The sequence below is a fragment of the Panthera uncia genome (genome assembly GCF_023721935.1).
Source record: "Panthera uncia isolate 11264 chromosome A3 unlocalized genomic scaffold, Puncia_PCG_1.0 HiC_scaffold_11, whole genome shotgun sequence".
Classification (NCBI taxonomy): Eukaryota; Metazoa; Chordata; class Mammalia; order Carnivora; family Felidae; genus Panthera; species Panthera uncia.
In genome coordinates, this window is record NW_026057578.1 from 18,016,745 (window position 1) to 18,088,833 (window position 72,089).

Below are 72,089 nucleotides of genomic sequence, written 5' to 3' on the forward strand. Positions count from 1 at the left end.
TAAGGAGGCACAGACGCTTCCGCTCCAGGATGGGGGAGGCAGTATGAACAAGCACACAATCCAAAGGTAGAGTGCAGTGGGTGGTGTAGACAGAGCCATGTCATAACGGATAGACAGTTTTGAGAGTGGCAGAGTGGGGCTACTACTTTGGGTTTGGGGGGTCAGAGAGGACCTCTCTGAGAACACGACATTGGAGTAACACGTGAACAAGGAGAAGGTGCCAGGCTCGCCGAGATCTAGTTCACTGGAAGAACAACGTCAGGACCCCGTGTCAAAAGTGACCATGCCGGCCACACTACCATGGTGGTGGAGTAGCAGTGGTTGCCAGTGCTGTTGTGACACTTGTGTGATGGGCACCGCTCCAGGTAGTCTGAACACTCACCACAATCTCGTGAGGCACGCATCGCCACCCTCCACGCTGAACAGCGGAGGAACACGAGGCACCCAGAGGTTGAGTGGTTTCTCCAAGAGCAAATAAGAACCAGAAGTAAAGAAAGTTGCTGGGTGGCCAGTGGGCCTGTGCCCAGGGTGCCAGCACTGAGTCCCAAGAGGCAAGATGATCAAAGAGCCCAGGGCTGAAATCAGGCAGCATTTTGCAGACTACGTGAAGGCCCCCCGTTTCCATCACCAAGCTCGATGCCAAAAGTCCACCTGAGCCGCAGCACCAGGGTGATCACGTGAGCAGATGCATGGGTTTGGCAACAACCTCCCCATAGATTCCTCCACTCAGAGAACGTTTGCAGCACAGGACTGAGTGTGGGATGGGAGGGGGGGCGGTCAGCTACATACCTTCCGCTGCCGATCTCATTTTTGCTACAGATAACATAGTTTAGAACAAGAAACCCACAGGGAGGGGTGCTTTTATTCTTAAACCCACTTTCCCGTCCGCTTGCACCACCAGAGTGATGGGTGACCTGAATCCAGCCTCAGACAGGGCAAACTTCAGTGTGTCAGGAAATCAAATGGTTTATATCAAAAGATCCAGGCAGAAGCCCTCGTCTCACCACAAGCAGGAAGGGGTGTTTGCTCTCTTGTGGACTCCACACTCCTCTTCCTGCAGGCCCTGACCTCAGCTAAAATTGCCATCATCCACCTGCCCCATTCCCCTGTCCCTGTCTCTCATTGTTGTGGGTCTGGTCATTAATAGAGCACGTGTCACACTGTAGCATTACAGGACTTGCATAGATCTGTAGGAGGAAAGGAAAGTGAGAGGGAGGGAAGGTCCAGGCTGAAGGGTAAGGAGAAGGACATTGCAAAGCCTGCTCCTAAAGCGCTCCTAGCTAATGGGACATACGGGCACATAAATATGTGAGGACAACCCAGTATGGCACGTGGTTTAGGAAAGATCTGACCAAAATGTGGCAGCAGAGCCAGCAACAACTTCTGCTACGGACGGCAGGAAAGTCCTTTGAGCTGAGCCTTGAAAGGTAAGTAGAGGTCTTCCAAGTGGAGAAGGGAAGGAGAGGGCAGCCCAGGCAGAAGAAAGAGCATATGTGAAAACAAGACACATAAAGGAGCCCACTGTGTGTCGGGAGACAACACTGGGGTATCCATCAAGGCTGTCGATGTCACCAAGCTTGATTCCTCCTCCAGAGTTGAAATCTGAGAGCACCCGATGACTCCTCACGGCCATCTGCTCCCCATATCCAGACACCAGGCCCAGCCATTTCTGCCTTATAACACTTCTTAGCTTTGCCCTTGACTCTGGTCCCCACTGCCACCACTGTTGTTGAGGGTCATTTATCCATGGCCTCTTTGCCAAGCCTTTCTTTCTACAAAGGCCTGCCTCCTGGTTCTCCTCACCCCAAACTGTCCACTCTCAATGACCTGTTTCTGAGCCAGTTTTGGAGAGCCTCCCTGGCTAACGGTGACCCAAGGAGGATGACCCTTGCTTCTGCTAGAACCCAGAGAGCCCACCAGAAGGCGAATTAGGAAAGAAAGAAACCTGCAAAAATCAGAGAACCAAGCAGCAGGACCGTAGCTGGGCTGAGGATACAGGCAGCATTGATTAATTAATTAATTCCACAATACTGCAGACTACTTACTCTGAGCCAGTCTCCACTCTAGGCACAAGGTACGAGATGGCACACAAAAGAAACCCAGTCCCTAATGTCCCTGCCCTCATGGAAACTGGAAGAGACAGCTATTAATCAAACAATTACACAAGTAAATGTAAAATTACAAATCGTGATAAGCACTAGAAAGAAAGCTTCAAGGGGGCTCTGTGTGCTGACAGTGGTGATGGAGGCAGTCAAGGAAGACTTCCAAGGATGGGATATTTGAGCTGAGATCTGAAAGGTGGATTATGAGGTGAATGGTGAGGAACAGCTTCGTGTATTAGTTAAAAGAGTCAGCCTAGGGGCGATCTCCTCTGGATTTGAATCCCGTCCTCACCAGCAGTTCATTTGGGCACATTATTTCACCCTTGCATGTCTTGGTTGCTTCGTATGGAAAATGGGGATAGTAATTGTATTTACCTTAGAGATTTGTTACAAAGAGTTAATAAGACTGTAGCGAGTACAGTACAGAGCAAGGGCTCCATAAATGGTGGGAGTACCAGTAACAGTTGCCTTAGCCGTGTGATGCTGATTGGAGTGATGCTGCTGGGGATGATGATGATGAAGGGGGTGGTGGTGGTGATTATGGGGGTGATCTTGATGATCACGATATTGATGGTGGTCATTATGAGAATGATGGTGGTAGTAATGACACTGATGAGGAGGAGGAAGAGGACAATGGTGACAATGAGGATGACTTTTGTGCCCACAGCAATAGGAACACCATATGCAAATGCCCTCAGATTGCAAGTATGGCCAGCATGCAGGATAGGAAGCACTAAGGGGAGTTGCTAATCATGTCTCTTAAAGCAGACAGAGCCAGGCTCTGCAAATGCCAATTTATAGACTCTGGATCCTAAGCTTCTTCAAAATGTAATCAAAGAGCTCCAAAACAGATCCAAGAGTGTGCTGTTATAGTTGATCCTTAAACAAGGTAGGGGTTATGGGCACTGATTCCCCATGCAGTCAAATATTTGCATACAACTTCTGACTCTCCCAAAACTTAACTACAAATAGTCACTGTTGACCAGAACATAACATACCGATAACATAAACATGTGGTCAATTAACACATATTTTGTATGTTGTATTACTTACTACATTCTCACAACAAAGGAGCTAGAGAAAAGAAAATGTTAAGAAAAACCTTACGGAAGAGAAAATACATTTAATATTGGATTTATTGAAAAAAAATCCACACATAAGTAGATCTTCTCAGTTCAAGCCTGTGTTGTTCAAGGGTCAACCATACAGTGATGACTCAGATTCAGTTAAAATTTATTGATTTCCCGGCCTTAAAAAGTCCTGCCCTTATACCAACAGTAGTACCAGGGGAGCCAGTGTTAACTGAGCACCTACTATGTCAGGGACAAGTATTGATGTGTTGCTCCATTCTATCCTCATGACACTTACCAGTTGGCGGACACCATACTGAGTCCTGCTAATATGTTTGTAAACAGGATACAGATATTATGCCCATTTCACAGAAAGGAAAATAAACAAGGCATAGAGTCTTTAAGTAATTACCCAAGTCACCTGGCTGATAAATAATAAAGACAAGGTTTCAACTCAGGCCCAAGTATCTCCTAGTTTAAGCCCCTTTTGCAATGTACCATAATGCCTTTTGGTGCTTAGGCAGAGGACTTCAGACTTACGGATGCAGGGCTATAGGACCCAGGGCCCAGTTGACAAAGGAGCTCTCTCTCTCCTGCTCTATCCCTAGAGTGGGGACAGCTCCCCAGATGCTAGCAGAGCTCACAGAAAGTCCTCAAGTTGGGCCATCTATAATTTGCAGTAACTGTTTATAAGAGATGACCAGAGGGGAAAAGGATATAAATGTTCACCGAGCCCCTCCAAGAAGGTAGGTGTTTTATATACATTACTTCATGGAGACCAATCCCATTCCTTACTCTTACTGTCCCCCATTTATACAAAGAAGACTCACAAGGGTTGCAAAACTCATCCAAGGTCACACAACGGGAGCATCATGTTTAATCCTGGACTGTCTGACTCCAAAGCCCAGCCTCATTAGCCCAACTATGTTCTTTCGTGGTGGAACACACACAAGCATGCATACACACACATACATACACACAGGCATACAGCCAAACACAGTGATGGACAATTAAACGGATTTCACTCCAACTCTGAATGCATATAAATTCATAATGCTTTGAAAGATGCCCCACCTTGGAGACCCAAGCAGGAAGAATGAAGTAGAGAGAGCTGCCTGCTTTCCTTATGTGTTCAGGCTGCAGCATGGCTTTTATAGATTTCCAAGCACCTGGCTGCTTGTTCCGTGCTCTGTGAAGGATAACAGATGATAACAGCAGAGGTTTCAAGGTTGAGGCTTTAGATACTGGAAAACAGGCTTTTGTTGGCTATTTATTTCATAGTGTCCTCAGCTCCTCCAGGAACTGAAGTTACTGCATATCTCCAAGCCAAGGGCTGAGCGGGGACCCTGGAAACACACGTGGGCCCATGAATAATGACTAGTGACTGTGCCTTTCTGGAGACAATGGTTAAAAGTGAGTTTCTAGGCAGACTCTGTCCCTTTCTAGCTATGATCTGAGCAATTCATTTAACTTCTCTATGCTTCAGTTTCACCATCTGGGAAATGGGAATAGCAGTGTTGCCCACCTGTCTTGTCTTAGCTGCCGCTGAGATAAATATGGAGTAAGGAGCATCTCAGAGGTTTGCCACAACGAGCATTTCATTCTCACTCACAGGCCTGTAGGCCAGCAGGGCAGCTCTGCTTCAGGCTTTAGGGTAAGTTTGGGTCTCTTTCATGTTAGGATAAAGGGAAGCAGGTATCTGGAACATGATCGCCCCATGGCCAGGCACAGGAGTGCAAGAGGGCTGGACAAATTACCTGAGCATGTTTAAGGCTTTTGGTCAAATGTGGAGTGCATTGCATCCACTCATTTCCCAATAGCTAAGATTAATCGTGTGACCAGGTCTAAAGTCAGTGAGGTGGGGAAGAATATTCCCCCCACAGGGAGGCATCAGAGTGGCATTCCAGTTGCTGTTGGTGTATAAAACGTACTCCAAAGCTTAGTACCCCAAACCAGCCACTTTATTTCACTCGTGACTATACTGGGCAGGATTTGGGAGAGGGCTCAGCTGGGCTCTCTGCTGTGGCTGCAGACAGGTGGCAGCAGGACCTGCCGTCATCTGAAAGCTCAACTGGGCTGGGCATGCAGGATGGCTCCCTCACGTGGCTGGCCCTTACCGCTGGCAGTCAGCTGGGCTGTGGACCAAAGTGCCCAGATGTGGCTTCCCCAGCACAGCCTTCTCGGGGGAACTGAACTTCTTCCCTGGTGCCTGGCTTTCAGGGAACACGTCCCAGACTAGCCTCCGAAGGAGCATCAATTCTATGGCATTCTACAGGTTACAAGTAAGTCACTAAGAACAGCTCAAATTCAAGGGCAGAGGACATAGAGAACCCCCCTCCTCAATAGGAGGAATATCAAAGAATGTGCAGGCATGGTTTCAAAGCATCATGGGAAGCACAAGAGGAAGGGGAAATGAATAAATATTGTCTGCCTACTCCCTCCCCATGGAGATGGTAGAGAGAACGTGTGTATGATGAGGAGCAAGCACTTCACTAACGGTAACCACGCGAATCACAGCTGGGCAGAGATGCCAGCTGACTCACCTGTCTTGCTTGGTAACTGGGTAGACTAACTGGACTACCTCACTAAGACCAGAGAACAACGGGACTACTGTTCGCAGCTCACTAGCAAGGTGCTAAGTGTGTGCTAGGAAGTTTCCAACCAGAGTCTCAGCTAACCTCAACACGCCTGTGAGGCAGCATGGTTACCGTTATCTGTATTATCTGCAAACTCTCACATCTACATCACCTCTACAAGCTCTGTGAACACACTCCCGTCAGTGAACTGGAGAGAGCAGCCAAGCATCCCCTCCCCACCCCCACCCCTCCTCCTGGTTTAATGATCCCAACAACTAAAAGTCCATGCAATCTGCTTATCCCCTGTCACGGCACCAATCCCACTGTGTGTCTCTCCTGTCCCACTGCCATGTCCCGGAGAGCTCCTTGGAAACGGGGACCATGGCTGATCTAGCACCGGACCCTGGGTCCAGGGCAGGACCTAGCCCAGAGGAACATGGACATCTTCCATTTGTTCTTCCAGGTCCACTTACTACACTTCTCTACCTGTATGGACTAGATCGACAGGTTCCCTTGACCTTTGTTTCTGGAGTCCCAGTTTTAGTATACGTGCTGAAGCAAGAACTCCATTGAGGAGTCTTAGTAGGGGTCAGAGGAAAGGAGGAGAGTATAGCCAGGGCATTTATGCCTCCAGGGCATTTATGCCTCCAGGCCTCTGCGAGGTTTCCTGGATCTGGCTGGCTCTCACTGAGGGGTGCACCTCTACCCCCCAGCTTTCTCTCATGCCTCCCTCCACCCAGGCTCCGATGCTTAGTGCTTCCTCCTGCCCCCTCCCTTTGGCTCTAAGGAGGGGACTAGTCCCAGAATGGCACTACCTGATCTGATTTCCCTACACCGTGCCCACTTCTTAATAAATAGCCCTTTTATTAACTCCTCCTTGAATTAACCGAATTGGACCATGCCATCTGCTTCCCACTGACCCTCACTGATATGGACACGTTTGGGGGACAGTTACCAGACATGTGTGTCCCCAGCTTTAAGGCCTAGGACCACAGACTCTCCTGGATGCACTGGCCCAGCCAGAAGACCCAGGATGCCATGGAGGTCACGACCAGTTCCGTCTGCAGTGAGTGTTTAAACTGCCAGAGCACCTCCTACCTGGGCCATCAGGCTTCCATCCAGGACTTCATGTAGGGACAGAGCCAGCTCTCCCCTGACATATCAGTGACAGAGAGGATTTCAATTAGAGCCATGGGAGGCCTCGGATACCTGACATATCTCACAAGTGACGGTGAAGCGAGCAGGTCCTGCCGTGCCCTGAGGCTTGCCAGCCTGCCTTCCGCCCTCTCCTCCCACGAGGCCAGACAAGCACGGTGAGCCTGCTCCAGGCCCACGGCCAGCCGAATGCTTCAGGCTCCCACCTGAGAAAATCTCCCAAAGCATCCCCCAGCAGGGAGTGTCACCACCATTTTATCTACTTACAGTCATGGCCAAAATCCCCACCCCTTGTTCGATCCCCCCAGTGCCCTCCATTTACCCTAAGGCCCAAATGCTACCGGAGCCCTAAATGAGGCCTCCTGTCCCCCCAGACCAAGTCAGGGTCTCCTGTCTTACACTCTCTAAACACCCTGGACTCTCATCATACTTGTGACTCATCAGTCATTTACATAGTCATCTACATTCTATTCTCCATCACTGCACACCTGTTAAAACCTAAGTAAGATCATAAGATCAGGTCACGTCATTCTTCAGCTCAAACTCTTGGCTGGCTTTCCTTTTCACTAAGTAAATGCCAGTCTTCACAGTGGCCATGAGGTTCTACCCAGTCAGGGCACTGTGACCTTCTGCCTCTCCTTCTCCTGAGCTCTGCCCCAGCCAGCCTAGCCTCCCTTCACTGCCCCCAAACAGGTCAAACATGCTCCTGCCTCAGGGCCTTTGCACATGCTCCTTTGCCTAGAATATCCCTGCTCACATAGCCCCAGGATTCCCACTTCCTACCTCCTTTTCATCTCTTTTGAAAGATTCACCATGTCCAGGGCATAGGCAAAGACACAGGATACATGAACATCCTCTTTTTCCCCAAAAGCAAATGTATATAGTCCCTTTATTGGCAGAAAATAGCAGGCTCAAGTCACTGCCATTGTGGGACCTGGTTTTCCAATGCCAGGTAACCCCTGGTGTGCTGCTCTTTTCCTGGTTCTTTCTTGGGTCACTTGACCACCATTCTGGAAGCAAGGAGGTCACAGTGAACGCCAGCTCCAGTCTATGAGGTTCCCTTTTATGCCTGATCACAAGTTACATGTTGCATTATCTGTTTCATTGTTTTTAAAAAAATAATTGAGGTAAAATTAATATAACATAAAATTAATCTTTTTAATTTTTTAAAGTTTATTTTGAGAGAGATGGAGACAGCAGGAATGAGGGAGGGGGAGAGAGAGAGAGAGAGAGAGAGAGAGAGAGAGAGAATGAATATCCCAAGCAGGCTCCACACTGTCAGCGCAGAGCCTGACGTGAGGTTCAAACCCACAAACCGTGAGATCCAGACCTGAGCCAAAATCAAGAGCTGGACACTTAACCCACTGAGCCACCCAGGTGCCCCCACTTTCTTTATAACGTCCTTTGATGCAAAAGTTTTTCATTCTGACAGAGTCCAGTTTATCTATTGTTTTTCTTTAGTTACTTGTGTTTTTGGTATCGTATCAAAAAGTCCATCGCTAAACCCAAGATCACAAAGATTTATCCCTATGTTTTCTTCTAAGAGTTTTACAGGTTTAATTTTTACATTTAGGTTGTTGACTCATTTTAAATTATTTTTTTTTCTCTGATATGAGTTTGTGACCCAACCTCATTCTTCTGTGTGTGGTTATCAGTTGTCCCAGAATCATTTGTTAAAGATGAAGATTTCCTTCCCATTGAATGGACTTGGCAACCTTGCCAGAAATCAACCGGCTCTAGATATATGGGTTTATTTCTAAACTCTCCATTCTATTCCAATGGTCTATATGTCTATCTTTATGCCAGTGCCACACTGTTTTGATTTATCTTTATGGATAAGAAGTGTGAATCCTCCAACTTTGTTCTTTTCAAGATTGTTTTGGTTTTTGGGGGGGGTCTTGAAATTCTCTATGAGAATGAGGATTGGCTTTTCCATTCCTGAAAAAATTCCTTTGGAATTCTGATAGGGTTTGCACTGAATCTGATAATGTTTAGGTAATATTACATCGGCCAATTCATGAACACAGAATGTCTGTTGATTTATTTAGGTAGGCTTTTAGTTCTTTCAACAATATTTTGTATTTTTCAGTGTACAAATATTTCACCTCCTTGGTAAAATTTATTGCTAAGTATTTTATTCTTTTGGATGCAATTGCAAATGGAATTATTTTCCTAGTTTCCGTTTGGATTTACATAACCATTCTTGTATGCTGCAGCCAGAAGACAATCTGATACAAACTTTCTGAAGTTCAGCTTGGTTATTTATCTAAAAATACATGTACCTTAACGGGGGGGGGGGGGGGGGGGCCTGGGCGACTCAGTCCATTAAGCATCCAATTCTTGATTTCGGCTTCGGTCCTAATCTCATGGTTCATGGGTTTGAGCCCCAGGTTGGGCTCTGCACTGGCAGTTCAGAGCTTGCTTGGGATTCTCTCTTTCCCTCTCTCTCTGCTCCTCCTCTGCTCTTATGCATACTCTCTCAAAATAAATAAATAAAACTTAAAAATAAAAGTAAACAAAAATAAAAATACATGCACCTTATGACCCAAACTTTCCAAATACAGGAATTTACTCTAAAAAGATAACAAGATATGAAGATATTTGTGCAAAAGTGTTCATTCTTGATTGTTTTATTAAAATTTTGAAACAAACTAAATGTCAACAAGGAACTCGTTAAATGATACATCCATACAAAGGAATACTACCACAGCCGTTTATAAAATGATGATGTAGAATTGTTTTACGAAAATGGAAAGATGCTCACAATATGTTATTGAGTTATTTTAGTTTATAAAACAGTGTGTGCACCTCATAAATATATATTTATGTCAATGTGTATGCTTTCAAAAATCTGATAAAGTACTGGGACAGATGTCAATAGTGTACGTCTTTGGATGGTCATATTTGAGGGGTTTTTTAAGAGACATTTTTTAAAACTTGCAAGGAAACCCATGTCATGCTTTGGAGTGAGAAAACCCAATATAATAAAGATTTATTCCTTTCTAAATCTGTAAATTTCAGGCACTCCAAATAACAAAATAAGACTTTTAAAGGTATTTGACAAAATAACTCTAATATTTATCTAGCACAAAAAATGCATACAGATATTTTAAATGCATAGAAGATATTTTAAAGAATAAGTGAGAAGAGATTTGTCCTACCACATTTTAAGTGTATCACCAAGGTACAATGTGGTGCTAATGCTGGAGTATGTTCATTTTGCAAATAACATGGAGATGGCCCTCAATAACTCTCTGTACAATGAAAAAATAAATGAAAAATAAATATCCCTGGTTATCAGAGAAATGCAGCTTTAAACCATGGCTACAAGTGGCAAAACACACGTAATAACAATACTTAGTGTTGAGGAGGGTGTGCGAAAGGCACTAAGCATTGCTATTGAACATTTAAATTGGTATAACCTTTGTAATCGAGCAAATTAGTTACATGTTCGCACGTAAATGCCAACTACAACACTGTTTACAATACACTGGAAAGCAACGTTTTGTCCAGCTATAGATCAGTTCAATTATGGTACCTCCTTACAATGGAATACCACGATCCCATTAAAAATGACAATGTAAATATACATTTCTTCACAAGGAAAGATGCTCACAACATACTGTTAAGTGAATTTTTTTTAAAAACAGAATTTTAATCTTCTACTTCACAAATACTTATAACGAGCCCTCTGCTGGCCTGACACAGAGGGGAGTGGAAGACCCAAGCTCGTCAGGATCTATTCTCGTAAGTCTTACCACCTAGCAGCAGCACAAGACACTAAAAACAGCCTGAGTGTTCTGGCAGAAAAGTGCAGGCTACTGAGGGGTGTCTAACAGGCGACATAATTTTACATGAAGGCCCCCGAGTAAGGATGAGGGAGAGATGTCCAGGCACAGTGGGAGTGGGGCGCAGGGGGAGGATTAAGAGTGAGTGAAGTCCCACATTGGGCTCTGCACTGGGCATAGAGCCTGCTTAAGATTCTCTTTCTCCTGGGGGACCTGGGTGGCTAGGTTGGTTCAGCATCCAACTTCGGCTCAGGTCATGATCTCATGGTTTATGAGTTTGAGCCCTGTCGGGCTCTGTGCTGACAGGTTGGAGCCTGGAGCCTCTTTTGGATTCTGTGTCCCCCTCTCTCTGGTCCTCCCCTACTCGCGATCTGCCTCTGTCTCTCAGAAATAAATAAAAAACATTAAAAAAAATTTTTTTAAAGATTCTCTCTCCCTCTCTCTCTGCCCCTTCCCCATTGCACACACGCATGCACTTGCTCTCTCACTCTCAAAAAAAAAAATTTTTAAATTAAAAAAAGGAGAAACTTAAAGACTGCTGGAGGTTGGAGTTCAAGCATCCCTTGGCTTGCCCAGGACACAGGCTCAGCCCTGCAACAGGACCCATCTCCTAGAGAGATCCCTGGGCTGCCTTGTGCCTCCAGACCCCTCCCCTGCAGGACTGTGTGGAGGGACCCCTGTGTTCTTAGAGGGAAGGTATTGTACTTGCAGCCTGGGTCCCCAGGAGACAGCACAACGCACAGAGTCTCTGGAGTTAATTAAGGCACTGCAGGATCCCCAGCCTGCAGGGACAGCTGTGAGCCGTGGACACTAAGGTTCAAGTCACGAAATGCAAACCAGGAGCTCATGAGCCTCAAGTCTAGAAAACAGAACAGGACCCCCCATCCCTGTGCTCTCTGGAGGGCTGAGTTCTGGCTCTTGGGCTTACAAATGGAGCCAAGAGGGTCCCTGACAAGTCCAGAGTGAGAATGTAGCCCAGTGACAGCCCCAGTGTCTGTGGGTGCCTGGCAACCAGAAGCCCCAGGAAACAAAGGGATTCTGTCCAGGTCTAAGAAAAGCAGAATTTTATGTGCATATTTATTGCCCTCCTGGCAATTTCCAAATGCACTGTCAGTAGGAAACTGTTTCCCGGACACTAAGACTAATCAAAAGCCTGTTCAAAAACGCATTATGCAGGTACCTAACATAACCACATACATTAGTTTCTTATGGTTTTATATTCAATTCAACAAAAATTTATTGAGCACAAGCTCCATATGAGACATCATGCCAGGTGCTGTGAGAGCCCATGGCAGATAATACACAATCCCTGCTTGCCCCCAGTCCTCAGCTGCTCACGTTCTGGGTGGGGGTAGGGAGCCACTAACACTGCAGGCCTCTAAGAGGAGGATTGCTGCCCTAACTGCTGTAACACAAGTCCAGACAGCCAGATGGGAAAACTGAGGAAGTGATTGCCTCTGGCTGGGAATTGGGGATGGTTTAATGCAGATACTAATTTTTCCTGAGCACCACCTCTATTATCTTATTTCCTCCATATAGCAACCATATGGAATAAGTATTATTTTTACCCCCATTTTACAGATGAGAAAATTGAGGCTCAGAGAAGTTAAGTAGGTTTCCCAACGGCACACAGGTAGTCAAGTCTGTTTGAGTCCATCACTTGGACTCTACGGATGATATCAGTGGTACTTTCCTAGAGGTATATAGATCATCCTAAGTAAGGAAGTTCTTCAGGATACACATGCCCACACCTCACAGCAGATACTCTTAATCAGTCTCTGGGGCAAGTCCCAAATATGCAGGTTTGGAAAAAACTCTGGTATGTATCTTGAGTTATGCCCTATTATAAGAGCTTGAATGGGACTTCAACAGGTGGGTTGGGGGAAATAAAGCAAACCAGGTGGATGGAACTGGATAAGCAAAAGTGCAGAGCTAGGAAAACGTAGGGCCTTTTTAGGAACCAATGAGTTGGCCCGAGTAGAGGATCAAAGGAAGACAGAGGCAGTGTCTGCCAATGCGCTTGGGGGCCTATCATTTCACTAGTGCCCCTCCTGAATGCTCAGACCCACCCCCACCCCGCTCAGGGCTCAGCCGCACCCCCACATCTGTCCACACAGGCCAAACCCGCCTATCAGCTGTCAATGAGTGAGATCTGCTTGCACCTTAACTGAAAGAAACCAGCCTCTGTTCACAGTAAAGATGAAAGCCTGTCTGACATTATTGAGCACCTACTAATTGCCAAGCACTGCATTAAGCCCTTTGCATACATTATCTCATTGATTCTTTCTGACAACTCTGAAAGTTGTATATCATTATCTACATTGTTTTAAAGATTAATGAGGTTCAGAGAGTAATTTGCCCAAGGTCATATAGTCAATAAGTGACCTAGCCAGGATTCGACCTCACATTTGTCTGACTTCAATGGTGTGCTCTTAGCTCTGGGATTAAGTGCTCCCGGAAGGTTGTCCAAAGGGGCTCGCAAAAGAGGAAGAGAAGGCTGGGTCATGTGAGGAAAAGGGAATCAATGGAAACTGTTCCTGAGTAAACGGAATATAGCTCTTTAGCCTGGGTTCCCATAAAAAGAAGAGCCTGAGACAAGGATTTGGATGCAAGCAGTTTATTTGGGAGGTGACCTCAGGAAGCACCAGGAAAGTGAGACAGGGAAGCGAAGGAAGCCAATAAAAGGTACAGGCTACCACTGTGGGCAACTGGGGCTCAGTACCACTGGGGACCCTCTGGCGGATTGTGTGGACCATACATCAAAGCTGCACCACTGAAGAACAAGGAAGCTGCTGTCTTTGTGATTTCACTGTCAAGGGCTATTCCCAGAGCACTAACTCTCCAGCATTGCCAGCCTGCCCTATTTGAGGGCTGAACATAATACCCTGGCCAGAAGAACACCTTCAGGCAAAGAAGTTACTGGAAGCCTTTGGTGTATAGGGGAACTGTCCACAGGTTACCTCCAGGGCTGGCTGATGGGATATCTGTGGGACATCACTGGCATCTCCTGCAATGACTGTGTTCAATACTTCGGGACTAGAACAAACCATCCCTCAAGCAGGCCTCCTTATGTGAATCCAATCTAGCAAACTGGTAGGAACCAGATCAAAGAACTGAGCAGAATCACGTGAGACAAACAAGAAGGCCCCCAGGCCTGAGGGTCAGGGCTATAATCTGATCAGATTTATCAAGGTCTCTCAAGAAGCAGATGTGGCATTGGAAGGGGACTGGTCAAACACAGAAGGACAGATCAAGCTGTCCCAGCAGCAGGGGTGATGGGGTCTGTCCCAGCCCTGTCCAAGGAAAGAGGCTCATGGTCAGTGGATTACAAGGACTTCTGGTCCCACTGGCCAGACAAGCCCTATTATAAGATGGACATATCTCAGCCTGGTACCCTTAAAAATCACAAGACCGTCTCCCCTGGTTGGCCCACTGGTCTGAGGGTGGACTCTTCTGGTACGTTCCCATGTGAATCTGGCCCTAGAGAGAAAACTCCTATAATGGTAGCTTTTACCACCAGGGTCATAGCTCAATATCATAACTCCAGTTAATGTGCATCTACCCAAAAGATGGTCCTGTTCCTCACAATGAAGTAGACAAGGGTCCCACTCTGCATGGCCAAAGCCCCAACCCCAAACTAACCTTATTCTGAGCGACCCCACACACCGCCCTCCTGCCTTCCCCAGGCAACACCCTAAATTCAAACAATCTGAGCAATGGCCTTTTCTTTCTATTTAAGTTTCTACAGTAAACAATGTGAGGAGACTTCAAGGAGAAGGTGGCTAGGGACCCCGGCCATTGTTCTCACAATCATAAGCCTCAGACTCATTCTTTGTGGGACATTCTCCTTGATTATGTATGTACATGTGTGTGTGTTTCTGTATCTGAATGTTTAGGTATATGTGTGCATATGTATTTATGCACATGGATGTTTGTGTAAATATGTGTGTGGAAACAGCAAACGTGAGCTCTGTAGGTACTATTGTGAGTTCTGTGATCTTGGGCAAATCATTAATAACCCATCCAAGCTGTTTCCACACTTGTAAAATGGGTATAACAGTAGGGCCAACCTCACACAATGGTTTGGGGGACAAAATCGGGTAATACCTGTAAAGCAGTTTGGTTTAAGCCTGAGTGAATGCCCAGTTAATGTTAGCACTTAACATTTTGGGTTATCACTCAAGGTGATTCTGTGCGTATGCATGCACACTGTGGCCCCTTTAAGCTTCCACTGGTACTGATCTATTCATGACTTTTGCCCTGTGCCAAGTTATGGTCACCGATTGGGTCAGTCAAGGGAAAGTCTAACAAATAACCATAAAACCACATGAGAGAATGGTTGCCATACCAGTAGAAAGACAACCCAGGAGTATCCAAGAGCCAGAATGGTGGACACAGGGATAACCAGACAGGGAGAAGTGTGTCTGTGGCTTCAGTGGACAGGACAGCACGAATCAGGACATGATGCCAAGCCTTCTTTCACGCAACACCCCCAGATAGACCATCAGCCTCAGGCCAGTGGTATTCCTCAGCACAAAATCCCAGCCTATTTCTTGGGCGATTGATGGTTTTTGCTGGACTGTAGTTACAAACTAACAAGTCCCCACCCATGCCTGCCCAAACACATCTAGGAAGACTGCAGAAAAACATCTCTCCTTCTTACCGCATAGTGGGGCTCTGGCTTTGGCTGTTTATCTCCAGTCTCAAGGCCTAAGATGATTATTCTGATAAACTGGAATGAATCTCGCAGCAGAAGGGGAGCTAGCAGTAGCCATGCTGATTTATCACCCTTTTCAACCCAGTTGGGTTCCAAGAGAATAAATCTTGCTTGCCTCTGGCTAGGTACCCGCAATCATGCCATGGACCATGACTTTCATATCCCATTAACTCTGAATTACTCAGTCTGGGGCTGAGCTGAGAGGTAATTTAAAATGGCAAAAGGGGAAAAATGTTCTGATTTAGATCTGATAGAGACTGGATTAAGTCCTCCTGTTTTTTAGGGCTTAAATGTGAGCTCCGTGGAGGAGAGCACCTGCGGGTTGGACTGGACTCCTGCAAAGGACCTGACTCAAACCCATGTTCCAAAGGTCTGGAGGCTCCAGCTCATACCCACTACGAGGCAGGGGCTGAGTTTCTCTGGACTCAGTCCATTAAAAATCACCATCCCCTGGAGCGTAAATTCCCACAACCCTTTCGGGTGGCAATTTGGCAGAGGACCCATCAAAATGAAAAAGACTTATGCCCTCTGACCCAGACATTTCACTACAGAAACACTTGGCCGTGCTCGAGGGGAGGTATACAAGGATGTTTGTTGTAGCCTTACTCACAATACCAGAAAATCAGAAACAAACCAACTAGCCCATCAATAGGGGAATGCCTTAGAAAAAAGTGGCACACCCTTCTGTAAGAGAATAAGCAGCCATTAAAGAGAATGAGGGGGAAGGAGGCCCATGATATGTTATACAGTAGAAAGGAAGGAAGGAAGGAAGGACAGATGGAAGGAAGACAGCCAAGTATGGCATAGCTGCATGTAAAGTGCACTATCTGTTTAAAAAAAATTATTTGGAGATTAAATTGAAACCACTTTGTTTTCCCCTCCATCCTCAGCACTGGCACAGTTCCTATAGTTTGAGCCACTTTCAAAGTCCCACAATAAATTTCACATCCAGTCCGGCCAGGTATCTTAGTCTCTCTGATCAGGCCTCCTGGCCAGGACAATGACTGGTGTCCAGCTAACATTCTTGCTCCACAGAGCCACAGAGACCACTGGTTGGTGGGGGCGGGGAGGGTGGGGGAGAAGACAAGGCTTTTCTCAGCAGGAATCTGCCTGGTTCTCATCTTTCAAATGAACATAGAGGCCAGGCCCTCTTGGCACTGAATCACCTGTAACAAGTGCAGAAGTGAGCACTCAGTCTTCCCCACACCCACAGCTCTACACTGCATGAGTATATGGGAGGCAACAGGCATGGGGCTTTAAGAGCCGAAAGCCCTGGGCCTGACATTCAAGGCCCATGGCAATCTGGTCCTGCATTAGCCAGAACAGAATAAAAGATGTTACAGTAACATACTCCCCCCAACTGCAGTGGCTTAATGTAACCAAGGTTTATCTGCCCCTCACAAAAAGTCTGGTGCCAGCCCCACCCAGTGACTCAGAGATCTAAGCTGTTACATCCTGTGGCTCTGCCGTCTTCACACGTGGCCTCCAGTGTCGCTGCAACAGAAGGGATAACAGGAGGAGGCATATGTGCTCTTAAGTGCCTCAGCCCACAGGTCACTCCCACTAGTCCACTGGTCAGAACGGGCACGTGGCCCCAACCTAACCCCAAGGGAGACTGGCAAATAGAGCTTTCTGTGTCCCATGACAAAGACACCATATACTTATCCCCTTTTCTTGACTCAAGATCCCAACATGCCCTTCCAATTTTATCTCACATACACTTCCTCCCTCGCCTGTGAGGCACAGCACCCTCTGCTCTGACATCCCCACCAGGGAAGGAAGACCCGACTCTAGCCTCCAGACAGATGGGATACGAGTTTCCTCACTCTAGGCTTTTGCTGACGCTATTCCATTCATTCATCCATTCATGCAACACACGCCGACTGTGCGCGAATAATCAGCCAAGCACTCTGCTAGTCCTGAGGAACCAGTAGCGAGCAAGAGAGATACAGTCTCCCCCCTCAGGAAGCTTACAGTCCAGGGACCCATTCCTTCCATCTCTGCCTCCTCAACCCTACCGGGCTCCTCAGCTCAGCTCCTCTCCTACCTCTTCCCACCTCCGGTGTGTCGGGGAGATTCACTCAGCTCGTGCGTGGGAGGATCATAACCCGGTGCCTGGCACAAGGCAAATACTCAAAAGAGGTGATCTGCCAGTAAGAGCAGCCACCATAGTTCAACAGCAGCACCAACAAATTGCCCTTGACGGTCCAGAGTCTGTTCAGCCTCTTCCACTGCACCTGTTCCCAAAGGCTGAATGCCCAACCGCTCTTCATCACTTAGAGGGCCCTGTCTATGAACAGAGCATAAGGAAACCAAAAGATTTAACAAGGGGCGAAGCTTCTCATGCAGTTCTTGAAATTGCTCCCTTTGGGCTTTGAGAGAGACCTGGTCTCTTCGAATATGAGGAGGTCTGAGGCTCCTTGAGGGAGTTCTGGGACCTTCTACCAGATACAGTGACACGACAAATCAAGAACGAAGAGAAGGGCTGTTAAGACGTTTGGACTCACTTCCTGCAGGTGTCTGCTCAGGTTTCACTCCCCAGAGAGGCCCTTCCAGACCTCTGTATATAAAAATACCATTTCCTTCATTCTCTATTCCTTTACTCTGCCTCATTTTTCCTCCAGCTATTTATCACAACAATAAACAATATGCCTGTTCAAGGTTTTGGAGCCCCAGCCTGGAGAGTGTGCTGTGGCCCTGTTGCCGAGGGCACGGACTAAATCTCTGTACTAGACGGCTGGAGGACACAGAATGGACAGAGCAGTCCTCCTGGGCACTCTTCCCAGGGCCTAGCACAGAGTCCGGAAGCATCCATGCTCCCTAAATATGCTTCGTAGACTGAACGAGTTTTTACAAAACAAGACAGGAGGGAGACCACAAGGAAGTATGCTTCTATACCTTAACTTTGTAAGTCATGTTAAAACTTCAGGATTTCTGCAGGCACTTGTTTACAAATAAAATTAGATTCATCCAAAATTGAGTTATTCTTCATGGTCGGTTAGTTATTACTGGGAATTTAAAAGCACTTATTTGGATAATATCCAGGTCATTTGGAGTCGGCATCTTCTAAAAGTTGGACCCATTACAGATAAACACCCATGCTGGGCTCCAGCATAAAAACTAGCAATATGGTTCATTTCCTAAAACATCTGATGAAAGGGCAACTCTTTCCTCCATCCCCTAAATATAGCCTTTCTCTAAACAAAATATCCAATACTTAGCATGGGATTGCATTTGTGTCCCAACATGGGTTTCTGTTAACATACCTCATGCTGCTTTTAAAAATCAGATAGATTGGTTAAATCCTTTTAAGAAAATTAGGCAAGCAAAGATGCCATTAGTTCTAGAAACCCATCACATACACAGCAGAAGCAGAGTAATTATTTTTAAGGCCATTCTTTTTTATAATGCTTGTCATTTCTGGGTATTAGCTCAAACAGCCAGAACTTGGAGCCTCTTTAGGAGATGTCCTTAGTATCAAAGATAATATAACTCATCACAGAATTTGCTGGTGGCTTTTTATCTTCCGCTCAATTCACTTGTCAGTTTTATACAGGACGGCCATATAATTTACTGCCCCCAAAAGACACTTAGGAGGGTGAAAAGGGTTCTGTTAATATGAATAATGATGTCAGCACAACAAACTGGGCATGCAGTTAGCCTAGCTTTATATCTGATAAAATATAGCTTCCCTTATGAGCCACAGACTGAGCCAGACTCCGCAGTAAATGTACTCAAGTGCTGGAAGGTAAGCAAGGAGAGAAACCCTGGAGCTAGATCAGGGATTAGCAAACTTTTTTTTTTTTTAATGTTTATTTTTGAGAGAGAAGAGGCAGACAGAGGGAGACACAGAATCTGAAGCAGGCTCTAGGCTCTGAGCTGTCAGCCCACAGTCCAACGCGGGGCTCAAACTCACGAACTGCAAGATCATGACCTGAGCTGAAGTCAGACACTTAACCGACTGAGTCACCCAGGCACCCCAAATAAACTTTTTCTAAAAGAGCCAGATATGGGGCGCCTGGGGGGGGCGCAGTCGGTTGGGCGTCCGACTTCAGCCAGGTCACGATCTCGCGGTCCGTGAGTTCGAGCCCCGCGTCAGGCTCTGGGCTGATGGCTCAGAGCCTGGAGCCTGTTTCCAATTCTGTGTCTCCCTCTCTCTCTGCCCCTCCCCCGTTCATGCTCTGTCTCTCTCTGTCCCAAAAATAAATAAACGTTGAAAAAAAAATTTTTTTTTAAATAAAAAAAACAAAAAAAATAAAATAAAAGAGCCAGATAGTACATATTTAAGCTCTGGGGACCAAGACCAAGACGATACTGTGCAGGTACTTCTATAACCATTTAAAATGTAACCATTTAAAAATGTAAAAGCTATTCTTAGCAGTTGGCTGGATTTGGCCTATGGGCCCAAGTTTGCCAACCTCTACGCTACAGCATTACAGGTATTAAATACTGAGCTAAGAAGTTTGGATTTAATTCTGTGGCCAGAAGTTTCCAGCAGTATCTTTATTTTAGGAATAGAAACATGTCCTCAAAGGAAAGCGTGTATGGAAGCCCAATATATATGCAAAACAGATAAAAATGGGTCTGCTGTGTTTGAAATGGGAATGAGAAGCATCCAGCACATCTCTCACCCCCAGTGGGTCCCCCCTGAGGGGTCCTGCTGATCACAATTTAAAAACCACAGCCACAGTCGTGTGGGGGGAGGGGGGCGTATTAAGGACCTCTGAGCAGAGGGGTAAAGTGATCACAGCTGTGTTTTACAACAATCACTCTGGGCACAGTATGACCAGGAGGCAGAAGGCCCAGGGCAGAGAGACCAGCAGGGAGGGTTCTGCCTGGGAAAATAGGTGGCAGGGACACGGATGTGGGGGACTAAGGCATCCAGGCAGGGCCAGCTTCATGGACGTGTGGCCTATGCCACCCCCAGAGGGTCCCAGTCTTGCTTTAATGCTCTGCTGTCACCATCCTGAAAGTCTTAGCAATCTTCCCACCAGGGCCCTATAGGTTATACAGGTCCTGCACCCAGGGGTGACTCCGCATGTGTCTGCACCTTCCTCCCACAGTCCTCACCAGGGGCACTCTACATCATCCCTGGTGACAAACACTCTCTAGAAAAAGGCACTGGACAGCACTTCCTCCAAGCCTCAGCTCACCACCCCCCACACGCACTGCTGCCCCGGGCTTCGTGGGAATCCTGCTGACCAGCAGCTACCTCCTGCTGACCGGCAATCCAGAGACATTAAGTTCTAAGGGTCCCTTTGGGTGGGACTCCACCAGGAGCAGACACCGAGAAAAGGATTCAGGCACAAGCATGCTCGGGAGGGGGTGAGGCAAGGAGACAGCCGGTAGGGGTGTAAGCAACCACCGTGCGCAGTCGGGAGACCCCCGGAGCCTCTGATTACACCCAAGGACTTCTCCCCAGACACACCAGCAAGCTGAGGTATTCATCACCAACTCTACCCCTCCCCCAGAAATTAGGGCTGGCCCACAGGCAGGCCAAATATCCTCTGTGACCAGAGACTGCCCTCACGCAGAGACACAAAGCTGCCACCGTCTACCAGAACCGTCTGCGGGTGGCCTCTGGGTGGGCTGGGGACCTCTGTGCATGGCACCACCAGTGTCTGAGCCACCCTCAAAGCTGCTGTAAAGGAAAAACACCGATTTGGGGAACAACATGGACTTCAGGGCACTCCAAGTGTGGGAGCACTCCCGCCATGATTCCTTCAGCAGGTCCTTCAAAAGGTTCCTGGAACACCTGTTACCTGCAAACTTCTATTTGTGTGCACAGTGCTGTCCTACGCACCAAATTTACAAGCAGCAGTTGTCAGACTGAATGCCAGGAAGAAAACAGATGTGCTCATCCACCAGAGGCCAGGACCACCTCCCCCTAATTTCTTAACACGTCCAAACCTCAGCTTTCCTTTTATACCTGAGAACATCCCAGACCACCTTGGAGCCTCGAGGGTAAGCAGAGGATGGGACCTGAACACACGGAGAAGGGAACTGTAGCCATGAACTAGAACCTTCGTAAAGGCTTTCAAAGGGGCACAGATGGCATGTGTTTGAATATTATCATCTCCTGGTTAAGATTTTTTTTTTATGTCTATTTCCTTTGAGAGAAAGCATGAATGGGAGAAGGGCAGAGAGAGAGAGAAAGAGAGAGAGAGAGAGAGAGAGAGAGAGAGAATCCCAAGCAGGATCTATAGTGTCAGTGCAGAGCCCAACGCAGGGTTTTGATCTCAGAAACCATGAGATCATGACCTGAGCTGAAATCAAGAGTCACTCAACCAACTGAGTGATCCAGGTGCCCCTAAATGAGATTTTTAACTTTTTTAAAAAAAATTTTAATGTTTATTTTTGAGAGAGAGAGAGAGAGAGAGGGAGGAGAGAGACAAAGCATGAGCAGGGAAGGGGCAGAGAGAGACACACACACACAGAATCTGAAGCAGGCTCCAGGCTTTGAGCTGCCAGCACAGGGCCCGATGTAAGGCACAAACTCACAAACCATGAGATCAAGACCTGGGCTGAAGTCAGACGCTCAACCAACTGAGCCACCCAGGTGCCCCAAGAGATTTTTAGCTTTTAAAATACATAACATGACCCCCATAAAACTGCTGGTGGGATTATAAAATAGTAGAGCCATTTTGGAAAACAGTGTCACAAAGGTTAAGCATAGAATTACCACATGACCCAGCAATTCCACTCCTAAGTATATGCCCAAGAGAAATGAAAACCCAAGGCCACACAAAAATCCCGTATATGTTCATAAAAACAATACTTATAATAGCCTGAAAATGGGAACAACCAAAAGGCCTATCAACTAATACAAGAATAAATAACATATGGTATATCCGTGCAATAGACTATTACTTGGCAATAAAGAGGAATGAACCACTGACACATGCTACATCATGAATAAACTTCAAAAACATTAAGTACAAGAAGCCAATCACAAAGAACCACATATTATAGGAGTCCATCTACGTGAAATTCCAGAATAGACCTATCAGAGTCAGAAAGTAAATTTGTGGTTGCCCCAGGGGCTGGGGGGAGAAGGAGGGGCAATGAACTGACAAAGCGTTTCCTTGGGTCGTGGTGAACACATTCTAAAACTGATCATGGCAATGGCTACACAGCTTTAAAAACATAAAGAAGAAGGGTGCCTGGGTGGCTCAGTCGGTTAAGCGCCCAACTTCAGCTCGGGTCATGATCTTGCGGTTGGTAAGTTTGAGCCCCACATCCAGCTCTGTGTTGACAGCTCAGAGCCTGGAGCCTGCTTTGGATTCTGTGTCTCCCTCTCTCTCTGCCCCTTCCCCACTCATGCTCGCTCGCTCGCTCTCTCTCTCTCTCTCTCTCAAAAATACATAAACATTAAAAAAAAATTTTTTTTAAAGATGTGGTATATACAATGGAATATTACTCAGCTATGAAAAAAATGAAATCTTGCCATTTGCAATAATGTTGATGGAGGTAGAATGTATTATGCTAAGTGGAATAAATCAGAGAAAGATAAATATGATAATTTCACTCATATGTGGAATTTAAGAAACAAAACAGATGAACATAGAGGACAGGAGAAGAGAATAGAGGGAAACAAACCAAACCATGAGAGACTCTTAATGATAGAGAACAAACTGAGGATTGGTGAAGGAAGGTGGATGAGGGATATACTACTGAGGGCACTTGTTGGGATGACCACCGGGTGTTGTATGTAAGTGATGAATCACTGAATTCCACTCCTGAAACCAATACTGCACTGTATATTAACTAAAACTTAAACTTGAACATGTTCATAAAAATAAATAAGTCCAGATATATATATATATCCACAGAGACAGCAGAAATTACTGCAAGGTTTGTTCTAAACCTTGTTTCTGGCTGGAATATAGAATAACCTCATACAGTTCAAATATATGAAGATGTGTTGCATGATTAAAATGAGTATTTAAAAAAAAAACATACTGGGGTTCCTGGGTGGCTCAGTCAGTTGAGTGTCCCACTCTTGATTTCAGCTCAGGTCATGATCCCACGTTCCAGGGATTGAGCCCCATGTTGGGCTCCACACGGAGCGTGGATCCTGCTTAAGATTCTCTTTCTCCCTCTGTCCCTCTCCCCCACTCACGCTTTCTGTCTCTTGTTCTAAAAAAATAAATAAAAATAGAAGATAAAAATAAACACAAAAAAAACACTGAATTGTACACTCTAAATAAGTAAACTGTGCAGTACATGATTTATATCTCAATAAAGCTGTTATTTAAAGACGTCATATGAAGTTCTAATATCAACAAACTGACAATAGCACTGCCTCTTGGAGCATCCATCCTGGTGAGGAGAGAGGACAGTAAATGCTATAAATCAAATATATTGTCACGGAAGGTGACCGGTGCTGTGAACAAAGTGAGAAGGTAAGGAATCTGGGGTGGCAGGGAGAGCCACCATTTTAAATGTGGCAGTCAGGGGGGTGTCTTGGTGGCTCAGTCTGCTCAACATTTGACTTTGGCTCAGGTCCCAATCTCATGGTTTGTGAGTTCAAGTCCCACATGGGGTGAGCTCCAGCCCCACTTGGGGTGAACACAAGCCCCACTTCGAGTGAGTCCCACTTCTCTCTTTCTCTCTTTATCTCTCCTCTCTCCTCTCTCTCTCTCCCCCACTCGTGCCCTCTAAGAGTATAAATAAAACAAATAAATAAATATGGCAGTCAGGGAAGGCATCATTGAGAAGGTGACCTTTGGGCAAAGGTTTGAAAGAGTTGGCCATAAGGACATCTGGGATCAAGCATTCTAGGCAGAGGGCATGGCTGGGACAAAAACCTGGAGGCCAAGGAGTGCCAGGATGTTGGACAAATAGCTCCAGTTCTGCTGGAGCAGCAAGAGGGGGGACGGAAGGAGAGGAAACGGGGGTTCCTGTGGGCCATGCCAGACTGCAGGAGCCTTGCCACTGCTCGGATCAGATGTGCAGCTTCAAAGGGAAGCCGTGTTACCCAGGGGGTAAGGGAGAGCTGGTCTCTTCCCCACAGTGGCTGGCCCAGCTGGAGACCAGAGCTCTGGCCACCATCATCCCTGCCCACCCCCACCCCCCAGCAGAGGAATCAGGTCACCCAAGCCCACCCAGGCAGAGGAGGGGGTATACTGTGGGATGTGCCAAGCTCGAGCCCTGAAAAGCAAAAATGAGAAGTCGGGAAGCAGCAGGCTGACAGGAAACTGCAATTTCACCATCTAATAACCCAGCATGTTTGTGATTTTCAGGTTCCAATTTTTGTATCGTCACGGTCAATTACAGGTCACAAATGATTTCCAAAGTGGGCTGCCCAGGAAGATGGTTGTGCAAATCCATTTTCCACGCTGTCCCGTTTCAGGGCTGCTCAGAGCACGTGGAGCCAGGGTGAGGGGGAGAATGGAAGGAACCAGCCTGGGGCCCCAGGTGGTGTTCCCATCCCAGCTTTGCTGCATACCTGGCTGTGAGACCGTGACCCAGGCACCTCGCCCCTCTGGAACTCTCCTTACAGAGAAGGCTAGACCTGAATCACCTCACAGGGATGCTGTGAGACACCCCACTGCAAGGGACAGTGCGTTGAAACATAATTTACATCCCCCAAAATGCATTCATTCTAAATGTATGATTTAATTATTTTTAGTGAACTTATAGAATTGTGCAACCATTGCCACAATCTGATTTTAGAATATTTCCATCAACCTACAAAAGAGAACCCCAGAGCAGTCCTCTGAGTTTAGAGTTCCATACATAACATTAACGCCATATAAAAGCAAAAGAGAAAAATGGCGACTTATTAGATTGAGTCACAAGAAACTGCCATTTCTATGTGTTAAAAATGTCCAAATATTGGCAACTTCATGTAGTTTAACCTTTTATAAAAGAGAACACTTACAAACACAGTACAGTAAAATTATACTTTGCATATTAACTCATATACAGTATGTGATTGCTTGTGAATTGCCTGTTATGAATTATACATTATTATACAGAAAACCATGCATGTTGGATTTTGTGGGTGATTTAAGGGATTTGGGATTCTTCAAGGGAGAGATTTTGACTGTACGGTTTTCACCTTAGGCACGGTCTTTGAGAACACACCTTCACGGGGATTGCTCACTTTTGAGCTAGCTCAAGCTAGCATCTTCAATTTGCAGTTGGAAAAAATAAGACTTAGAAAGCATTGCTGCACTGTCAGCTACCCCATACTGTTCCAAGAAATGGGAATAAAACTTTGTAAATGGAAACACCTTGCATTTGTAAAGCATAAGAGGATTATGGTTTGAACTGTATTTGTCATTATTTTGCATGCTTACTTCTTTTGGTGGGGGAGGGGTCTCTGTCCCCTTATGAGAGTCTAAGATCCATGAAGAGAGAAGCCAAGACTTCTCTCACCTCTATCTCCTCCTGCTTGGATGTATAGTTCTTGGCATTTACTACATGCTCAATAAACATTAAATAAATGAAATAAATTTGATAGAAAAGATGCTGATTCATAACTATCTCTCATTCATACACACACACACACACACACACACACACACACACACAGCCCATCACTGAAGACACCGGAAGAGAGTTTGTGAGGAAATGACTGCATACACGGGTCCAGAAGGCTTTGATGTGTCTAACAGATCCATTTTGAGTCAGTTCTGTATATCCTTCTTCAAGGTAAGATACTTTCGTTGGCAGAGAACATAGGACAGTCTGCCCTCTAGCACCAAAGTCAGGACTTTCCAGTGCCAAGCCTGGGGAAAAAGGGGGCATGAAGCGGCACTAAGAACACCACATCTCACCAGGCACCTGCTGTCTTCACAGGGCTAGAGGCCAGACCCCTGGCAGGGAAAGGTCTGTAGAGATAGTGCCCAGAGAAGCAGGGACACTAGATGCTAAAGCTGGTGCAGATGCACCCAGGTGGACTCTCCGGGGCTTGCAGACTAGACAGCTATATAGATGGAGGGGGAGGGCTTGCGTGCAGGCGTGGGGGCCCTGTTACTGCTTGAAGACCAGGCTGCTTTCCGCAATCCCACAGGGAGAAGATGCTACAAGCCCTCCTCCCACCACCCTCTTCCCCAGCTCCCCTAAAGGGAAGAGGTGTCGCCAACCTAACTGAGCAAACCCTAAGACATGGATCGAATGTAGGCGCTAACAGACAGGGTCACGGTGTTAAAATGTGTGTGTGTGTATGTGTGTGCATGCGTGCATGTGTGTGGTGAAGGGGACAGGCCCAGCTTCAACTAGATTCTGCATCAGGAGAGATCAGTCACCATCTCCACTCTTAACAAAGCAATTTTGCATCTCCCATTGGGTGTCTGCTTCTAGCACGTAACTCCCCCAGGAAGCTCATGTGGCAAGGGCACTAGGTGTATCACAGTATGCTCTGTGTCTAGGACATAGCACAGCTCTGCACACAGAAAGCACTCAGTGCTCATTTGTGGAATGAGCACTTATAATGGAAGCAGCCCTACTAGAGGGAGGCCATCCTCATTTTCATAGACTGGGAAACTGAGGCTCAACAAACTTCCCTGTTCCTATGGATTAAAGGAGAGAAGAGAAGGAAGGTTCATGCGGACAAGAGAAGATAATGAAAAGAAGGAAGAAGCTCCCAGAATCCAAGGAATTAGGTTCCTATTTGAGTTAAGTTGCAGGAGGGGGGAAAAATGCCATTTTGGTAGATAGATGTGTGTGCTGCCTATTGTCAAGAAATAAGCATGACATACTTTTTGTTTCTTCATCTGCCATGGCAACTGGAAAGCTCAGAATCAGATTTATTTGCTTAAGAACCAGCTCTATAGTCTAGGAGTGCCTACCCCTGCTCCCCTCCCAGAGACGCTGTTTTCTGATTTATGTTTCTCTCTGCCCCATGGAAACACCCAGTCCCTGCCCTAAACCTGAAGCAGCCTGGAGGTGTTTTCACATATTGTATTAATTGGCCTGTTCTGTGATTCCTTATATTTCACTAGCTCCACACCGATCATGGGAGTAATATCAACCATAATTAGGCATCATAAGGATAATGATTTCATTACAGCTCCTTTAATAGGTTCGGACATGTGTGAGGAAAGGTGTTATACAACACAGTCAAATACTTTATCACCTTGTGATAATTGGAATCGCTGAATTACAGTAACAGAGCAACCAAAGATAATTTCCTATTTGGCCAAAGCCGTCTGGCCTCCCCCAGGCCTCCAATTATCATATTTCTTCTTGGAATCATGTCTCGCATCCACCCAGAAGCTGAAGCAAGCTCCAAGCTATTACAGTGGACTCTAAGCTTGCACGGGAGCTGTGAAGTTCTAATTTTCTCATTACACAACCTCATCTGTCAGCTTTACTGGTGAGCCAGCTCTGTTCTTGAGTTCAGGTGATAAATAGGCATAAACAGCTTAGGAAGCACAGAGGCAAATAAACATTTGAAATGATCAGGCCCTGAGAATCTTCTATCAGATAGTGTTGTGGGTCAGAGATAACCAGAGCAAACCACAGAATGAAATACGGAGAAGAGGTGGACCAAATTTACCCTCTTTCACTCAGAACCGCAGTGACAGCAAGCGTTTCTTCCGCTACTCAGAGGATCTCAGACGGTTCCTGAGACAGTGCTGTCAAACTCCGCAAAGTAAGCTGGTATCAGGAGAATAGTTTACACTGTGCACAATCATGCATTCATTCATTCATTCTCATTTAATGAGATCACAATGTTAGCTACCAGCTTCTGTTCATTCACATGAATGACTTGGGGCTTACTTTGAGCTGAGTACCATAACAAACATCAAAGGTGCATTGTGAATTCGACAGACATCATCATTGCCTTCAAGTTACTTCCTGTTAGGGACTGAATGTTTGTGCCACTCCCTCCCCCGCCACTCAAATTCCTATGTGGACACTTGATCCCCAAATGTAATGGTATTTGGAGGTGGGGTCTCTGGGGTGATTAGGTCATGAAGGTGGAGCCCTCACGAATGGGTTTAGTGCCCTCCCCCTTTGCACCACATGAGGACACAGCAAGAACACAACGGGCTAAGAACCAGGCAGTGGACCCTCGCTGCACACCAAATCTGCCAGTACCCTGATCTCAGACTTTCTAGCCTCCAGACTATGAGAAAGAAACATGTGTTGTTTAAACCACCCAGGCTATGGCATTTTTGTTATAGCAGCCCAAATGGACTACGATGCTCCAGTCGGGTAGGGTAGAGATACTCTCTAATTGGTATTGTTGCCATTACGATGAATACGATGAAGAATAAGTACAGGTGCCATGAGAAACTATAACTAGGAACCTGACATAGTCTGGTGTTAGAAGGAGGGGTCAGCAGAGGTCTCCCTGAGGAGTGGTCTTTAGACAAAGATCAGAAATTAGCTAGGTAAAGTGGTAAGAGGAAGAATATTTTAGAAATAGGGAACAGCATGAATGAAGTCTCTATGAAGAAGGAGCTGGATGTCATAAACAAGGAAAGGGACAATCTGGTCGCAGCTTACTGAGCTCTGATGGGAGGTGACAGACACAGGTTGTATGTGCCTTGCAGCATATGATAAGAAGGTGAATTTATTCTCCAAGCAATGGGCAGCCATTGAAGGACTTACCCAAGCACTGACTGACTGAGCAATCATGATCTGTATGACTTCCAGACATACTGACCAATCCATCCAGAAATATTTATTTACAAAGTCCTATATGAAAAATGGGGCATCTGGGTGGCTCAGTTGGTTAAGTGTCCGACTTTGGCTCAGGTCACGATCTCGCGGTTCATGGATTCAAGCCCTGCGCTGGGCTCTGTGCTCACAGAGCTTGGAGCCTGGAGCCTGCTTCAGATTCTGTGTCTCCCTCTCTCTCTGCTCCTCCCCCTGCTTGCTCGCTCACTCTCTCTCTCTCTCTCTCAAAAATAAATAATTTTTAAAAAAAAAATGGGGTGACTGGGTGGTTCAGTTGGGTAAGTGTCTGACTCTTGATTTCGGCTCAAGTCATGATCTCTTGTGGGATCAAGCCCTGAGTTCGGCTCTGTGCTGGCAGTGCAGAACATGCTTAGGACTCTCTCTGCCTCTCCCCAACTTGCATTTTTGCTCACATGCTATCTCTCTCTCTCTCAAAATAAGTAAAAAAAAAAAAAAAAAAAAAAAAACATTAAAAAACAAGAAACTCCTATATGAAAATTGCTTGTGCTGTGATGGGAAAAATCATAAGAAATCTCTCACCACTTGCAGAATTATTTAAAAAGAATAGTTTGGCCAAAGCATAAGGTTCAACAGAGAACTGGAGGAGGACGACGTTGGAAGACCTGTCAATTTAAAATTCTAAGACAAGGGACCTAGACTTTTTTCTTTTAGAGGGAAGAAAAGAGGGGAGGAGGGCAGGGAGAAACTAACCTTCACTGACTGTCTCTCATCTGCCAGGCACTGTGCAGGATATTTTATCTATAGATGATCTCATCTGATAATCAAAACTCTCAGAAATTAATTTAAGCTACTCTGCTCACCCTCATGTCATCAAACTTTTCAGTTTTGAACAGTGGGGCTTAGAGATATTCAAGTCACTGTCCAAGCTGAGCTCAAGATGCCCAGCATCATCCTTCTTCTAGGACATTCTAGCCCTGCCCTCATTCTTGCTGCCACATAGAGAGCCCCATCCACATACCTCTCCGGACACAATCTGTCACCCCCAGGACCCTGCCATGAGGATCCAGTTCCACAGATCAGATGAGGTGATCAGGGCCGCTACTGAGAATCTGAACTAAATGAGCCAGAGATGAGAGGAGTTCAAAACCCAAGCTTGAGCCATGCAGGTGAACACTGAAGTTGTGGGGAGAAGAGCCCATCTGCAGAGAAATGCAGGCAGCCAGGGCACTTTGAGGTGCGGAGCAAAGGCAGTGCAGCCTCATTAGGACACTGGGGGTAAACTTTGGTTTTTTTATGGTGAATATTGTAAATGTCATGTAGATTTTACCACCATTAAAAGTGATTTTTTAAAGAGTAAGAGTCTTCATCTATGCATTCACTCATGGATTCTCAAGTGCCTAAAACAGTGCCTGGAACATAATAGACATTCAATAAATACGTGTTAAATGAATAAATACCAGAATCTCCCACAGAGTTTTTGTAAGTACCAAGCAGATACAAGCAGATTGAAGGCACAGAGTTTGGAATTCTCTCTCCCACCAAAGAGTGGTCCATCTGGGGACAGAGTGCATGAGATTCTGAAAACATTGTAGAAGACACCCTACTCCTGGCTCACTTTCAACAGTGGAACTTTTTCCTGACACAGGCAGGCAAAAATGTTGCAAGTCTGAGTAAGGAAAAAATAAACACTGCAATAAAATTTTTATTCATGAAGGAAAAAAAGATAAAATTTTTACCAAAAAAAAATTCAATAATGCAGATTTAAAAAAAAATACTAGAAGCTTTCCTAGGACATAGGTCGAAAAAACAATAAAAATTTTAAGAAAGAAGATCATAGAAACGGAGGACAGAAAATGGCAATGCAACACACGGATAACTTATTTCCAAATCAGAGTGGGACAGAAGCAACAGTAAGAAAGAAGCACAGAATGCTTTCCCAAACTAGACAAATAATTAATCTGTAAGAACATTACAAGGATATCTACATTTCCTACATCTGACTTCAAAAGTCAGTTGAAAGAGATAACTATTTGGAAAATTTTGTGACCCAGGAATTTTAGACCCAGAAAAGCTGCCTTTCTTTAGAATAGAGGCAATAGGAAAACATTCCCAACCAAACACTGAGAAAATGTGCCACCATGTATCCTTCTGGCAGTAAAAACCAACTTGAGGGACGCCTGGGTGGCTCAGTCAGTTAAGCGTCTGACTTCGGCTCAGGTCATGATCTCATGGTTCGTGAGTTCAAGATCAGCTCTGTGCTGATCTCAGAGCCTGGAGCTTGCTTGACATTCTGTGTCTCCCTCTCTGACCCTCCCCTGCTTGCACTCTGTCTCTCTCTCTCTCTCTCTCAAAAATAAATAAACATTAAAAAAAAAAAAGCAACTTGAAATGAACACTAGTCAAGGTATGGTCTAAACAACTCAACTTTGGGGAAATCGAAGCATAAAAAGGACAATGGTGAGTTTTGCAACCAGTTAAAAAGGAGAAATGTCTAAATGATACTTGCAAATCTGTTTATAAAACAATATAAATGCCAAAAATTATTACTAAGTATGAACAAGCTGATACAAGACACTAGATGATGTTAATAAACTCCCCAAAAAAGTTAAGGGTAAGAGAAAACATGTTTATGCTGTATATTAAGTGGAAAACACTCAAGAATACATTTTCACATTTAGTTCTAAAAATTAGAAAACTGTTGGGGCGCCTGGGTGGCTCAGTCGGTTGAGCGTCCGACTTCCGCTCAGGTCATGATCTCGCGGTCCGTGAGTTCGAGCCCCGCGTCGGGCTCTGGGCTGACGGCTCAGAGCCTGGAGCCTGTTTCAGATTCTGTGTCTCCCTCTCTCTGCCCCTCCCCCATTCATGCTCTGTCTCTCTCTGTCTCAAAAATAAATAAAACGTTAAAAAAAATTTTTTTTAAATAAATAAAAAAATAAAAATAAAAATTAGAAAACTGTCAATTAAAGACGACGTTTGAAAACTTAGGGGTGCCTGGGTGGCTCAACTGGTTAAGCCTCTGACTTCGGCTCAGGTCATGATCTCACAGTTCATAGGTTCGAGCTCCATGTTGGGCTTAGAGCCTGGAGCCTGCTTCGGATTCTGTCTCTCCCCCTCTCTGCCCCTCCTCTGCTCGCTGGCTCACTCGCTCTCTCTCTTTCTCAGAAATAAATACACATTAAAAAAATTTTTTAAAAACTTAAAACCACTACTCTAATTAATATACATCTTCCAAAATAACATTTAAAAATGTAAATAGAGTTCTGCACTAAAAAAAACAATACAAAGACAAACGACATTGAGGTATAAAATTTAAAGGTATAAAATAAACTTAAAGAAGTAATACAAAATGGCTTGAACAGGAAATGTCAATGTGTTAAATTCCACTATTAAAAGACAAAAATTCTCAAATTAAGTCAAAGACAAAATCCAATTATAGTTTTCAAAAGACACAAATGCAACTGTCTTTTTATATTAAACATAAAAAGGGCAAGTGGGTATTAGGCAAATGCAAATTTCCAAAGCGTTTAAGTACAACATTCACATCAGATAAAGTAAATTCAAGGCACAGACACATATTAAACAAGATGATAAAGATTGCCATATACTGATAAAGTCTAGGCTTCATAATGAAGATTCCATTGTCATGTCTTAGCCTCTATTTCTCCGGAAGAACATGGAACAAAGGCTTAAGTTCAAGGATACACATAGCATTGATTACAAAGACTGACCATATCCTGGACCAAAGCAAGAGTAAACAAATTTGAAAGGATTTAAACTATGCAAAGTAAGGCTTCTACCTACAGTAAAATTAAGCTGAAAATCAAGAACAAATAATAACAAGAAATTCCCATTTGTTTAGAAATACAAAAATATATATATGCTTTTAAACAACCCATGAGTCATAGAAAAAATCACTAAGTAAATAAGAAAATATTTTTATTTAAATCATAATGAAAATATATCAAAATTTGAGGGCTATCACTAAAGCAATGCATATACTAGGGGGAAAAAACACAGGCACAAAATCAATGACCAAAGAATTCAATCTCAAAAATTTGAGAAAAGAAGAGCAAATGAAACCTGAAAAAAAAAAAATTAAAGTACAAGGAAGAAAACAAGCAAGTTAAGAGTAAAAAGTAGTAAAAGTAAAAAGTAGAATATCATAGAGTGTCTTACGGTAGAAAAAGGTTTCTGAAACCACACATGGAAACGGCGACCCAAATAGAACAAAGGGTAGTAAGTTGCACTATGTTGTAATGAAGAATTGTCCTTATCAAAAAACACCATTAAGAAATTCATGAAAAGAGAAGTCCAGAGAAGGAGTTATAGCAAAACATAAAACCAACAAAGAACTCATAACCAGAACATTTAAAGAACTCCTTTAAACCAATAAGTCAACCCAATTAAAAAATGGGCAGGAGACTTGAAAAGGTACTTTCCCAAAGAGACAATCCAAATGGGCCCCCATAAGAAGATAACTATCTCTGTCTTACCAGTCATCAGAGAAATGCAGATTAAAACTAGAACAAGATACCACTCATCAGAGTGACTAAAAATCAAAATTCTGACCATGCCAAACCAAGATGTTGGCAAGGATAGGTACATTGAAAATCCTCCTACACCACTGGAAAAAATGCGTGTGGGTATGGCCCCTTTGAAACAGTTTGGCATTAAAGACACTCAGACCCCTTCACCCAGCAATTTTACTCCTAGCAATGCATGCTCACATACACCAAGAAACATACACAAGAATATTTATAACAGCACTATTCGTAAAAGGCAAAAACTGGACACAAACCATTTAACCCCATTTCACGATTTATCCATTATCGACTCATTAACCCCAAAGCTGGAGAGACCCATTAACCAAGACAACCCGTAGGTAGTCAGATGAATAAATGGTAGTATGTTCATGTACTAGAATAAACAAATAAATTGCAGTATATTCATATAATGAAATAAACAGCAATTAAATAAGTGAACTACAGCTACGCATCATAAAGTGAATCTCACAAAGATAATGTGAAGCCAAACAAGCCAGCGAGACAACAATAAACTGCATTATTCTGTTTATATGAAGTTCAGAACACAGGAAAAACTATACTGTTGAGGTACCTGAGTAGGGGGTGGTAGTAAAAGAAAAGCAAGGAATTAATTAACATGAAAGTCAGGATAGTGGTTACCTTTATGGGGAAGGAGGTATAACAACTGAACTGAGGTACAAAGGCAACTTCTGGAATGCCAGCAATGATCTACTTCTTTATCTGGAAGGTAGATACTTAGGTTTGCTTTCCAATAAATCATCAAACTATAAAAATAAAAATTATAAATAAAAATAAATTAAAAAAAATTTGTAGATGTGGCCAATGCTAGCCAATTTTCAAGGGAAAATTCATACAATTCAAGGTTTTACTTTCAAACAATAAGGAATATAAAATATTCACTAAACCGAAAATTCAAACCTTAACTATAAAATAGAAACTCTAGAAAATCTGAGATACCATGCAATAATTTGTTCAACACAAATCTCTTGAAGGCCTACTATCTGGTCAGCACATACAAATTTATAAAAATGTATATGATAAGTAACCATTTAGAAACGAAGTTTCATACACATACCCACATACCCTTCAGGGTGCATTCTGCATCAAAGAGGATGTAACCAGTTGATTGATGGAGACACCATTTGTTTTCCAATGTACAGTGCCACAATTTGCATTATGTGGTAGATTAGAAAAATGTCCAGAATTCTCCACCCCTCACTACAGCCCTGACCTTTGCAATGTGACCTTTTATCACTTGCCCTCTAGAGATGGAGTCTACTCAGCAATAGAATATGACCCTGTGTGGTTCCAACCATAGGCCTCCAGAAGCCTACACACTACCCCTTAACTCTCTCCTGCCATCATTATGTGGGCAAGCCCAGGCTGGCCTTCTGGAAAATGGGAGAACATGTGTAGAGATAAGCCATCCAAGCTAAGGTCACCCCTTGGTTAACCAGTCCCCAGGTGGCCTGGCAGCTGACCATTCATCTAAGACCAGAAGAATCTCCCAAGTGATCCCAGCCCAAACTGCCAACCACAAAATCATGTCGATTTTTTAAGGTACTGCATTTTGAAATGGTTGGTTATGCATAAAAGGCCGATGAATACACATTATGGGGATGACATTGGTTCAGAATTAGACAAGCTGAAGTCTGAAGATAGGAAAGCCAGCAGTCTTTTGTTTGAGTGGTTGAATATCATCATAGGAAGGTATGTGTTTATTTTACTTCTGACTCCTATAATTGTGCTACAAGCAAAAGTGTAAGGTCAAGTTCAAGGGTGAATCAAGGAGAATGGGAGTCTTCAGCTTGTGCGACTGTAAGGACAAATAAGGAGACATTTGGGTTTGTTTCTGTCAGTACTGATAAATCAATTTCTCATTTTTAGTTCGCAGTAACAAAATATGCCTGCAGAAATAAAAATAAGTAAACCTTTATTATGACATTTCTATAAGAAAAATTACTTATTGTGTGTCTAAAATTCTCTAACTTCTAACCCTCTTGTGTCACATTGAAACAAATTTTTTCATATATAATCTTTGAAATTCAGTGTTTCTAATAGTATGATTGTTTTCTACCAGAAAAGATAGTAAAAAGAAATCAAAAATGTACATGGGATTTTTCACAATAACGGGCATATCCCTTTTTACTCATAAGAAAGTATTATGTATAATCCTGTGCTAATAAATTTGAAATCCTCAATAAAATAAATTTTGGTAACTCATATTTTCCTAAAAAATATTTGAGAAGTTGGAATACTCTAGCAAACCATTATTCAGGTAAAAAATATTTCTGAAAAAGAGAGAGAGCTTATACTCTAATGATCAGAAGTATCAGATATCCAATTCAAATTCATCTTGGCATAAAGGGATTTATTGGAAGGATAATGGGACATCTCATGTAACTGTAAAAGTGAGAGACAGCCCTTAGAGCTGAGTGTCAGAAACAGCTGGAACCAGATAATGGGGTCACCAGTACTCTCTCTCAATTTTTTATTTTTTTCTCGGAGTATTCAATTCATTCTGTCCTTTAATGTCAAGGATACAGTTGAGCTATAATTCCGGATTCTTCATCTTAAGGCTCTTACAATCAAAAGGGGAATCTCCCTACTCTCCTACTTCCAAATCAAAGATCCTAGAAAAGACCCAACTAGCTATGGCCGGGGCGGGGGAGGGCAGGCTCCCAAAGAACATTTGCAGCCCCTGGGAGCCCACCCGTGTATACTGCTGTCACTTCTGGAAAGGGGAAAGCTATCATACACCCAGAATGAATTACCTCCGTGAAAGGAGAAAATCCCAAGCTGTTTTGCAGGCAATTTTTTTTTAATGTTCATATAGCAGATAATTATCATCATAAACTCTTCCAGAGCAAAGAAAAAGCAAAGTAAGAGACCACCTCCTCTATTTTTCCAAGTTAGCAGAACTGAATACCAAAAGTGGAGGAAAAAATGAACACCTCAGGTCAACTTCACTTATGACTATAGCTACAAAATAACTAATGAAACATTATCAAATACAATTTAAGTTAAAAGGGTGAAAAGTATAAGAGACAGTTCTATTCAGGAACACAATAAGGAGGCTCATTATTATTTAAAATTATCCTAGAAGTGCTGGTAAGGGAAGGAAAAAGAGAAAGAACAAGGTGGGGGGAGGGGATAGAGAGCAAGAGAAAGAGAAAAGAATATTGAAAAATTCACAAAATTAATTATAGCTATAGCACATAATGCCAGTTTCTATTTGAAAACCCAAAAGAATCAACTTTAAATTATCAGAATTAACAAAATAGTTCATTAAATTTGGTGTTTACAAAAATAAATACAAAAAAACAAGTACCTTCCCATACCTAAGCCATGGACTGGTAAGAAAACAGAGAGGAAGTAATCTCATTCATAATTACAACAAAAATACAAAATAGCTAAAAATAAATTTAATTAGCAACATGTAAGACTTTTATGAAGAAAACATCCAAACTACAGAGGTCATAGAATAAGACGACTCCCCTCACAAGAGGGAGATGATGGAATATTTCTGATGCAAGATTCAATTATATAAAATATAAAGGATCCCAAATCAATTATAAATTTGAAGCAACTGATAAAATTCTAAGGACTACTCTAAAGTTTAACTGCCAGAATAAACATCTGGAAGGAGCCAATTTTTTTTTTTTTTTTTTGAAAAATGGGAAAATACTGAAAGAATAGGAGACAGGAGCAATTGCCAAAAGGTAAAAACATTCTATAGAGTTTCAATTACAAAACCACTTGGGTGGAGTCCAAGATTAAACAGATCAGTGAACACAATAAAAAGCCTTAGTATAAATATTTAGTATATGATAATGACAGCATTTTCAATCAATAGAAAAAAGCTCCAATTATATAACTATTTGAAAAGGAAAAAAAAATGACTATTACCTGTACCATCCACATACCAAAACAAATCCCAGATGTATTAAACATTTTTAGGTGTAGGAAATGAAACTACTTCAGTGTTAAATAATATATGTGTAGAGATTTATAGAAGCTTGAGTTCTAAGCAAGCAACCAAAGGAAGGAAAACCATCAGTAAAAACCTGATTGATCTCAACTATATAAAAATGTAATATTTCAGTATGTCAAGAAATACTATGAAGAAAATTGGAAGCCAAATGACAAATGAGGAAAATAATTGCAAGGTGCGTGCCAGACAAAGGGTTGACATCCTCAATACTTAAAGACCCCTTACAAATTAGTGAGAAAAAGAGGAAGGGGGCAGTACAAAATTGAATGCAATCTGTGGCTAGAAATTTCATGAAACAAAACAAATAACCACTAAATATATAGAAAAAGTGTTTACTTCCCTAGTAGTCAAATCAATGAAACTTCAAAAAATAATGTAACACCATTCCTCTTGCAGTGAATTGACAAAAAAAAAAAAAAAAAGTTGAAGTCCACTATGGTGCAGAATGTCCAGATACAGGCATTCTCAAACACCACTGACGGCACACAAATGGACACTTTGTGGAAGGCAACCGAAATACAGTAGAAGCTTCTTAAATCTCCACACCCTATTCGCTCTACTTCTACAACATGTTTGAAATCTTTCACAAAAAATACTTTTTTCAAGTTCACATGCTTTTACCTAGTCCATTTACCTCCAAAATTCAATCCCAAGAAAATAATAAAAGATGTGCCTAAGATTTATGAGGCTATAGCTGCTGGTGACGGTCATGATGATGGTAAAGATAATAAGGATTTGAAATGAGATACAACTTGTGTTTCAAAGTCAAGGAATTTCTTTGGCTTATAGTCCACATAATCTGTGACCCCAAGTAACTAGATGGAAAATGAAACACCCTGCCCAGTTAGCAGAGGCCCCCAAAGTTTCCAAAAATGAATGTGACGCCTAAGTTATATTTGCATAATAAAAATAAATATTTCACATATTCATCCTCCTGTAACATCTTGGAGATCTCTCCTCAAAGGTGGCATCAGGGAGAGATGAAAATCTGAATCTGTTTCTTGGAGATGATCTCGTGAAGCCTTCATTATCTCCATTCTTCTACCTGTGTCTTGCCCTTTCACAGCACTGGGAAAACAAACAAACAAAAAACCATCTGGTGGGATAGGACCTTCTCCCTTCCAGGCAGGCTGGAGCCGAGTCCCAAACTCTGTGGTTCTGGTTCGACAGAAGCTGTCGGAGTTCATCTGGTCACATCTACCCAGGTTTCTTACTGAGAAAAAGATTTAAGATGAACAGCCCTGAGCACATGGCCTGCCACACAGCACAGAAACCTTGCATTTTCAAAATGGCAAATGAGGCCTCGGAAGCAGAATGAAGGCTCACCAACCATAAAATAAAACATGGTCAATTCAGCCAGACAGAGGCACAATGTGTCTTGGCCAAATAGAAATTCAAAAGTGTTAAATATCAGGAGATGGCAGGAGAAGGCTTCATTCTTCTAGGAAAAGGGAAGAATTAGCAAGAGGTGCTCATCTTCCAAGAATCCTTTATGGAAGAAAACCTGTCATGAAGGAATATTTCTTTCTTCTTCTGGGCTCTCTCCTCCTTTGCTCACGTCTAGGAGCTTGGACAGATGGTTCTGGGGTAGTCCAGACACTATGCAATGATACCCAGAAGGGCCAAACTTCTGGGTGTTTCTCAGAGTTTGCTCTGTAGCCACCCTGCACCTTTAAAGCAGGTGAGTTGTCTCCAATATCAACAACCGGAACTCGCTAAGCCTGCTAAAATTAAACCCCACTGGCCTCCCACAAAGGCAGAGGTTAAAAAAAAAATGGGTTTTAAGCAGCCCCTGGAGGGGTGCCATACTGGGGTCATTTTGGATCTCTCCCAAGAATGTCTGAAGAGGGATGGGTCCCCAACAGAAGGGATGGAATTCCAGATGGCCAGAAGAAAGATCTGATCAAGGAGAGCCAGATTCAGCTTTGGGCAGCTGCCAAGTCAGCCCAACAGCCACACACCCCCTAGTCGTAACACCAGGTCACCACAGCACCAGCCAAGGAAGATAATTCCTGCACCATATGTCTTCTCTCTCCCCCAGTCCCAGCTCTAGAGAAGCCAGAGATGTGGGGTGAGGGACAGAAGAAGGGAAGAAGCCAACCACAGACCACCTCCCTGCCTGCTATACTTTTCTAGCCTGAAACAGGAATAAGCCGGGAGAAAAGAGAAGCTTGAACTTCTTTTTCCCCTTCCTGCAACTAGAATGCTGTATGTGACCTAGTATCAGCCAAGGAGATGCTCTAACTGGGATTCTAAACCCCGAGGGATTGCAAAGGTGCAGATACAGTTGAGAATGCATTCACAGCAGCAGGGGTCTCATTAAGAACCCAGGGCAGCCACATCCTGACCGGAGTATTCCCACGGCCCCTGATGCCCAGCTGCCTGCCTGGTTCTGAGCCCTTCCAAATTCTTTCTGTGAGCTACCCACTATCCCACCAACAATTTCCATTCTGCTTAAATTAGCTCTGTTTTCTCTTGCCTCTGGGACACACCCAACTGCACTATTTTTATCTCTTAGTGACTCCTACCTCCCAGGTACCACCATCTTCCTGCAGAAGCAGAGCAACTTAAGACTGGAAATGAGGCTTCTGACAAGCAACAGCAGGCATACTCATGCTGGGATAATCTGAGGAGGGTTCAATGAAAGGGCCATTTCCATAGGTGTGGGGAGGCTGTAGGGAAACTACAAAGGACAGAGCAGTACCCTGGAGTGAGTAAAACAGTGTGGTTGTTGCCCTTTTTCGGCTCAGAAGAGCAAGCGAGAGAGCAGATGCCAGAGGGCTTGAAGGAGCGTCATACAAAAGAGGCCACCTTGGGGGGAAGACTGACCTTCAGTTAGGAGGTACGACCAGGGAAACAAATGCCCTGACCACACTCTCTCCTCCGTCCCTACTTCTGATCTCCTGCTAGGGGTCCCCATGGGCAGGACTCACCTGGCTGAAGCCAGAGGGCCAGAGGGCACAGACCCTGCCGACATGACCCTTAAGAGACAGTCTCCCAGGAAAAGAACACGATGGAGGAGGATTAAGAAGGCATCTAGGTGTGGGGAGGCACCTGGCGGGCATTAGACATAAACACCTAAGAAAAGATGAGCTTCAGGTATCCCCACAGCCCCACGTACTTATCTAACCTGGGTTCCTCCACCCCAGTCCCCTTCCAGACAACCCCAGGTCAAAACACCATCAAGACACAAGAGCATACTTCCTAGGTACAGGGGTACTCTGCCTCAGCCTCCTTTATCTGTCCTGGGACTGCTTTTGCCAATGCACCTGCTTCTGCTTTGTTACCTCCCTGACTTCCTTCTCTTTCCCACCCATCACATTTTCATTACTTCTACTATAGCATGAAGCTGCCTACACAGACAGGCTGAGACTTTTTCAGCTGCGGACAGATCTAGAAGTTACTGTTTCTGCCAAAGCACCAAGGGACTCGGGGACAGTCGAGAGACAGAACAGCCTCAGATCACAGGGTGCTTAGACCCAAGAAACAAAACAGCAGTAAACGATGTGAGCCATTTGCCATTTCTGCAAACAACTGTCTGTAGGCATTTTGCTGAGAATATTGGAGGAACACGAGATCCTTTTAAAACACAGTTCAGAAAGAGTCTGTACTTGAAAATATTAAGACTGTAAGCAGCTGCAGATGGAGAGACCGAGAATTCTTTGAAACCACTGAGTATGAAGGGCTTTGATACAAGAAAACCCTTATCATGTAGACCGTCTTGAGATATAGAAGCAAAGCAGTGAAAAAAACTGACCCAAGATCCATTTATTCAACTTTCTGCAAATATTTATCAAGCATTTACTGTGTTCTAGGCACTGAGCTAGGATTATAAAAGGCCAAATGAGCTACAACAGAATGTTTGCCTTTATCTATATCTAATTATGCCTTTCCCCATTTCCCTGGGGAAGAGGGTTTGGAAAAACAGTCAACAATAGCTACCATTTATTGGGCATTTACAAGTGCCAGGTATTATACTAAGCATGTCTCATTCACACCTCTCTGCAGCCCTAACAGCCCTCTGTAATACCTAATAGAGAGGTACTATTGTTACCCCCCATCTTACAGATAGGGCACTGGAGTCCCGTAACTTGGAACAAGTCACACAGAGAAATAGGAGGCAGAAAAATAATACCAGAACTAAGACCATTGGGGACAGTATTTCACTAACTATGTAACACTTCACATAATAAAAAGTACGTACGGGGTGCTACGGGGAAATGGCTGAGGCAGGGGGACAGAGGAATACATGCTACCCTTGGACACCTTTCCAAGAGGTTCAACTAAAATTTCAGTATAACTGATTCCCCTTCCTGTAGTTATTTTCTCCACTCACTGGTCCTCTGCCACAAGACAGTCCACTGACAATGTTTTGTCAGAAAATACTGACACTTGGACATTTAGATCAATTAATGCATCCATTTCAACCCGCTCATCTGTCAGGAACACCAAGTTCTCTTGCCAAAGTAAGTACAGAAGTGGGGGAGGTGGGGGAAAAGAGCACAGAGTGTATTTGGGAAAGGATGCACAATTATATGCAAGTATTTGTGGTTTGTTAAGACAAAACGACTGAGTATCTAGCCCTGCATTCAGACTGCCTGGGTCTGCAGGGCAATTCTAGCTTCAGGACTTCGAAAAGAACCCTCACCATCCTAAAACCACATGGCGGTAATAACATGCAGGGGGATAAGAGCTCCACTGTTTGCTATTGAACAGACATTCTCCACTCTCTGTAAGACATGATGACCTGGCCATGGCACTACAAGGTTCAGGGCTAGAAGGCTACTCTCTAGCACACCTGCACTTGTGCTTCTAACAGTTGGGCTGTTTACTTCTGTGTTGGTTCCAAGCAGGCTGATTCTAGGTAGACCTGATACCGTAATTACAGATATCGAATTAAATATCCTATATAAAAGTCAACGTGTCTATAAAAACTGAGTTGGAATACTTTGCACAAGGCAGATCACTTTTTAAAAATTCTACAGAATTAGGAGTTTGGGGAAGAAGTAAATTCTAGAAGGATTCTGCTCTCAGATTGCTGCATACCTTAAATTCTTGACCACTTCAAAGAAAGCCAAACAAGATAGCACAAAAGATAAAGAAATTTAAAGCAAGAAAGAAGGAAGATTGGTGCTCAAGGAAAAGGCACTGAGCCCCCACATCAAAAGATGGGTGTACATGCTTGGGTTAAAAATCAAATGTTTAATGTGAGTCTATTTTGTATGATTTCCTGCCTTAATTGACTTTTTCAATTATCCAGCCAGAGACTCATTCTGAAGAAGAGGCTATCTCCCAGACCTACCTCAAAGGTGTGGATCAAGTGGGAAAATTCAGGGACCCATGCCAAGCACATAGTAAGCCCTTCTGTAGAGCGTATGAACAGTGAGGCAATAGTACCTCCAAAGCAATGACCTTAGAAACCATGCAGTAAATGTTAGCTATTAAAATGAGTAGGATTTAGAGCAATCTAGGTGTGTTACCAACTCGTGGGACATCCACCTTGTCATTTTGCCTCCTGTCAACAGTAAATGGGGGCATTTGGACTCAGTGACACTCAAACTTTGATGTGCACCTTGTTAAAATGCAGGTGCTGACTGAGTAGGTCTGGGTGTGGCCTCAGATGTTGCCTTTCCCAGCTGTTACTGATCCGTGGTCCACACTTCAAGTATCAAGGGCCTAGAATAATTCTCAAACTACAGCATGCATCAGAATCACCTGTTTCGAGTTTACTTTCTTGTTATTGTTGTTTTTTGTTTTTTCTTACCTGTTCAAACATAAATTGTTGGGTTAAAACACAGAATGCCTTGTGATTCAATAGATCTGGGAAGGAACCAAGAATCTGTCTTTCCAACACATTCTCCGCTGATGCTGCCGGTTTAGAGACCAGACTTTGAGTGTTACTGTCTTAGATGATCTCTAAGTGCTCTGACGATGTGAAGTAAAGACTAGAAATGGTACTTGACCATTTCAAGCTGCAAAAAGCACTATGGTTGTGTTATATAGAAGGAGACCAGGCAGGCTTTTGACTTCCCTATCCCAGAGGTCGTATCTGGAATCAGAAAGATAAGACAACAAATCTGAGCTCCCACTGTCCCTATGCAACTCACATCACCTCTGAACTCTAATTTCCCCATTAGTCAATGGAGGGGGGGGGGGGTGTCTTTTTCCCCCTGATTTCTTTTTACTTTTTCCCCTTCCTTTTCTTTGTCATCAAGAAGCCCACCAGAAAATCTTGTGAAGGGGGTGGGAACAGAACCTCAGCTCTAATCCTAGTGTCTTGACAAGCTCAAAGATGCAAACATCACTTAACGTGACAAGCAATACCATAACTGCACTGCGAAAACACTGTTAGTCAGGTAAGGAGATAATGTGCACAGAACATGCTGAGAAAATAACAGCCCTTTGTGAATCAGCATTAGCATAATTACTGAACATCAGTAATTGCTGAAATTATGTTCACTAGGATCATTTATAATTCTAAGTGAGAGGCTTCCTCCACATCTACTCCCAGCAGGGAGGTGAAGGTGGCTCGCCAGCTGGTGTCAGACACTCAAAAAGCACTCACCATCGTCCAAAGGACATCCCAAGCATGGACTCTGGATGGATTGTCCTCACTGGGCAGGACCCAAATTCCACCCGACACTTCCTGCCTCCTCACCTTTGTTCCTGCTGTGCCTTTCCTCTGGAATTTTATCCCCTTTTAGTTCAGTGTGCCCAACATTGCTTGGCCAGCAAGACACCGGCATAGAGTAAAATGTAGACGTGCTTTGATTATGGCATACGGGAAGCGCCATGGAAGCTGCATCATCTGTCCAGGTGGGACCTTCTGAAGATCAGATTCAACCAGGAAAGGGGCGCCTGGGTTGGCTTAGTCAGTTGCACATCTGATTCTCGATTTTGGCTCAGGTCATGATCTCACACTTCATGAGATCGAACCCCAAGTCGGGCTCTGTGCTGACAGCTCAGAGCCTGCTTGGGATTCTCTCTCTGCTCCTCCCCCCGCTCATTTTCTCATTCTCTCTCTCTCTCTCTCTCTCTCAAAATAAACATACATTAAAAAAAAATTCAACTAGGAAGCTGCCACATGCTACTAAGTGTAGGACAGGATGTAAGGCCTGCCATGGCTGCAAGAAAGCACGCAGGTAAACTGGTCGTGAACAGCACCTTGCAGCGTGTGACAACAAAGAAGGAAACTCCTTAAACCCCAGTACCTTGCAGCCTGCAGTGTAGACGGAGACACACAGGCTGAGTGGACAGACCCTGTATTTGAAGAGCAAGCTTTTAAGCACACTAACACAGACTCTGAGAAGTCCCTCCCATTAGTGCCATTGGCCCCCTGCACTAGGACGCAGCTGGTGGAACACAGAATGCACTAGACCTCCAGAAGAGGCTCCAGAGCCTTTCAGAGGAGAAGGGAAACTGGGGTCGTCAAGGCAGGCTGAGGCACCCCAGAAGCCTGTGACTAAGGGCCTCAAAATCACTTCACAAAGCAAATAGCAGCACACCATCCCTTCAGGCAGGAACCTGGAAACCATCCCTCCTTGTCCTTCCCCCACATTCCACCTCCCATCAATACTTCAGCTATATAAGCACATTTTTGCTTGTTTTGTGTGCTGCTATATCCCCAGAGCCTTGAACAGCTGAATTAATGAACTGATGAATAAACCAGCAAAAGTCCTGACAGCTCTACCTCCAAAAAGACCTCGCACCCGTCCGCTGCTCTCCATTGCCGCTGCTAACATCCCAGCTGGAGCCATCGCTGATTTCTGGCCAACTGCATAAGCCTTACCTTGTGTTCCTGCCCCCTCTGAGCCACACTCCTTGCAGAAACCAGGTCATCACTAACCCCCAGATTAAGTGACACACCTGCCTTTAATAATCCAGACTGTCTCCAAAGTGTAAAAAAAAAAAAAAAAAAAAAAATGCCAGAATTCCCTTTTACTACATCGAGGCCTCTATTAATGCTGATAGCTGGGTTTGCAGTGAGTTAGGCCCAGGTGTGCCAGTCAGTCTTCCCTAGACTTTCCAAAGCCCCCACTCCCTTGCAAAGCCCAGTTCAACCCCACCCTTTTTGGCAGGTCCTTTAGGGACAATCCCTGCCCAAAGTGTCTCTCTTGATGCTGAACGTCTGTGTCCCACACATTTGGTGTTCAGCATTTACCGTTCACTATCACAGAATGACCTTTTCATAGATCTCAAAAAATTACCAGCCCATGTGCTGTGCATTTCGAGTCTCAGGGTGGTTTTGTCACTAACACACATAATAAGCTTGCTTCTTAATCACTGTGATTTTATCCCCATTCTACAGGTGAAACGGAGTTCCAGGGACATTGCTCAGACTCATGGAGTTAATGAGGCAGAGCTGAGATTCTAATCTTCCCACGTATCTATCAGTTTGCCTTGTGTACATCCTGCCTCCTCCAACTAGCCTTAAATAGGAGTCTCAATGCCTAGCAAAATGGCATATGTGAATAATAAACACTGGTTAATGTTCCACATGTGCTTATAGTATTCTCCACATTTTCTAAGTGGTTTACATGGGTTATTATGCAATTCTCACAGCCTGGGCTATATATCCTTTCATTATCCTAAGGTGCAAAATGAGATCTCTGAGGCTCAGAGAAGTTAAACAACTCTCCCAAGGTCACACAGCAATTAAACCATGGAACCAGGATGTAAACCCAGGCAGTCTGGCTCCTGGGCCTACACATTTAGCCACTGTGCTATGCCATCTCCCTTTCTAATAGGCCCCCAGAGAACCTCTGTGGCTTGGTTGACACCACAGACTGTCAGAGCCAGGAGAAGGGCCTTGGTGAGATCAAACATGTATGCCATCCATAAAATATCTGTCTTGGAGTGACAGCTGGCAGTTGATAAGGTTTGACATTTTCAAATCAATTTCTATTGATTTCTTTCTCCCAAAGAAAGGACCCAGGCTTGATGGATAAAGCCAGCACTCGATGTGCTTGGAAAGGGTGGGGAAAGAAGGCCAAGGGTTAGCTCTGCTGGGGCCAGCAGGGAAGGCGGTCACAGCTGCACCGCAGTCTGTGAGAAAACCGTTTCTTGGCAGAGTCCCCCTCTGAGGGGTCCCAACACAGTGCCGGGCAAATAACAGGCTCCATTTTGTTGTCACGTGATGTTCCCTGCCGACAGAGTGGAGGGGAAGCAGAAGCAATGGTGTGTGCTTGGGCACCGCCATGAAGTTATGAATATTCATGCAGTCAACACATAATCCCATTTTCACAAATACCATTCTGATGGGTTTAACAAATTAATCTAAGCCACTTCCACATCCCGGTGGATGCGTGGAAGAGATAAATGGATGGCGTTGAGCAAGGTAACCTCTGAAACAGATGGTGTGTAAGCCCTTGCTCATTTGGTAAACATATTATTTTGTGTGTCACTGTTGCCAACATGCATTGAGCCTGCATTATGTGCCCAGCATTGTGCCACTGCTTTCTAGTGATGGACCCCCATGACCACACTAGGTGGTCTTATCCCTACTGGGTCATGCGGCTTTGGGTGACAGCCAGAGCTGGGACAGAGGGGGATGGGCACCTTGATGGGGCAGCCGACGATGGGGGTTACGTGCGTGAGGCTACGTAATGGAGGGCCCCAGCCTGGCCTCAGATGGAGAACCCAACACCAGCCAGGCAGCCCAGACAGAGCAGACTCAGCGCCCCCACGTGCTGCTGCCATGGTCCCCTCTCACCTTGTCTGCCTCACTGACCTCTAGGGACAGCTGCTCCTGTTAGCTTCTTCCCCAGATTTGGCTGCTCTGGACACAGGTCCCACATTTCAGCTGGCAAAGCCTTTTAACCTCCTTGACCACAATTGATCCTCTCGGTAAGCGATTGTACTTTTGTCTCCATTTCATGGTTAAGGCAAATGAGATTCAGAAGAGTTTCAGGGGTTGAATCACAAACATATAATTAAGAAATTCCAGTCTGATCAAGGATACAAATACAGATCTTGTCATTCCAAATCACGTACTGTGGCCCATAAACCCGGTTCTTATCCGCAAGTCCTCTGCTCTGGGACCTACTCTGTGGAGTGTTTTATTCCCCAAATCGTTTCCACCTGAGGTAGACTGGATTGCTGTCTCCGATTCTTCACTCTCTCCCTGTATTAGAATTGCATCCCCAGCCCTTCGTATTGGCCACCATGCAGAGGCAGAACGCATTTCTTCACCCCATTGATGTTGGGCTTGGCCACGTGATTAGCTTGGGCCACTGGGGTTGCAGCAATAACACAAACAGAAGCTACCCATACGCTTGTAGGGTCTGGCTTGGCCTCTGGTACTTCTGGGACCCTCCGTGAGATGAACATGCCCCAGATAACTACCAGCCCAAGGAGGGGGAGACACAAAGCAGAGTCCTGAACCAAACTGCATCCGTTTTCTGTGGCTAAGGTAACAAATTATAAATTTGTTGTCTTAGGACAACAGAAATGTATTCCTTCACAGTTCTGGAGATCTCAAGTCCAAAATGAAAGTTCAGGCAGGACTATGCGCCTTCCAAAGGCTCTTAGAGGTGTCCTTTCTTGTCTCATCTAGCCTCTAGTGTTCCTTGAAGGATAGACAGATCACTTCATTCTCACTCTCCATCTTCACATCAACTCATCCCTTGTGTGTCCCTCCCATTTTTTTTAACATTTATTTATTTTTGAGAGACAGAGATAGAGTGAGTGGGGAAGAGCAGAGAGAGAGAGAGAGAGAGAGAGAGAGAGAGAGAGAGAGGGAGACACAGAATCGGAAGCAGGCTCCAGGCTCTGAGCTGTCAGCACAGAGCCCAACACAGGGCTCGAACCCATGGACTGTGAGATCATGACCTGAGCTGAAGTTGGACACTCAACCAACTGAGGCACCCAGGCACCCCACTCAATTTTTTTTTAAGTTTATTTATTTGAGAGAGAGAGAACGAATGAGCTGGAGAGGGGCAGGGAGAGAAGGAGAGAAAGGATCCCAAAAAGGTCCTCACTGTCAGTGCAGAGCACAATGCAGGGTTCAAAGTCATGAACCATGAGATCAGGACCTGAGACAAAATCAAGAGTCAGATACTTAACCAACTGAGCCTCCCAGGCACCCCCCTGTCTCTTATAAGGATACTCTCTTTGGATTTAGGGCCCATCCTAAACCACTATGATCTCTTCTTGATCCCCACCCTTAACCACATATGCAAAGACCCTATTTTCAAATAAAGTCACGTTCTGAGGTTCTAGGTAGACGTGAATTTGGAGGGAACACTATTCAGTCCCACTACAGTGTTCCCTCTGGCCCCCCAAATTCACATCTACTCCATGTATAAAATACATTCATCCCATCCCAACATCCCCCAAGGTCTTAACTCATCCCAATATCAACTCAAAATCCCAAAGCCCATCTAATATCATCAATTCAAAAAGTCCCAAATCTCATCATCTAAATAAGGCATCTGTATGGTCCATCTTGGGGCAAAATTCCTCTCTATCTTTGGACCTGTGAGACCAAAAACAAGTCATCTGCTTCCCAAATACAATGGCGGAATGAACACAGGATAGACATTCGCATAGGGAGAAACTGGAAGGAACAAAGAAGTCATGGACACCTGGGTCCATGGCAATGCCTTCTATGCTACTCAATCCAAGACACCAGTTGATTAGTCTGGAGCCAGGTTTAGCTGACCTGTAGACCTACAAACAATAAATGTCTGTTATAAGCCACTGAAATTTTGAGGTTAGCTGTTACACAGCAAAAACTGTCTGATACACTCCACAGCAGCGATGGAGAAGCCTTCTGAAAATGTGCTCAAGAATCCACTACAGAACAGATTCTCATCTCTTCTCCACCAACAGTTTTTTTGCCAATGAGCACTCTAAACCAAACTGCTCTAATATCCATCTTGCCTTATCAGGTAAGATTACTAGATTACTTTATACATAATTACTTTGACTCAACAAATATCAACTCCTTGCTTGGGCTGAACATGTATTAAACAAGAAACAAGACAGACCACCATGGAGACAGAAGAAATTGTCTGACTCAGTCTTCACCGGTTCATAGTCAATGGCAGAGACAGAACTTGAGGAATAGTAGCCAAGGCCTTGAAAAATAAATGCTGTAACGGGGGACAAAATGGCATCTGGTGGTGGGCCTTACGAAGTCAACATGGCAAAGAGGACACTTGAGATGGGGCCTTAAATGTCAGAAGGGATTTTCAAAGGCTAAGAAGGAATAATAGGAGAAAAAGACAAATCTGAGCAAGAACAATTAGACAAAGGCCAGAAAGCCAAGTTCAGGAATATCTTTTTGCACAACTGGCCAATGGACAGGGTATCCAAAATGGAGTGCTAGGAGACAGAATATGTTGGTTCACAATCCTGGGAGCTCCCCAGGTGAAATCTGAAGCTGGCCCCATAAATGCAGGATGGGGAGAGACAGCAGAAAGAGGCCACTCTAGATAAGTAGGTGGCAGGGTTAATAAGCAAGAGAACTTACATAGGAGGCTTGTCTTGGGCAGCTGCAAGATAAATAGATCTCTGCATCTGCCCACCAGAACGCTGACAGTTTATACAGAAGCTTTAAAGAGGCTCAGTCCTATGTACGGTCCAGATGGTCTCAACAACATGTTGCTCTCTCAAGATTGTGTCCTTGAAATAATTCTAGCTATGGAAATAGTGGCAGAATACATACTGCAACGACAGGGGTGGGGGTAAGGAGCCTCCGATTGCCTGAGTCCAGCTTGCAGGTCAACCAGCCATCATGTCCTCCTGATGACCTCCTCCAACAGAATGCTGTCATGGAAAGCCTCTGATGCTAGACCACAGGGTTTGCACAAGGCTCGAAGGACAGTAGGGAGACATGTAAAGTTTGAGAGTGAGGGAGCACAATGGGGTTTTGTGCCTTAGGAGATCATTACAGGTGAGTGCTGGATGGAGGGATCAGAGGATCTGGACCAGAGCCGAGGACACCAAGTAAGAGCCTACTGCAATTGTCCAGCTTAAGGCAGGGTGACAAGGACCAGACCACCAGGCACATTAGCAAGAACCTGGTGTCTGATGGAACACTGCAGGCAGGGCCCAGGAAGAATGTCCAGTTCACTCTGATTTACACCTGTGCCTTTCTCCCACTGAGCTCCTCTACATTCCTGAGCTATTCCTGTTCCTCTTTTTCTGGGGAGCCTGCAGGGTTATTCCTGCCACACATTCTATCACTCCAGCAAAGCATTAGCAAAAGCCATCCATCCATCTGCTGAGTCCACAGAAACCAGTGAGTTCCAGATCCAGGGACAGAGGAGGAGGGAGAGGGGAGAGGATACTGTCTTGATTACAATATTTTATCCTCAAGCGTTTGCCATGATCCATCAAATTTGCTAACACGGCAAAACTTCAGGAACTGAGTTGTGATGGGCGGAGAGGGGTTCTTGTCTCCCAAATGACCTAATAAAGCTTCCCCTGAAGGCTGGGGCTTGAGGGCAGGCTGGTCATCAGGATGACAGGGGCTGAAGCAGCCAGATTCTGGGGGTCTGGGTCTCTGGGGGGTAGTGGGTAGGAAGGGGGCTGGGACCCCAGCAGAGCCAGGAGGGGACGCCAGCTTCATTTAATAATCACTCAGAGAGGGGCACCTGGCTGGCTCAGACAGTAGAGTGTTTGACTCTTGATCTCGGGGTTGTGAGTTTGAACCCCATGTAGGGAATAGAGATTAAAAATAAAATATGTGAAAAAGTAATAATCACTCAATGATACAGTATATATTTTAGAGAGAGAGTTAGAACAAAAGGCACCCAGGCTTATAATTCCAATGGAGTCTCCTTCCTCATTCCAAGCAGAGGGGCAGCCTCTGACTGTGTGCCTCATCCAAGTCCCACCATCTCTACCCGTCCCCTCCATGGTTCCCTCCCTCCTTTCCTCTCCCCATCCCTTTCCCTCACCCACCATGGCACCCCTAGCATATCAGTCCTAACATTTATTTTCTAGGAGCCAGGAGCCACAGCTGATTGGTCTCAACATCTTCAACAGCTCATACGGGGTCTACCACTGTGTAAACACTAATAAATGCTTTTCATCAATGGCCAACAGAGGCATGCACCACCAAGTTTCCTTCCCAGAGGCTGCCTTTTAAGCCAGCTGACCCAGCCTGCATAATTAGAAGAAGGAAGGTGCCAGCACCCCCATGACCATGGCCTTTCTCTGGGCCATGTCTCACCAGGCCTCCTGCTCTTTCCTGACCTTGCACTACTGGATTTGGAGCTTCCACGCAGCTCCTTGACCACAGACTTCGGCTCACATGAGTCCTTCAGGTCATTTCCTGCTCAAATGGCTCTCAGCAGCATCTGTCTTCACCCTCCATGGACCTTGGGACCCTGAGACATACACCACACACATGTATATATTCCATGTATACCACATGCACACAAGTGTAGACGTGCCATGGGCACCCACACACAGCACGTATGTGTATCCACAAACTACACATGCCATTCACATATATACACACTTATACCACATGTCCACACACACACCGATGTTTACACACAGCACACATATGTATATGCACCATGTTTACTCCACACATACATACCACACATGTGTGCACATGTGTGTGTGCATGCCAGTCACACATGTATATGTGCACCATGAATACTATGCACACATACCACACGGGTATACGTACATACCATGTACATGCTACACATCCATGCCACACATATGTTTACGCATCATATAGACATGCCCACAGAGGCCAACACATCACATACACCAGCTCATGCAGACACAGAGCATTCAGTGTGACCGTACTTCCTCCCGAGTGGGCAGCTCTGGTCTTGCCAAATCAGCGGAGGTTATTTCCTTCGAAGGCCTCTAGAAACGTAGTTTCTGTGCCCTTTTTAAAAATAAAACCCAGGGCACCTGGGTGGCTCAGTCAGTTAAGCGTCTGACTTGAGTTCAGGTCATGATCTCACCGTTCGTGGGTTCAAGCCCCACATCGGGCTCTGTGCTGACGGCTCGGAACCTGAGGCCTGCTTCAGATTCTGTGTCTCCCTCTCTCTGTCCCTCCCCTTCTTGTGCTCTCTCTCTCTCTCAAAAATAAGTATTAAAAATAATAACAATAAACAAAATAAAAATAAAATCTCACGGGCACCTGGGTGGCTCAGTCAGTTAAGCATCCAACTCTTGATCTTGGCTCAGGTCATCATCTCCGTTCATGGGATCGAGCCCCACATCAGGCTCTGCACGGACAGCATGGCGCCTGCTTGGGATTCTCTCTCTCTCCCTCCCTCTCTCTCTGCCCCTCCCCAGCTCATGCTCTCTCTCTCTCAAAATAAATAAATAATTCATTAACATAAAAACTAAGCCTCTTCCCAGTTTTACTGGTGTATAATTGACAACTAAAATTATAACATGTTAAAACTGTACAACATGATGGTTTGATATGTGTACACATTGTGACATGATACATATAATCCAGTTAATTAATATATTCGTCACCTCACATAGTTTACCTTTTTGAGAATACTTCAGATCCACTCTCTTAACAAATTTCAAGGATATGATACAGTATTACTAACTATAGTCACCATGCTGTATAGTAAGTAGATCCTCAGTACTTATTCATCTTATGACTGAAGGCATATACCCTCTAACCAACATCTTCCTATTTCTCCCACTTCCTGGCTCCTGGAAACCACTATTATACTCTGTTTCTATGGCTCTTACCTTCTGTTCTTTTTTTAGATTATACATATAAGTGATACAATGCAGTATTTGTCTTTATCTAGTGTACTTCACATATATGAATATTCATACATATGAGCTCATATACATGAATATTCATATATATGAATTCACATATATTCATATATGAATAATATGAATATTCATATTCTGCATTTTTTATCCATTCATTTGTCAACTCTTAGGTTGTTTCCGTATCTTGGCTATTATGAATAATGCTGCAATAAACATGGAGGTGCAAACAGCCCTTCAAGATAGTTATTTCACTCACTCTGGATAGATAATCAAAAGAGGGATTGCTAGATCATAGGGTAGCTCTGTTTTTAATTTTTTGAAAAACCTCCAGATTATTTTCCCTAATAGCTGCACCAATTTACATTCCACCAACAGTGCACAAGGGTCCCCTTTTCTCCACATCCTCACAGATACTTGTTATTTGTCTTTTTGATGATAGTCATTCTGACAGGTGTGAGGTGATATCCCATAGTGGTTTTGATTTGCATTTCCCTGATGATGAGTGATGCTGAACATCTTTTCATGTACCTGTTGGCCATTTGTATGTCTCCCTTGGGAAAATGTCTATCTAGTCAGGTCTTTTGCCCATTTTTTTAATTGGGTTGGTTTTTGTTTGTTTGTTTTTGCTATTGAGTTGTAAGAGTTCCATACAGATTTTGGATATTAATGCCTAATTGGATATATGATTTGCAAATACTTTCTCCCGTTCCCTAGGTGGCTTCTTCCTTTTTGTTGATTATTTCCTTTGATGTGCAGAAACTTTTTGGTTTGGTATAGCCCCATTTGTTTATTTTTGCTTTTGTTGCCTTTGTTTTTGGTATCAGATTCAAAAAATAATTGTCAAGACCAACGTCAAGAAGCTTTTCCCCTATGTTTTCTTCTAGGAATTTTATGGTTTCAGGTCCTATGTTTAAGTGTTTAATCCATTTTGAGTTTATTTCTGTGTACTGTGTAAGATAAGGGTCCAGTTTCATTCTTTTGCATGTGGATATCCAACTTTCCCAGCACCATTTATTGAAGAGACTGTTTTCCTGTTGTACATTCTTGGCACAGTCTTCAAAAATTAATTGACCATATATGCGTGGATTTATTTCTAGGCTATTTTGTCCCATTGATCTATGTGTCTGTGTTTTACGCCAATATCCTACTCCGAAAGCCAAGACTTTTGTATAAATGGGGGACTTTTCAAGTCTCAGATAAAGAAGAGGGCCATATTGGGCCCTAGGGGAAAAGTAAGTCTGAGTCTGGCCCACTCTGACATCTTAAAGGTGGTGGTGGATGGCAGGTAGAGATGGAAGGTACACTGTGAAGAAGCAGTGAGGCCAGCCATGGCGAGAGGGTATGGTCCTCTTCTCACCGGGGCTGGGGCTGAACTAACCAGGGACCCACCATCGAACTAACAGAGGTACGAATTTGGCACAGTGCTAATGCCAGAACTGGACCCAGGATAATGGTGAGCAATGGGAGCGGAGGAGTCCGCTAAGCCCACGCACACAGGCAAGCCAAGGTCTAGATACCAAGCAACACATACATCAAGCCCAGTATCTGGGGACAGAGTCAGGATCCAGGTCGTTATCCTGGAGATGAACCGGAGCCCAAGAAGTTCTGGAGCAAAGAAAGTTAGGGAAGATGAGGTAAACAGAAACTAGGGCTCACTTTCCTGGACCAGCAAGGACATGGGATGGAGAATGGCAGACTGGCTTAAAGGGTTAGGGTAGAATAGACAGAAATCAGCTGTGAGAAGTAGAGACAGAAGGTAGTTGAATACTTATCGAACTACTACTACATGCCAGACACTGATGACATAACAGCAATGAACGCGCTCCTGCCATTATGAAATTTACCAATTTATTACACTTAAAAACTGAGAGAAGAGCTGTACAAGAGTTTAATTCTGCTGTGCGGCCTCTCTGGCAAGAGTTAATTTCTGAACCTCAAGTCCTCTGACTTTAACTTTTAGCGGCACCAGATACACCCCCTCTCAAACTCGCTCTTTTTCCCACCAGCATGCCAATCTTGTTCCTAATTTAGCCCTCAGAATAAACCAGGTTGTCAGTTTGCTATTCCCTAATCCCTTCTCACCACGGCAATTGAAACTGATGATTGCAATATTGCCGAGTTCCTTGTTCCACAATCTATTGTGCTCAGAGTGTGGGTAATCACTGTCACAGACAGCTTATGGGAGCTCACAGAACCAACACCAAGTAAACAACACCTCCCTGTCCCTGCTCTGGTCTGGTCTGTTTCAACAAGCCCCTGTGAAGTCTTTATGACGGGAGAATAGCATCAGCCCCTGCACCCCAGGGACTCACAGCCCAGTGAGAAAGGCAGACCTTGGTGGGTTATTCAAACAGTACCAGGGAGGCCACCTGAAGTGGGTGGGGTGTGGAAAGCAAGCCAGGGGCATCTTCCTGGAAGGGAGGCTGCCTGAACTGAATCTTGGAGCAAGTGAACACCTAAATACGTGGAGAAAGAATTGGAGAATTAGCAGGGACAGTGGGAGGCCGAAAGAGCACAATGAGCCAGATAATACACTGATCAGAGCTGCTGGGGTCCAGGCAAAGTGCAGCAGGAGGTGAGGCTATAAGGGACCCTGGGGCCAGCCCCTGGAGGGCCTTGTCAGCCAGGCTAAAGAGCCTGAGTTGATTCAGAAGCTGATGGAAAGTCACTGAGGGACATTTTGCAGATGATGCCGGCTCTGTGGCTGTTACAATAGTTCCAGGAGGTCTGACTGAAGGGATGATTTAACCAGGTCACCCAGATGGAATGGTGGGGCTCCTAAGACACACTGAATCAGGATATCTGATGACATGCTCCACAAACTCCCTTTTTAATAAGGTGCCCCACTCTTAAAGTTTAAGAGCCACTGAAGATGATTAAACAAGTCTGATAAAGGTGCCAGCCAATGCACCACTTGGCTTATTAAGCAGTACCTGACCCATACCCAACTTATAGAATACTCTTAAGAAATCCCTTAAAAGGTTGAAATCTCAGGGATCACGGCAAAGAACATACCTTTGTAGCAAAAGTCTTCTGTTTCCTGTTAAACTGCATGACACTGATCACTGCAACTTCTTGGTATGCAATCCACTCACATTTACACATTTTGTCAGCCTAACTAGGGTGTAAGCAAAAAGGGATACAGTTAAGAACATGAGTGCTAGGGTAACTGACCCACGTTCTGAACTGATCCTGCTGCTGACCAGCCATGGAGCTTCAGGAAAGTTGCTCAACCTTCCGGGACTTGAGTTTGGGGTGACAGTTCATCTTGGTTTGCAGGGTTAAGTGCTCAAAGTCCTGTGTTTCAGGAAATCCCTCACTTTGGGCAAACCAGGATGAGCTGTCTCCTGCAAGCACCACTCTTCAGTTTCCTCATTTGTAACATAAGAGCGTTAATATCTGCCTACAGGGACATTGTGAGGATTTGAAGTTTTCTTCAGAATCAGAAACATACACAGTAAGTGGTCCAAAAATGCCAGTTTCCTGTTCCACTCCTATCCTGTCACTTGGTCTTGTTCCCCAGGTTGCAAATAAAAGCATCACATCCTATTTGATTGGTGGATGCAGTTCAGCTCACCAAGCACTTCTATGGATGGGATTTCATCGGACTCTCACAATTACTCTGCATGGGAAATAGGGCAGAAATTGTGTGCCCACTTGATAGATAGGGAAATGTAAAGTCAGACAAGCTAAATGACTCTGTGGGCAACAGCCTCTCCCACAGCCCTTCAAGTTTCTGCCCAGACCCTAAAGAAAGAAACTGGTACCCACACTCTCAGCTCCCTTGGGAGGAGCAATGGCTAACAGTATCAACTGGGGTGTGACTTTCATGGGGCCACATCTCACTGATGGGTGACATGCGATATGTCCTCCCTTCTGCCAAGTTGTTCATTTTCTCTATAGAATTACAGGTTTATCTGGTAAAACCAAAGTCAGATTTAAGCAAAAGTATCTAGCAGCATGGAAACCTATAGAAGCCTAGTAGCCAGAGCAAAGCTTCTCCCACAGGACTTTTGAGTTGGGATTTCGTGCACGGACTCAGTCACCTTTAAAGCTGGGACTTTGTTTCTCATCTAGCAATGGATCCTTTTCCAGGGGACCCAGAGGTGGAGGAAGGGGATGAATGGTGGCACTACAGGCCTAACAATGAGACCTCCAAAGCACTCACAACAGACCCGATGGCTCAGCCACTAAACAGGTCTTGAACCCATGGCAACTGCTTTTCCCTACACCATGTAGCTGCAACTCTGAAAACCACATCTCGTAGGAACTCAATCAATTCTTGTTAACGCTCTCACCTCAGACAAGCAGCTTTGAAAAAAGCTGTTTTAGGCAACACGATCAGCCTTTTGCTGTCGTTCATTAAGGGTTTAGCAGCTCGGTATTGATTTCCTTGCAGCTGCTTCTGAACTTTAATTCCTACAGCAGAAAAACAAGGCTCTGTCTGCGACATTTCCTGTCCAAGTGGCGGGTAACAACCATTCCTGGGATGCTGATTTCCCCAGTGGTGCTGTGAACTGCGGGATGCCTACAATGTGTCCTTTGTCTATTCCGAAGAGTGATTTCTATCACTGCAGGAGGGCCCTTCAAATGTGAGCCGCAGCCCCACCTCCATCCTCAACAGCAGTGCCTTCAAACTCCTGCTCTTGGAAATCCAGTGACCACTCCCTTCTCCTCACACTGACTTACAGCCACAGGCTTCAAGTCAGGCGCTGTCTTTATGTCATTTTTGTTGCATCCAGGTTTCTCTCAAATGTTAATTCCTAGCAATCTGAAAGGACCTTAACCATCTTCTCTAGAAAGCACCGCTCTGATATTTTATCCCCTCTACAACATCCCCACCAAGTGGCCATTCTGGCTTCACTTGAACACCTCTTGGGACAGGAAACTCACCCCCTCCCTAGGAAAGCTATTTCCTCTCAGGAAAGCTCTGGGAGGTTGGAAACTTCATTGTGTGGGATCAAACTCTGTTTGCCTAAAACAGCAGTCTTTCAGCTAGACCCTCAGAACATCCCAGCACCTAGAAAGGGCATGGATCTCTTTGCCCACCACTGAGTATCACCACATTTTCTGGCACAGAGTGGGTGCTCAATGTTTGCTAACTCATTAAGTCCACAGTGATGGAGTATCTAGCCAGGGTCATTCATCATCTAGAATAATGCTGTCCCCTCAGATGGGAAAAAGCCCTGTTGATATGGAATCCAGCAAGACAACAGCTTCCCTATGGTGCTTATTCTAACTTCCAGAACTCTCAACCCTATAGAATGAATGGCCCCTTCCTGTCCAGGTAGGTCTGAAGGGACTGTTTAACTCTGGGTCCATAAAGACAGAAGAGGGATTTGAGGATCTAAACCCATGGGTGACAAGAGGTGAGTTCATGCTGTTGAGAGGTAGCATGTAATGATCAAAGTGGACTCCAGTGCTACTGAATGGTTGAGTGACTCTGAGTATGTTACTTAACCCTTCTGGGTTCCACAGTTTCCTTGTAAGGTGGGGTGACAATAATCATTTCTACCTCCTACGTCATTGTGAGAATTGAGTTCATACAAAAAAGGCCTGAAAGCAATTTCAGCTGTTATTAGCCATGCCATGTACTGCTCCAAAGACACCTGTGAAGAGTAGACAGTGGCTTTCCCGGCCAGATTCCTGCTACTCATCACTGAAGACCTGGACCATATCCACAACACCTGTGTGGGTCAAGAAACACCTCCATGGTGGGTCCTGCTGGCGTCCCCATGTGTGTTCTCTCTACCATTCATCCCAATTTGGTTTGAGTCTCTACTGTGTAACAGGCATTATGCTGTGTGCATCTGTGCATATTTCCACATATTTATCTCATGAGATGAACCATGATATCCCCATTTTACAAACCAAGAAACTGAGACTCAGAGAGGTTAAGTAACTCCCTAAGGATACACAGCTAATCAGCGGTAGAGCTGGGATCCAGTCTTAGAGTTGCCTGCTCCCGAGCCTATGTTCTCTCTAGTGTTCTTCTGTGCTTTCTTAAAAAAATGGGGCAAATCCTTTAAACTGCAAATAACTGTATCTTGCAGGACATGTCCCAGCAAAGAAGCAAGTTTCTCGTAGCCACTAGGGAGGCTATGGGGGAACCCCACTCCCGGCATATCCTTCTGTCTCTGCAGTTAGAAAGCATGGAAGTGATGCCAATACCAATAGTTCATGAGGCTGGAGTGAATCAAGTGGTCACTCAGTGGCCCCTGGCAGCCTGCCTGGAAGCAGTGCCCAGGGTGACAACTGGTGCCCAAACCTGGTTCCAAGGCATGGCCATATGAATGGCATTTTCAAAACAGAGCTATAGCCCCCCCACACACACACACTTATCAGCCCAAACCCCTCATCTATCATTCAGCAGCCACATTCAGAGCCCTGCCTTCTGCTTCTAAACTGTAATCCAAGCCCTGTTTCAGGAACTAAGGTCCGTAGGCTCCTCACCAAAGCTTGGGCTCTCGTTGCTCCAGCCTGCACCACCCACCCCCCTCCCCCATCACTCCAGAACAAACCTCTGAGGCTCACTATTTACCTGGAATGCAAACACTCTGGAAATCGATCTGAGCCCCTCCTACCCTAAGGACAGGTCCAAAACAAGACACTGTCGGCCACACACCACCACCACCATTCTTGCCTCATTCACAAAGCCAGAAATATGACAAGGATGGGAGAAGGAAGGCAGAGGTAGGAAAACCAGCTGAGAGGCTTTTGCAACTGTCCAGGTGAAAGATAACAATGGACCAGGAAAGGGGCAGTAGAGCTGGATAGGAAGAGCCCAAGGTATTACAGCTGAGAGAATGGAATCCAGTGGCCAACAGCATGCAGATCAGAGTAATTGTCAGGATGTTGTAGCGGGCAGCTTCTAAGATGTTCACAGTGATCTTAGCTGTCTGGTATTTAGGCATTTGGTATTCATGCAATTCCCCCACTTGAAGGTGGGCTGGACCTAATGATTCATTTCTTTTTTAAAAAAAAATTTTTAATGTTTATTTTTGAGAGAGAGAGAGAGAGCACATGCAAGTGGGGAGGGGCAGAGAGAGAGGGAGACACAGAATCCAAGGCAGACTCCAGGCTTCAAGCTGTCAGCACAGAGCCTGATGCAGGGCTCAAACCCACAAACCATGAGATCATGACCTGAGCTGAAGTCAGACGCCCAACCAACTGAGCCACCCAGGCGCCCCATCTAGTGACTCATTTCTAGTAAGTACACTACTGCAAAAATTATCGGATGTCACTTTTGAGATTAGGTTATAAAGACTCCATCTTCTGTCTTCCCTGTCTTCTCTTATGTTCTCACTCATTCTGAAGGCAGGCAGGTACCATGATATAAGCTGCCCTAATAGGCCCATAAGGCAAGGAATTTAGAGAGACCTCCAGCCAATACCCAGCAAATGACTAAATCAAACCAACCACCACATGAGTGAACTTTGAAGTGGATTTCCTTCCAGTTGAGTCTAGAGATGTCAGCGGCTCCAGCTGACATGTTGACTGAAATGTCATGAGAGACACTGAGCCTGAACACCCAATACTCCTGGATCTTTCTCCACAGAAACTGACCCAATAAATGTTTGTTGTTTTAAGCTGCTTTGTTAAACAGCCATAGCTAACTGATACAGACAGAAAAATGAACAAGGAATGGTTTTACAATACATGAGTTCAGAGTGACCAATTGGATGTCCAAAGTGAAGGAAACAGACCCAAGTTCTATCACGAGAAACTAGATAGATGTCGATGCCATTGACTATATCTGGGAACCCAAATGGCAGAACAAGTTTTGAAGAAAAGAAACCAAAATGAGCTTTGGCTATGTTAAGTTTGAAAATGCCTTTGAGACATGTAAATGGATGTGTCCAGAAGACAGATTTACGACTCTGGTGTTCAGAAGAGAAATTTTGGCAGGAAATAACACCTTGGGAGTCATCAAGTGTCTCTCTCTCAGGTCATTTGCATTACAATTATTTCCTCACCCATATGACAGTTCTTGAAGTATTTCAGATGAGTTCTCCTGTCTCCCTCAAGCCTGGCATGGGTGTGTCCACTTTCTTCCACTTTTTCTCAGATTGGGTGGTCTGAGTGCCCACCTACCTGCCTTTGAACATCTCTGATAAGAACCTTATTTCACCTGCTCTGTTTATATTTAGATAACTGTGGGCAAGTTACCTAATTTTTTATTTCCTTAATTTTCTGTAGAACAGGGTTGTTTTGAAGTGTAAATAATCCATGGAAAACATTCTTCAATGTGCTAGCACATAGTAAGTATTCAATCCATGTTACTTACCTTGTGAAATTATGGCATCTAGAACAGGACAGTCCATATTATGCCAACAACACAGGTCACTTTTAATTTTTCAGTAGCCACATTTTAAAATGAAACTGGAGAGAAAGGAGCTTGGGAAGATGGGGGAGTAGGAGGAGCCTGAGCTTGCCCTGTCCCACGTTTACAACCACATATCATCTACATCTAAGTCAACAAACCAGAGAGCAATCTAAAGACTGGCAGAACAAACTCTACAACTAAATATAAAGAAGCTGCATCTGAAAGATTAGGAAGGTCAGAAATGCAGAGGGAGGCTGCTCACAGGAGGGAGGGAACTAGGTGCATGGAGAAGGCAGAGAAACGGGTCTGCACACCAGGGAGACCATTTCCATAATGTTTGGCTTTGAAAACTAGAGGGGCTAAATTTCAAAAGTTTGTAAAACCAATGGGATTTGGAGCCTGGAGCTTTAAAAGTCAGCTGACTCAGTACTGGGAAAGCCAGGAGGGCAAATGAAAGCTGGGTCACTGCCCTTGAAGAGACAGCAACCTGTCCAGAGACACCACATAAAAATGGCAGTTTATACAACATCGGGGCAAATGGGAGACAGATCTGTTCATAATGATTTCAGTGAGTGTTGGAGTACTTCTCCAAAATTGAGGGAGCTGGCAGGCACCATTTTCCTCCCCATCCCCTAGCCTAAACACAGAGCTACCTGCAGGGGGTAGGACTGCACAGATACTTACTGCCTCACCAGCTAGCAGTACAGCACTCCCACAAGTTCTCCTCCAGATAAGCCCACTCCAAGCCTGCTGGTCTTGGGCCTTGGCTCAGGGCAAATTTTGTTAAAGCAGCAAACACACCCCACTCACCAGGTGTGCCAGGCACTGAGCCACCACCACCGCATCTCCCCACCCAGCCATGCCAGTGGACAGCCCCCAAACACCACAGTGCATCTGGGAGATCCAGCATAGGACTAATGGCCCAGCATAAATTTTCCTAACACCACTGCCCCACTCCCAAGTTCCCATCAGGCACACTCACTCAGAGCTGGCCTCCCTGTATCCCACTAACACCACAGAGAACAGTCACAGCCCAATAGGCAAAGAGACAGTTAAGATGACTGCACTGAGGAAAGCGACTCAGTAACAATAGCAAGGCATAAGGAACACACATAAGATACTCTCCTGAAGTGCCAGGTTTTGGTGAACAGGGGACACTGCACTACAGAGCACTACAGGGCCTCTTCTCCGTGAAGTCACTACTTTCAAGAACAGAAGACATAGCTGAGTTTATTTTTTTATGATTTTATTGTTAGCGAGAGAGAACACATGGGTTGAGGAGGGGGCGGGGAGAGGAGGAAAGAGAGAGGGAGAAAGAAAGAGACTGACTGACTCTTAAGCAAGCTCCATACTCAGCACAGACCCTGACACGGGGCTCAATCCCATGACCCTAGGAATCAGACACTCAACCAACTGAGCCACCCAGGTGCCCCCATTGCTGACTTTCTTAACACAGAGAAAGAGACATGGAGAGGTAGACAAAATGAGAACACAGAGAAATTTATCCCAAGTGAAGAAAAGAACAAGGCCATGGCTAGAGATCTAAGAAAAGCAGATATAAATAACAGCCTGGTGAAGAATGTAAAGCAATTATCATAAGGATACTCACTGGACTTGAGAAAAGAGTGGAAGACATGAGTGAGACCATTAACACATCAATAAGGAATAACATGGCAGAGATAAAGCACTCCATAAATGAAATGAGTAACATGCTTGATAGAATGTACAGCAGGATGGAAGAAGCAGAGGAACAAATTAGTGACCTAGAAGACAGAGTAATGGAAAATAATCATGCTGAACAAAAGAGGAAAAAGAATTATGCAACAGAATATACTGAAGGAACTCAGTGACTCAAATCAAACATAGTAACATTAATACCATAGGAGTTGCAGAAGGAGAAAGAGAAAAGGGGACAGAAAATTTATTCGAAGAAATAATAGCTGAAAGCTTCCTTAATCTGGGGAAGGAAACAGATATCCATATCCTGGAGGCATAGAGAACTCCCACCAAAATCAACAAAAGCAGACCCACATATATACATGTTGTAATTAAATTGGAAAAATATAGTGATAAAGAAAAAAAATTTATTAAATGTTTATTTGATTTTGAAAGAGAGAGAGAGAGAGAGAGAGAGCACAAGCATGAGAGGAGAATAGAGAAAGAGGATAGAGGATCCAAAGCAAGCTCTGTGCTGACAGCAGAGAGCCCATGCAGGGCTTGAACTCACCAACCATGAGATAATGGCCTGAGCCAAAGTTGGATGCTTAACCAACTGAGCCACCCAGGCACCCCAAGAAAAAATTTTCAAAGCAGCAAGACAAGGCTACAGTAATTTACAAGAGAAAACCCATAAGGCTAGCAGGAGACTTTTCAACAGAAACTTTGTAAGTCAGAAGGGAGTGGCATAATATATTCAAAAAGCTGAATGAGAAAAATCTGCAGCCAAGAACTCTATCCAGCAAGGCTATCATTCAGAATGGAAGAGATAAAGACTTTCTCAAACAAAAACTAAAGGAGTTCATGACCACTAAACCAGCCCTGCAAGACATACTAAAGGGGACTCTTTTAATTGAAAAGAGAGACCAAAAGTGACAGCATAAAGGTAGGAAATATAAAAGTAGTGAAAATGAATATTTCTGTAAAAAAAAAAAAAGTCAAGGAACTCAAAAGTAAAAGGATAGAAAATATAATAACATATACCTAAAATGTGTGGAGGAGTAAAGAATGGGTCCAAAATTAAACGACCATCAATTTAATATAGATCATTATATGCAGAAGAGCTTATACAAAGCTAATGTAACCATATATCAAAAACCACAAATAAACCTGCAAAGAATAAAGAGAAAGAAATCCAAATATATCACTAAAGAAAATTGGCAAAACATGAAAAAGAGAGACAAGAAATGATCGGAGAAAATCTTCAGAAACAATCATAAAACAAATAATAAAATGACAATAAATACATATCTATCGAAAGTTACTTTGAGTGTAAATAGACTAAATGCTCCACTCAAAAGACACAGGGTGACAGAGCGGATAAAAAAAAAAAGAAGACACATCTATAGATTGCCTACAAAGGACTCATTTTAGACCTAAAGATACCTGAAGATTAAAAGTGAGGGGATGGATGGGAATGCAAACTGGTGCAGCTGCTCTGGAAAACAGTGTGGAGGTTCCTCAAAAAACTAAAAATAGAACTACCCTATGACCCAGCAATTACACTACTAGGTACTTATCCAAGGGATACAGGCGTACTGTTTCAAAGGGACACATGCACCCCTATGTTTATAGCAGCATTATCAACAATAGCCAAAGTATGGTAAGAGCCCAAATGTCCACTGATGGATGAATGGATAAAGAAGATATGGCATGTATGTATATATATACATATACAATGGAGTGTTACTCGGCAATCAAAAAGAATGAAATCTGGCCATTTGCAACTACGTGGATGGAACTGGAGGGTATTATGCTAAGTGAAATAAGTCAGAGAAAGACAAAAATCATATGACTTCACTCATATGAGGACTTTAAGAGACAAAACAGATGAACATAAGGGAAGGGAAACAAAAAATATAAAAACAGGGAGGGGGACAAAATAGAAGAGACTCATAAATATGGAGAACAAACTGAGGGTTACTGGAGGGGTTGTGGGAGTGGGGATGGGCTAAATGGGTAAGGGGCATTAAGGAATCTACTCCTAAAATCATTGTTGCACTATATGCTAATTTGGATGTAAATTTTAAAAAATAAAAGATAAAATTTAAAAAACAGAAAAAAAATAGGAAAGAGAAAGTAAAACTTAAAAAAAAAAGAACTGCACAGGGATGCCTGGGTGGCTCAGTCAGTTAAGCGTCTGACTTCAGCTCAGGTCACGATCTCACAGTTTATGGGTTCAAGCCCCACATCGGGCCCTGTGCTGACAGCTCAGAGTCTGGAGCCTGCTTCAGATTCTGTGTCTCCCTCTCTTTCTGTTCCTCCCCTGCACGCGCTCTCTCTCTCTCTCTCTCTTTCTCTCTCTCTCTCAAAAATAAAGATTAAAAAAATATTAAAAAAAAAAGAAAATATCTATAAAGTGATAAACCTCTAGCCAAACATATCAAGAAAAAAAGAGAAAGGACTCAAATACAATCACAAATGAGAAAGGAGAAATAACAACCAACAGCACAGAACTATAGTGGTAAGAGAATATCATAAAAAAGTATATGCCAACAACTTGCACAACCTAGAAAAAACAGATAAATTCCTAGAAACATATAAACTACCAAAACTGACACAGAAAGAAGTAAAAAAGTTGAACAGACCAATAACCAGCAAAGACATTGAATCAGTAATCAAAATACTTCCAACAAACAAGAGCATAGGACCAGATGGCTTCACAGGTGAATTCTATCAAACATTTAAAGAAGAATTAACACCTACTCTTCACAAACTATTCCAAAAAATAGAAAAGGAAGGAAAACTTATAAATTCATTCTCTGAGGCTAGAATTACCCTGATACCAAAACCAGATAAAGACACCACAAAGAGAGAGAGAGAGAAAGAGAGAGAGAGAGAGAGAGAGAGAGAGAGAACACCACAGGCCAATATCACTGATTAACATAGATGCAAAAAACCTCAACAAAATACTAGTAAACTGAATCCACCAATACATTAATAAATGATTCACCGTGACCAAGTGGCATTTATTCCCAGGGTGCAAGGTGGTTCAGTATTCAAATCAATCAACGTGATACATCACATCAATAAGAGAAAGGATAAGAACCATATGATCATTTCAATAGATGTGGAAAAAGCATTTGACAAAGTATAACATCATTCATGATTTAAAAAACTCAGCAAACTAGGTTTAGAGGGAACATACGTCGACATAATAAAGGCCATATTTAAAAAACCCACTGCTAACATCATCCTCAATGAAGAAAACCTGAGAGCTTTTCCCCTAAGGTCAGGAACAAGTATGTCTACTCTCACCACATTTATTCAACATAGCACTAGAAGTCCTAGCTAAAGCAATCAGACAAGAAAAAATAAAAGGCATCCAAATCAGTAAGGAAGAAGTCAAACTGTCGCTTTCAGTATTTGCAAATGACATGATACTAAATATAGATATACTATATATATGATACTTACAGCCCAAAAGACTCCACCAAAAAATTTCTAGAACTGATAAAGTAATTGAATAAAGTCACAGGATACAAAATCAATATATAGAAATATGTTACATTTATATACACCAACACTGAAGTGGCAGGAAAAGAAATTAAGAAAACAACATCCCATTTAAAATTGCACCCAAAATAATAAGATACCTAGGAAAGAACTTAATGAAAGAGGTAAAAGACCTGCACTCTGACAACTATAAAACACTGATGAAAGAAACTGAAGAGGTCACCAAGAAATGAAAAGACATTACATGCTCATGGATTGGAAGAATATCATTAAAATGTTTATACTACCCAAAGAAATCTACACATTTAATGCAATCCCTATCAAACACCAGTATCAGTTTTCACAGAACTAGAACAAACAATCCTAAAATTTGTATGGAACCACAAAGACCCCAAATAGCCAAAGCAATCTTGGGGAAAAAAGAGCAAAGTTGGAGGCATCACAATTCTGGACTTCAAGTTATATTACAAAGCTGTAGTAATCAAAAAAGTATATAGTAGTGGCACAAAAACAGACACACAAATCAATGGAACAGAATAGAAAACCCCCAGATAAACCCCCAAATATATGGTCAATTAATCTTCAATAAAGCAGGAAAGAATATCCAATGGGAAAAGACAGTCTCTTCAACAAAAGGTGGTGGAAAAACTGGACAGCAATATGCAGAAGAATGAAACTGGATCACTTTCTTACACCATACAAAGAAATTAAAAATGGATTCAAGACCTAAATGTGAGACCTGAAACCATAAAAAATTGAGAAAAGAACACAGGCAGTAACCTCTTTGACATCAGCCATAGCAACTTCTTTCTAGATAGGTCTCCTGAGACAGGGAAACAAAAGAAAGGGAAACTATTGGGACTATATAAAAACAAAAAGCTTCTGCACAGCAAAGGAAAGGAAACAATCAATAATACTAAAATGCAACCTACAGAATGGGAGAAGATATTTGCAAATGACATATCTGATAAGGGGTTAGTGTACAAAAACTTGTAAAACTCAACTCCCAAAAAACAAATAATCCAATTCAAAAACAGGAACACATGAACAGATATTTCTCCAAAGATATCCAGATGGCAAAGAGATACATGAAAAGACGGTCAACATCACTCATCAGAGAAATGCAAATCAAAACTACAATGAGATATCACTTCACACCTGTCAGATGGATAAAATCAACAGCACAAGTAACAACAGGTGTTGGTGAGGATGCAGAGAAAAGATAATCCTCTTGAACTGTTGGTGGGAATGCAAACTGGTGCTACCACTGTGGAAAACTGCATGGAGATTCTTCATAAAGGTAAAAATAGAACTACCATAATCAGCAATCACACTACTGAGTATTTGTCCAAAGAATACAAAAGCACAAATTCAAAGGGATATATGCTCCCCAATGTTTATAAGCAGCATTATTTATAATAACCATATTATGGATACAGCCCAGGTGTCCATCAATGGATAAAGAAGGTGTGTGTGTGTGTGTGTGTGTGTGCGCGCGCGCGCGTGCACGTGTGTGTGTGTGTACACAGAATTTAAGCAACAAAACAAAGGGGAAAAAGGGGAAAGAAACAAATCAAGAAACGGACTTAATTACAGAAAACAAAGTGATGGTTATGAGAAGGGAGGTGGTTGGAGGAATGGGTGAAACAGGTGATGGGGATTAAGGAGTGCATGTTTCTGATGAGCACGAGGCAATATATGGAATTGTTGAGTCATTATATTGTACACCTAAAACTAATATAACACTGTATGTTAACTAGAATTAAAATCAAAACTTTAAAAAAGGAAACTGGAGAAATTGATTTTCATAATATATTTAATTCACCAAGTATACCTAAAATATTTCAACATGTGAGCAACATAAAAAATTGCTAGTGAATTATCTTTACATCCTTTTTTCATTCTAAGTGTTTGAAATCCAGTGTGTATTTTACTCTTAGAAGACATCTCAATTTGAACACTAAATTTCAATAAAAATACTTGATCTGCACATAGTGGGTCACAAATCAGCCCTCGATAAGTACAAAAAGATTGAGATCATTCCATGCAGATTTTCAGACCACAACACTATGAAACTTGCAGTCAACCACAGGAAAAGTTTGGAAAGACCACAAATACATGAAGGTTAAACAACATTCTATGAAAGAATGAATGGGTTAACCTGGAAATTAAAGAAGAAATGAACACATACATACATGGAAGCCAATGAAAATGAAAACACAATAGCCCAAACCTGTTGGAAAGTAGCAAAGGCAATCTTAAGAGGGATGTATACTGCAATACAGGTCTACCTCAAGAAGCAAGAAAGGTCCCAAATGTACAACCTAACCTTACACCTAAAGGAGCTACAAAAGGAACAGCAAACAAAGCCTAAAGCCAGCAGAAGAAGGGAAATAATAAAGATAAGAGTGGAAATAAATGATACAGTTTCATTTATCTGTTTTGTTTGTATGTTTCTAAGAGTTGGTTCTTTCAAAGAATTAACAAAATTGATAAACCCCTAAGCAGACTTATAAAAGAGACAGAGAGAAAGAAAGAAAAAAAGCCCCAAATAAGTAAAATCACAACCAACACCACGGAAATACAAATGACCATAATATTATTAAAAAACATATGCCAACAAACTGGGAAATCTTCAAGAAATGGGAAAATTCCTAGAAACACAAACTACCAAAACTGATGCAGAAAGAAGTAGATTTGAACAGACCCATAACCAGCAAAGAAATTGAATCAGTGATCAAAAACCTCCAACACACAAAAGTCCAGGTCCAGAGGGCTTCCCAGAGGAAGTCTACCAGACATTTAAATAAGAGCTGTGGTGCCTGGGTGGCTCAGTTGGTTAAATGCCCGACTCTTGGTTTCAGCTCAAGTCATGATCCCACAGTTCATAGGTCTGAACCCCACATCGGGCTCTGTGCTGATGGTGTAGAGCTGACTTGGGATTCTCTCTCTTCCTCTCTCTCTTTCTCTCTCTCTCTCCTTCTCTGCTCCTCCCCTGCTTCCTCTTTCTCAAAATAAATAAATAAACTTAAAAAATAAAAAAAAATTAAAGAGGAGTTAATACCTCTTCTCAAACTGTTCCAAAAAAAAAAACAAATAGAAGGAAAGCTTCCAAACTCATACTATGAAGCCTGTATTACCTTGATTCCAAAACCAGACAAAGACTCCACTAAAAAGGAGAATTCCAGGCCAATATCTTTGATGAACCTGGGTGTAAAAATTCTCAACAAGTTACTAGCAAATCGAATTCAACAGTACATTAAAAGAATTATTCACCATGATCAAGTGGGATTTATTCCTGGGCTGCAGGGGAGGTTCAATATTTACAAATCAATGTGAGACATCACATTAATAAAAGAAAGGATAAGAACCACATGATCCTGTCAATAGATGCAGAAAATGCACTTGACAAAATACAACATCCTTTCTTGAATAAAAACCCTCAAGAAAGTAGGGACAGATGGAACGTACTTCAACATCATAAAGGCCATATGCAAAAGACCCACAGCTAATATCATCCTTAATGACAGAAAACTGAGAGCTTTCCCCTTAAGTTCAGGGACACGACAGGGATGTCTACTCACTGTTGCTCAATATAGTATAGTACTGGAAGTCCTAGCCTCCACACTCAGACAACAAAAACAAATAAAAGGCATCCAAATCAGCAAGGAAGAAGTCAAACTTTCACTATTTGCAATCGACATGATGTTCTAGGTAGAAAACAGAAATCTGTTGTATTTCTATACATCAATAATGAAGCACAGAAAAAGAAATCAAGGACCCAACCCCATTTACAATTGCACCAAAAACCAGAAGATACCTAGGAATAAACCTAACCAAAAAGCTAAAAGATCTGTACTCTGAAAAATAGAGGGCATTTATTAAATAAATTAAAGAGGACACAAAGAAATGGAAAAACATTCCATGTTCATGGATTGCAAGAACAAACATTATTAAAATATCTATACTACAAAACAATCTACACATTCAATACAATCCCTATCAAAATACCATGAGCTTTTTTCACAGAGCTTAGAACAAACAATCCTAAAATTTGTATGGAATCATAGAAGACCCCAAATAACCAATAAATCCTGAAAAAGCAAAGCAAAGCTGCAGGCATCACGGTTCTGGACTTCAAGCTATACTACAAGTAGCTGTAGTTATCAAAAAAGTATGGTACTGGCACAAAAACAGACACCTAGGGCAATGGAATAGAAAACCCAGAAATGGACCCACAACTATATAGTCAACTAATCTCCAACAAAACAGGAAAGAATATCCAATGGAAAAAAGAATCTCTTCAACAAATGACGTTGGGAAAACTGGATGGTAACATGTAGAATGAAACTGGACCACTTTCTTACACTGTATACAAAAATAAATTCAAAATGGGTGAAAAACCTAAACATGAAATAGTAAACCATCAAAATCCTAGGAGAACACAGGCAGCAACCTCTTTGACCTCAGCCAGTGCAACTTCTTACTAGACATATTGCCAGAAGCAAGGGAAACAAAAGCAAATATGAACTATTGGGCCTTCATTAAGATAAAAAGCTTCTGGGGTACCTGGGTGGGTGGCTCAGTTAAGCATCTGACTCTTAATTTCAGCTCAGGCCATGATCTCATAATTCGTGAGTTCAAGCCCTATATCAGGCTCTGTGTTGACAGTTTAGAGCCTGCTTGGGATCCTCTCTCTCAAAAATAAACTTTAAAAAAATGATAAAAAGCTTCTCAACAGCAAAAGAAACTATCGACAAAACTAAAAGACAGCCTATGGAATGGGAGAAGATATTTGCAAATGATGTATCGGATAAAGGGTTAGTACCCAAAATCTATAAGGAACTTACCAAACTCAACAACCCAAAAACAAATAATTCAGTTAAGAAATGGACACAAGACATGAATAGACATTTTTCAAAAGACGACCTCCAGATGGCTAACAGACACATGAAAAGATGCTCAACATCACTCATCATCGGGGAAATACAAATCAAACCCACAATGAGATATCACCTCACATCTGTCAGAATGGCTACAATTAACAGCTCAGGCAACAACAAATGTTGGCAAGGATGTGGAGAAAGGAGAACCCTCTTGCACTGTTGGTGGGAATGCAAACTAGTGCAGCCACTCAGGACAACTACCAGATATTTACCCAAAGGATACAAAACTACTGATTCAAAGGGGCACTGCACCCCGATGTTTATAGCAGCCTTATCAACAATAGCCAAACTATGGAAAAAGCCCAAATGTCCATCAACTCATGAATGGATAAAGATGATGTGATAAATATATATATAAATATAAACACATA